The sequence below is a fragment of the Solanum lycopersicum genome, chromosome 9, assembly GCF_036512215.1.
Source record: "Solanum lycopersicum chromosome 9, SLM_r2.1".
NCBI lineage: Eukaryota > Viridiplantae > Streptophyta > Magnoliopsida > Solanales > Solanaceae > Solanum > Solanum lycopersicum.
The window spans coordinates 66115907-66178073 of record NC_090808.1 but is presented as its reverse complement, the minus strand read 5'-3'; the positions used below and the strand labels follow the sequence as shown (position 1 = coordinate 66178073).

At 30.4% G+C, this 62167-nt stretch overlaps 6 protein-coding genes and 1 long non-coding RNA gene across 9 annotated transcripts; 4 read left to right on the top strand and 3 right to left on the bottom strand.

Moving 5' to 3' along the window:
• The first annotated feature begins 3946 nt into the window (after positions 1-3946).
• On the top strand, positions 3947-6228 carry LOC101257601 (jacalin-related lectin 24-like). The gene is made up of 3 exons (XM_069289629.1): positions 3947-4184; positions 4251-4444; positions 5725-6228. Exons 1-3 carry the CDS (start codon positions 3947-3949, stop codon positions 6226-6228), a joined length of 936 nt encoding a protein of 311 aa, XP_069145730.1.
• A 2037-nt stretch (positions 6229-8265) lies between these two features.
• On the top strand, positions 8266-13097 carry LOC101262253 (endonuclease III homolog 2, chloroplastic-like). 3 transcript variants are annotated; one of them, XM_026032802.2, is made up of 10 exons: positions 8266-8978; positions 9753-9864; positions 10364-10421; positions 10606-10724; positions 11033-11099; positions 11360-11451; positions 11540-11677; positions 11753-11857; positions 12119-12202; positions 12670-13097. In XM_026032802.2, the coding sequence occupies exons 1-10, from the start codon at positions 8968-8970 to the stop codon at positions 12811-12813; spliced, it is 930 nt and encodes a 309-aa protein (XP_025888587.1). In that variant the 5' UTR covers positions 8266-8967; the 3' UTR covers positions 12814-13097. The 3 variants fall into 3 exon arrangements, with proteins under 3 accessions (XP_025888587.1, XP_019071321.1, XP_010326700.1); XM_019215776.3 differs by having other exon boundaries at positions 8296-8978; positions 9767-9864; XM_010328398.4 differs by having other exon boundaries at positions 8321-9569; positions 9767-9864.
• Positions 8332-8787, top strand: LOC101262560 (inactive protein RESTRICTED TEV MOVEMENT 1). Its single transcript, XM_004247575.5, has one exon. The coding sequence runs from the start codon at positions 8332-8334 to the stop codon at positions 8785-8787; it is 456 nt and encodes a 151-aa protein (XP_004247623.2).
• Positions 13098-13722: 625 nt separating the features above from the next.
• On the bottom strand, positions 13723-18658 carry LOC101261958 (armadillo repeat-containing protein LFR). Its single transcript, XM_010328397.4, has 8 exons — positions 18369-18658; positions 16296-16465; positions 16044-16186; positions 15675-15907; positions 14751-14856; positions 14530-14668; positions 14308-14435; positions 13723-14227 (listed from the first exon to the last, which is right to left on the bottom strand). Exons 1-8 carry the CDS (start codon positions 18565-18567, stop codon positions 13972-13974), a joined length of 1374 nt encoding a protein of 457 aa, XP_010326699.2. The 5' UTR covers positions 18568-18658; the 3' UTR covers positions 13723-13971.
• A 4078-nt stretch (positions 18659-22736) lies between these two features.
• GME2 (GDP-mannose 3',5'-epimerase) lies at positions 22737-27539 on the top strand. Its single transcript, NM_001247660.2, is given in 7 exon segments — positions 22737-22923; positions 24063-24473; positions 25395-25488; positions 25574-25703; positions 25790-25922; positions 26538-26745; positions 26839-27539. Coding segments are annotated over 6 exon segments (1131 nt in total). The 5' UTR covers positions 22737-22923; position 24063; the 3' UTR covers positions 26995-27539.
• An 11320-nt stretch (positions 27540-38859) lies between these two features.
• Positions 38860-41137, bottom strand: LOC101261455 (uncharacterized). Its single transcript, XM_004247572.5, has 3 exons — positions 40066-41137; positions 39777-39966; positions 38860-39685 (listed from the first exon to the last, which is right to left on the bottom strand). The coding sequence occupies exons 1-3, from the start codon at positions 40474-40476 to the stop codon at positions 39090-39092; spliced, it is 1197 nt and encodes a 398-aa protein (XP_004247620.2). The 5' UTR covers positions 40477-41137; the 3' UTR covers positions 38860-39089.
• Positions 41138-59578: 18441 nt separating this feature from the next.
• Positions 59579-61697, bottom strand: LOC138338146 (uncharacterized). The gene is made up of 3 exons (XR_011211507.1): positions 61594-61697; positions 60945-61014; positions 59579-59822 (listed from the first exon to the last, which is right to left on the bottom strand). It is a non-coding gene; the product is annotated as an uncharacterized lncRNA (long non-coding RNA).
• Between the last annotated feature and the right edge of the window lie 470 nt (positions 61698-62167).

The following is a 62167-nucleotide window of genomic DNA, read 5'->3' as shown; positions in this document are numbered from 1 at the left end:
TTTTTAAAATTAAAATTTAATTTTTTTAAAGAAATTTTAATTTTAAATTTTTCTTCTACTACTTATTCCAAAATAATTTTTTTTTAATAATTTTTTAAAATAAGGAGCAATTACAATTTTTCTAAAAAATTGATTTAGAAAAATATAAAAGAAAATTGGAGACAAATCGCTGCACTTGCAGCGATTTGCTCCTATTTTTTTATTTTTTTTTTAATTTCAAATAAAAAATTAAGAAAATCGCTCCTTAGGGAGCGATTTATTAAAAAATTATTTTTTAAAAAAAATTTAGAAATTGCTGTCAAGGCAGCGATTTTACTTTTTTCGGCAAGCAAAGTCGCTGCCCTTCCAGCGATTTTGCCCTTTTGGTCAAAATAAATATTCATATACCATTTTGGAATTTTTATTAACATTTTATACCCTTTAGGCTCCGGACTCGTAAAAATAGCATGTTGAAAATTCTGAAAATATTTTATTTTTTTCTAGATGGGTAAAAAATTGTGTTAAATTGGGTCGAATGAATAAAAGTATAAGGTTATGGCTTCAATTAAATTTTAGGGGAAAGAAAATATATCAAGCTCTTTTTGTTCTTAATCTGTATGATTCACAATCTAATTAGACGTTAAAAATTTATTAATATCTTGTGGAGGAAGGGTTTCTTTTCCCATTAGTGGTTTCGAGGAGGAGGTCATTATGAATTCGAAATGTCATTTATGAAACAATTTTTTTTCAAAAAATATTTTGATCAATCAAATATGTAAATAAATACTATGTTTTTCATGCCAAACGCATTCAAAAGGTTCAAACGAAACGTTTAATTTCGATGGTTTTCATCATCATTCCAAAAGTACTCCGCAACCAAAAATTAAATAAATTTATTTATTTGGTAATTCCACTACTAAATATTGAAGTGTTCTTTGATATATGTTTCTTACTATTATAATTACGATTTATTAACTTTGCTAAAAAGGAAGAATTAAAAGATTATCATTAGCATTTTCTTAATTATTTCAATTATCACTTACTCTCTTTGTTTCTATTTAGTTGTCCACTTTAGAAAAGAAATATATTAAGACAACAATTATTAACACAATGAAGTTACGATTTTATCCTTATTAAATATGATTTCAAAAAGAATGAATTAAAACTTAGAAATTTTCAAGAAATTTAAATGAGGATATAATAGAAAAAAAATTGTTCTTTCTTGATTTGTCAAAATGAACAAGTAAATAGGAATTGTCTAAAAGAAAAAATATGAACAATTAAATTCATTCACCACCGCCGATAATAATATAATTGTCGTTACATATTTCTCTGTCCTTAATTTATTGTCTATTTTTAAATTAACACATATATTAAAAAAAATTATCATAGCATAGTGAGTCTATCATTTTATTTTTATTAATTATAAGGTAAATTAATTAAAATCTTGAGATTTTCAAAAAGTTATATATTTTTCAAAATAATTAATTAAGGATATAATAGATAAAAAAAATGTCATTTCTAGATTTTTCAAAATGAACATTAATGAGGAACAACTAATAAGTAAAAAATGGACAAATAATCAGGAAAAAGAGAGTATATATTTAATGACAATAATAAATATGAGTATTTATAATCAAAACTTTATAGTTTTAATAACTTTAAAATACAATAGCATTAACTCGATTATTGTGATTAAATATCTATTTTGTTGTAGCGGTTAAACGCACGATAATATTAAATAGAAAGATAAAAACGAAGCATCACACTACTATTTTCGAGATAGAAAAACAAACGATACTAATTAATACGACTCAAAATACTTCTTAATCAGCTCTTCTATATATAATTAAAAAAATAAAACTACATCTTCCATCAATATTACTCCAATTATTTTTATTAATAAACAATAGAAAATAATTATCTATGAATAAAACCAAAATTGAGGACGTGGTGGAATAATTTGGGAACAAAAAGGAGATGAATTAGCTGGAATTTTTATATCTTATTGTGAAGACAAAGTTTATTCACTTCAATTCCTTAATTGTGTGAATGGAAACTTTGTTAGTTCAGAGAAATATGGTTCTACACATTGTAAATTCTATAGTGCAATTATTTTTAATTATCCATCAGAATATCTTACTTCGATATGTGGTTCATTTGAACGATTTAATAAAAAGTCTTTTTTCTCACCTCTAGATTCGACAGTTTTAGGAGCAATAAAATTTAGTACCAATAAAAGTTGTTATGGACCATTTGGTACTCCATCAAGTGATGGAAATAATAATATTGAGTTCAACTTTGTTATAGGAAATCAACAATTTTTTGGGGGTTTCATGGTACTAAGAATTGTGATGGAATCGAAAGTATTGGATTTTACTTGAAGAACATTCCTTTCTCTTTGATAAAAAAATATTTGCCAGGACATGATGAAAAGGAAAATGAAAAAAAAATTAACTATATAGTAGTTTTAATTACTCATTTGGTGTTAATTTGGTTATTGATATATATGTATGGATTCTCTAAAATGTCTCTTTATTTTGTCACAGTTTTATATATGAATGGATCCTATTCATATGTGCCTAAAGTATGTTTCTCTTATAGTTTAGATATCTCGCAAATATAAATGCATATATTTTTCTCTTTGTTGCCTAATTATTTTCTGAACCGTATTCAATTTTGTTTTAAAAATAATTTTGGAAATAAAACTATATTTTTAACCTTCTATTTTAAATGTAATTCACCGTAAGATTTAAACAAGAGATAATATACAATATATGGATTATCTTTTGTCAACAAAATTTTGACAATCTGATTTCGGGAATAATTTTGAGTTTCAACTTTGTGATGTAAAATTGAATGAGAAGTCATTTCGCTTAATTATCTCTTTTCTCAAAGGGTACATATATATCAATTCGCTTCATTTAAATTATCGGAAATATTAATGGTCTAATTCATCGGTGGCCTTCTAAAATTGATGCTAATTTTCAGTTAGACATTTCAATTAAGCTTTGTTCATTTTAGACATTTAATGTTATGTCTTGTTGTGTTATTTTGACTTTATTTACTGACATGGCCTAGTGAATGTAATACACTCAATACCAGCGCGTGAAAGACTCATTTAATCTTTTTGTTTTATATTTTTTTCATTTTTTTCCTCATTTTCAGCTACCGTCTCTCAAAACTTGAACTCCTTCTATGGAGAAATAGTATAGACGATGCCACGGACAAATAAAAAACAAATTTCAACACGAAGAGATTAAAAAAAAAACATTCAATCCATTACAAAAGTCATGATTCATGTTGTCACAAAGAAGAATGGTAATGGAAAAACTTGAAAAAGACGATGGGTGGGGTGGGAGAGGTATGGAGAAGACGATGTGGGCGGAGTTTTTTTTTTTTTTTTTAATTTCTTGTCCATTCTTCTAAAATGGAGTATTATTTAAAAATTAGTTTTAATGTATATACCGTGTGATTTATTTAATTTGTCACTTCAACATGTCATCAGCGAGTGTGTTATACAGATTATATATATTTTCCTAATTGTTAAAAAAGTGCTAAAATAACACAATGTACTATGACTTTAGATATTTAAAATAAACAACAATTAATTAAGATGACTAAGTGAAGATTAGTGTCAATTTTAGGAGTTCATTAATGAGTTAGGTCGATATTAATGGAAGACACAATGGCCAAAATAAAATGATTAAATTATTGGTAAAATGTTGAAATTTATTGAATGGTCATGCCCAAAATTTAATTGGAAGTGAGAAACGAAGCACCAAAAACTCCTATTTCGAGATAGAAGATCAAAGAGCAACATACTTGTAAAGGTGTAATTAATACTACGACTTATAAATATCTTAATCAAAACTCTTCTATATATATATATATAATAATAACTCAATCTTCCAATATCATAAATCCACAATTTTTGAAAAAAGACAACAATAAAACTATACAATATATGGATATGATCAAAATTGGGGCAATTGGAGGACGTGGTGGATCAATTTGGGAAGAAAAAGCAGATGAATTAGTTGGAATTATTGTTTCTTATGATGAAGGCGTAGTTTATTCACTTCAGTTTTTGAATTATGTGAATGGAGAATTACATATGTCAGTTAAATATGGTACTGATTATTATGAAATGAACGATGCAATTATGCTGGATTATCCATCAGAATTTATTACTTCTATAAGCGGTTCGTTCGAACGTATCAATAAAAAGTCAACTGATTTAAGATCTATAAAATTTTGTACGAATAAAGGTTCTTATGGACCATTTGGTACTACGTCAACTGATGGCAAAGAAAATATTCACTTCAATTTTGTAATAGGAAATCATCAATTTTTTGGTGGATTTCATGGCACTGAGAATTCTAAGGGCTTTATTGGGAGTATTGGGTTTTATGTGAAGGATGTTCCATCTTCTGTGATCAAGATTAAAGATTCTCAAGTTAAGGTTAAAGAGGAAAAATAAGAAGATTAATTATATTTGTATAATATATGATATAGTACAGTTTGTATTGTTTATTTACTAATTTTGATTTAGCTTTACACAAAGTATTTTTGTTGTTTTGGTTAACCTATATGTATTGATCCTCTACTCTATTTTCCTAAAATTTCTATATATTTTTGTTAATTTTTTTCATATAAAAAGTACTGGATTTGTCATTTGTTTTACTTAGAACCTAGATATTTAGGGTGTCGTCAATACTATTTAGAAATGGATTATTAAAAATATTTTAGCTACAACAATTAACAAGCTACAAACAATTTAACGACGTATTAGTAAAGGTTTTAATTCTTAAAATTAATTTTTTTTTGCTGGGTGTTGTTTGTGTGATAAACTGTTTATTATTATTATTATTATTTTTATTTTCTCTTAGAGAATCATCTAGCACTTTTTATAAGAATAATATCGTCGGAAAATTCGAATAGTTGATAGTGGAGTAGCCATAATGAAATTATTCGATTTGAAAAGAAGATGATTAGTCGTTTTCATTTAAAGAGTGTGAACAACAAGAGTCTGTACTATGGTTTGATTATGATAAATATTCTATTCTATTTGGGAACGTCATTCAACGCATCTTAATTGCGGTACGAACGATAGGATCATAATTGATTGATTCTTTTTCCGTCCTTAATTATTAAGTTTCTCCATTAAACATTGTGACAAATACTATTTCACTCTTAATTAGAAGTTTTGATTCAGTCCTGTACATTGACGAATCTTTAATAGATTTACGTAAATCTGAATTAATCAGACTCCAATACAAATACGAGCAACAAACCTCTTCAACTTCATTATAAACCTCTTCCTCCCTCACCTTGCCGCTGCTTACACCACCACTACTTCACTTTCAGTTCTTTACTGTAAGAGAAATTGCACAAGTATCTCCTTAGATTACGATTAAAATTTTAGAGACACACGTTAACTAAACTAAGGTTTTATTACCTCTAAACTTATTTTTTTATATAATTTTTTACATCTTTTGTCTTACGTGGTATACTCCGTGAATTCGCACAATTGAGACGTGTGAGAAATATATGGATGTCACGTAAGTCAAAAAGATGCACAAAATTACAAAAAGAAAATAAGCGTCTCTGAGATTTCGCTGTGTAGTGGTAGTTGTGCATTTACTCTCTTATTTATTTTCTTGTACTATTAATCACTCTCTTCATTTTCCTTTTATTCACTTCATATTTCACTTCCCCTGTTTTTTTTTTTGTAAATTTGAGATGATCAAAGTTGGACCAGTGGGAAGCAATGTTGGTTCCATATGGGAAGAAAATGGACGAAGTGAAGTTGCTGGTATTTTTGTTTCTTTCACCGAAAACACAATTCAGTCTCTTCAGTTTCTGTTTTATGAGAATGGCAATTATGTTCAGTCCAATAAGCATGGCAGTGACCACTCTGAAAACTTTTGTGCGCTTCTGTTTGATTATCCATCAGAGTTTCTTACTTCGATAAGTGGTTCGTATATTGGCGATGGGTATTTATCAACAGGTTTAGATGCAATTAAATTTAATACCAACAAGGGTTGTTACGGACCATTTGGGCGTACAGAGCCTACAAGTAGTAGCAAGCGATTCAACTTTGAATTACGAAATCATCGTCTATTTGGTGGTTTTCATGGCACCATGAGTCGTCATGCTGTTGAGAGTATTGGGATTTATGTTAAGCCAGTCATATCCTCCATGAATAACTTGAAAGGATCTCTTCGAGTTAAGGCTGAAAAATGATTGTACTTCCGTTTTACTTTTACCCTATGCTTGCTGCTGGCTTATTATGTAAACGTTTTATCATTTATATATGCTGTGTTGTAAAATAAGTTCCTCGTGGTAAGATCTTTGTACCGTCTATGCTTCTCAGAAATTTACTTGCTAGGTATGTTATTGTTCTTCATACTACCGTCTATGCTTCTCAGACTTCACTTTGTTGTTGTTGTATTTATTGTAATATGTTGCCATACAATGTACAGAACATGAAGCTTACAAGTAATTTAGATTTGAAATTCTCTTTTAAGGAGCTTCCTCGGGCAGTCTTGGATTTAAATAAAGGAGAAATGGTCAAAAATACTCCTTAATTTTGGTTTATTGTTTAAATTTATTTTTATCGTTAAAATGAAGTTAATTTTACTCTAATCTGTTACTAATTTCATCAAAATTACTTTTCATTTAACGGAATCTCTAAAATTGACCCAAATTACCCAAATTTTTTTTTAAAAAAAAAAACTTATTCTCTATTTTAATCCAATAACCCGACCCACTAGGATGACCTAATTAACCCAACTAATCCAATGCCCTGTTATCCATTCCCATTTAGCCAATTGTTTGGTCATAACAAATGGCACATGAAAACTAAAAATATCAGAGTTATGCTTGTCTACTGTAAATGACCAATATTGTAAAAGTTTGAATGTTTCAACTCTGAATGAATGATAGCTGCAGTTTAGGAGGAATTCAATTGATCCATGTTTGTCAACTCTTACAAATGTTGGAACCTATTACTCTTGATTTCAACAAGGCTGATTACCAGTCATGAGCAGCAGAAAAATATGATGAATTTTTACAAGATTTGGGTCAATTGTGGTGATCCGTTTAATGAGGGATAATTTTGATGAAATTAGTAATTGAAGGGTAAAATTAACTTCATTTTAACGGCGAGACTAAATTCAAAAATAAATCAAAATTGAAAGGTATTTTTTGACCCTTTTCCCTTTAAATAATATTTTAATTACTCAATCCGTTCACATGGAAATTATTCCCCTCTAGTATCCAAGGTTTGATTTGGAATATAACCTCCCAGGATAAAATGATCTTAATCAGTAGAGTGTAGATACCAAAAACTCTACTGTCAGCGAATCAATCCACAACAAGAAAGTACACGAAGAAAAATGTGTGCATAAGAAGAAAAAGAAGATCAGAAAATACGTTCGAAAATAATCTGAAGAATGAGTGGTATTTATAGGCAAAAAAAATATGTTCTGAAAGGTTGAAACCCTTTCAGAATTCACACGATCATTAATGAAAGTTTGCAATCTTTCAGAACAATCATGGCGGAAAATTTAAACAAAACGTAAAAGTTCAAATAAAACGGGTCGCATGTGGATCCGAGTCGGATCGGGTTAGTCAACTAAAAAGTTGAAACATTTCGGTCAACTTCTGTTATCAACTAATTAATTGAAAACATTTTTTGCCATTTAATTAATTAATTAAATAAATAATTAAAACAAACTTTGTCCAAAAAATAATCTCTCGATCATTTGCCAAAGCCGAAGCCGAGGCGGGCAAGCAACGCGACGCTATTTTTCTTTCCATCACTTTAAACCATAAGAGGACTTTTCAAGTTCTCAACTTTTCAAATTCCTCTCATTCCCTCTATTTTCCATCAATTCTTGCTATATACCCAACAATGTACTTTTCTATAATGATGATAGAACAATAAATTAGTATTGGAGTACAAACTCCACTAGTTAGGTAAGAAAATATCAATCAATTATTAACTTGTTCGAAAAGCAGAAAAAATTATTTCAATCAATAAGCTTGTGAAATACTTTTTCCGTCCGGTATTATTTATTATATTGTGCTTTTCGAAAGTCAATTTGATTAATTTTCTGCATATTAATATGATACTAAAAAAGAAACATCAATATTAATCAAAGTTTCTATGATTTAACTCTAAAAATAGATATCATGACAAACGAGGGGACCATTGTACTACTTGCTTTATTGATTTAGTCAAAATTGGTGAGCTTTAGTCCTTCCACCACTACTTCAAAGTGTAAGTCTCTTTGTTAATAAAAGATTAGACATTTTGTTTGTGGTTAGATGAGTTGAGAGAATATGGAAATGATCAAAGTTGGGGCAGTGGGAAACGATTATGGATCGATATGGGAAGAAAAAGGACGAGGCGACGTTGCTGGGATTTTTGTTGCCTACAGCAAAGACTCAATTCAGTCACTACAGTTCCTGTTGTATGAGGATGGCAACTTTGTTCAGTCAAATAAGCATGGCACACACTACTGTGCAAACTTCTCTGCAGTTGTCTTTAATTATCCATCAGAGTTTCTTACTTCCATAAGTGGTTCCTATGTCAACGGTGAAGGTTTGGAATCTATTGAATTTACCACCAACAAGGGTTCCTATGGACCATTTGGCCAGACTACAACTTATGCTAAGCACTTCAACTTTCACTTAGGAAATTCTAATCTTTTTGGTGGTTTTCATGGCACCATGAGTGACTCTGCCGTTGAGAGTATTGGGATCTATCTTAAGCCATATCCTCCATCATCAACTTGAAAGATCTTCGACTCAAGGATGAAAAATGATCCTCTTATTTTACTCTATGCTTTATGTAACGTTTATCATTTATGCTTTGTATTGTAAAAAGAGGTAGTGATAACGTCTTCGTTTATTTCAGACTGGATTTTATAAGGCATGTTGTTTTGGTCGTTGTAATACGTTAAATCTCTGTTTGCTATGACATTGAGGTAAATCTGACATCATTGCCAAATTTCATCTTCATGTTTAATGTTTTTGGTTAAAATTCCTTTAATTTAACCAAAGGGGGTGGTGTATTCTTTGTTGAGTATTATAATGAGAGAGGATGAGTTTATAAATCTATCAATCTTATTCAATTTTGATAAATACAAAGTACTAAGACGAATTAAAATTTGTATCCAAAAAAATTATTTCAAATGATACACAAATATTGAAGAATTTTTATGAGGTAGTAGGAATAGAGAAAATGAGGAATAACATTACAAGAGAGGAAATCGAATTATCTACTAAGATTTTTTTAAACATAACAGATTATGAATATAAAGTCTTTCTTGACAAACGCGATTCCGAGAATTCAAATTCGAGATCTCTCGTTACCACTTACATGATGCCTAACGAGGTGGACTCTAATTTTTTCATTTTTTAAGAGACGTGGCTTAAACTCTGGCCAGTCCCTCCAAAAATGTCCCTCTCTCTTCTTCGAAACACTGCAAATCTCTCTTCACTTCCATTCCCAGTTCGATTCATCTCCTTCACAGCAATGCCAAAAGCACGAAAAATTCCTCTTTTGCAAACCCCAGGTACCCAAAAAAAGAGAAACATCTTTTGAATATGCTTACAAGAATGTTTTGTTTAGTTAAATCTTGATTTTTTTGTATCTTGTTTCTATCTTGAAATTTGAGCTTAAAGTTGTAATCTTTTTCATTAATCTGGATATTTTCTTGCAAATTATGAAGATGGGTTTATGTAATAAATCATTAAAGATTGTTAATTTTAGGATCTGAAGATGATGGAGTTGCTCCTAAGAACAGAGTGAGAAAAAGGAGAGTGGAAATGATAGCTAAAGAGGTGAAGATAGAATCTCCAGATAAAAAAGTATGTTTATTATTGTGATCCTTCTTTTATTTTGCCAAAGTTTGATTTGAAATATTTATTTATTGGCATAATATATATAAATGTGTTCTTGATTCCTTCAACTTTATGTATGTACGTGTCCCATTTGAATTTATAAAATTAAACAAGTAGACACACGTGTCTTATGTGTTATAATACATTTGGATGTAAATTTGTCTATCTGTTCAATTTTGTAGAGTATAAGTGTCTAGTTGTACACGCCTAAAGTTAAAAGGACAAAAATATTGGTTGAGGCCAAGTTAACTCTCATGTTAATGTATTATTGGCTTAGCTCCATTCCTATGAACAATCTTATTGTACTCTTAAATCCAATGACTGGAAAACTTCATTTCGTGAAGAGTAATCTTTTCTGTGGTCTATGTACTTCACAGATTATTTTAAATATCGAATATTATAGATCCTTGGTTCTTGAGGTTGCAGGAGGAGAAATGAGTGATGTGATTCTTTTAACTTGTTGCAGTTTCTCAGGCATCCAGAAATTGAAGATTTTGCAAGTGACAATGTTTATTCTGAGTCAAGTGAGTAGCAAGACAATTTCTGTTGTTATAATTTTCGTATTAATATTAACTATATCTCCATATAGAAAGGTTGCTTCTGCTGTTAAAAGAAAAAGGACTTTGATTCCTTACTTGTCTGCAACTGTTCCTTTAATCATTGAGAATATTAGAAAACCTCATGGAATGTAAGACAAATTCGATGCAGTACAACCTCCTGCCAACTGGGAAAGGATCATGGAAGGTATACGCAGCATGAGATTATCAGAACATGCACCTGTGGACTCCATTGACCCAGATGAAGGGGTGACTTCTCTTCAACCTAAGGTGCATACATATTTTCTATGCTTGATTAGTGGTTGTATTCTTTGGCTGTGTTTTATTTTCTTTAAAAAAAGTGAAACAACACTTTGTTTTTTAAGCCAGGAGGTGATTTTCTGGCATCTAACAACACTAGAGTCCTTCTGGAACAAACTCAACGAGAGAAAATGAAGCAACTTCTCTAAATTACAATCTAGAACTGAGAATGAAAGTGTCCTTTTTCTTTTATTAACCGAGTAAACTAGTATAATATTTTAACACTTCTGATAGGATGGTGATGTTGATTACTATTTTCTTCTTCACAATCTCATCAGGAAAGAAGATTTGCTGTTCTGGTTGGTTCATTGTTATCAAGCCAGACCAAGGGTCATGTTACTCATGGCAAGTGTTGATGTTGGAAGTTTCAGCTATATGATGCTCGTTAATAATGTCATTATCTCTTAGTAGGACTACAGTTATATTCTCTTTGTGATAGGTTGTGTCTTCAATGAGTTCGTAACATATCCATATATGTTTTCCTTTCCTATCTTAGAGGTTACTCTGATTACTTGAAGTCAGATATTAATTTTCCAAAATTTATGAGGCTATGTTATTCTTCTCTGGATTCCTATGGTATGTAATGATGCCCTCTGAATCTGCAGAAGCAAATCAACGGCTGCTCGAAAATGGTTTGCTCAGTGCTGACACAATGGATAGAGCTGATGAAGCCACCATAAAGAGCTTGATATACCCGGTATGTGCTCAAATGGTGTAAGTGTATGATATTACCGACATTTTCCCTCACACTGAGTTACTTAAACAACTTCTATGGCTATTGTCAGGTTGGATTTTACACAAGAAAGGCTCAGCACCTTAAACAAGTTGCAAATATTTGTGTGTCTAAATATGATGGAGACATTCCTAGTACAGTGGACGAGTTGCTTCTACTTCCAGGTGTTGGTCCCAAGATAGCTCACCTGGTAGGAAGTTATGCTTCTCTGTCTCATTTTCCTTTCACTTCACATTTTAAAGTTATTTAAATAGAATTTCCTTAGGTCATGATTATGGCGTGGAACAAAGTTGAAGGGATTTGTGTAGATACCCACGTGCATCGTGTTAGCAATCGACTTGGTTGGGTCTCACGGCCTGGAACTAAACAGGTATGCTTGACTCTATTTAAGAAGAAGCTTCACTGCTATAATGAGCAACTAGAAAATGGGGCGTATGCATTGTCTTATTTGCACGAATTGGTTTACTTTAGTTATAGGCTGCTAGTGGAACATTGTTAGGAAGTAGTAATTTTGCTTGGATGTGCCTTTGATAGCCGGTATCTCAGTTTGCAAATAGGCTGAGGTCTTGGTTCTGATTTCAATAGCCGGTATCTCACAGCACTTCCGTTCCTACATGTTTGACTCTGTCAGGGAACTAGATCCCCCGAAGAGACAAGGGTCTCGTTGCAGCAGTGGCTTCCTAGAGAAGAATGGGTTTCCATTAATTTACTTTTGGTATGTCATTCTTCCTCTGAAGCTTAGTTGATTATCCCCCTTTTCCCATCTCTTTTGGTCATTGCATCTTCATTTTCACCTTTGTAGCACTTTCAGAATCAATATATGAAATGTGTGCTTATTGCTTCTTTTGTATATATTTAGCTGACACCTAGAGCTCCTTTATTTTGCCATCAGTTACACTGCATAATGAAAGCCGACTATATGAATACTCGTTCATTCTCAAATCTCTGAAAAAGTTTGATTTGCTACCTCGAGCTAGAGTAAAGCTTAGGCTTTAGCTATACTTGAGGTGTCTTTGGACCTGCAGTCCATGGGTGGAAACAGGCGATAAATTGAAAATCTTAATCCGTCTACTATGAGTTATCCCTTGTTTCAGTTTATCATATCCTCTCCCTAGAAGATAAACTATTTTCCCCAATATGCGCCCAATGCATGCTCGAACCTGAAGTTCCTTATAAAAACAGGTAGGCTTTGGACAGACCATATGTACTCCTCTGAGACCTCGGTGTGCAAAATGTACGATAAGAGAGTTCTGCCCATCGGCATTTAAGGAGATATCAAGCCCAGCTTCCACTTCCAAAACACGACGCCCCAAGAGAGAACTGTGATGACAAAGTTGTTTAGCTGCTAATGTGATCAATTCAAGCTCTATTTTTCTAATACAAGTCAATTTGAGCTCAAAGGATAGGTGATGATACTATTTTGTTATAGTATTCTTTTAGCAAGTTCATTCAGTGCTACTGATTGATTTCTACAGAAAAGGGTAAAGGACAAGTAGTGCATAACACAATTTGTACACTGCAATTCCTCTTTTATGATGATAATGGGGCAAATCAGTTTGGTCGACGCTTAAATTTGTATAGAATTTAATAAATACACACATTCTGTTTTACATGACATCCTACATAGTCATTTTGTGTTCTATGTGTTGTAGGATGTGTGTGTAGTTATTTTAATTTTATACAAATTGAAGTGTTTACTAGTACATATCCAATAGTTGTCAGTAAAACTGATTTAAAAGTCATTATATCTTTTGTACTTCATGTTATATTTATTTTAATATTAAATCACCCTTTAATTTCTCTGTTTGTTGAGTTCCTTGTAAAACTTTTTTAATTTTTTTTTTAAACTACCTAACATATCAAATAAAAGATATCTTCTTAAAAAAATTTAAACGCTTTTTTCATAAATTGTTTTGACTACTTATTATCACAACTTTTTAAAAAATCAAATTGAACATATCAAAATAAATTAAATGGATCATATTTACTAGAGTAACTACTTCTTTTGCAAATGTGCCCCCTTATCATTAGTCACTTACAATTAATATATATACTGTGATAAAATATTCATATTAATTAACATTTCTTTACAAAGGTGCAAAATCCGAACAGAATAAGAATGAATTTATAAATAGTTGACTGTTTTATTAAAGTTGTAAATACGATCAATTTGATTATCCAACAGAGTTTCTTGATGCTTTGTTACTGGGTGTTCCCAGCACATATTTCTAATAATTGATCAATCATATGGTATATTCTCATCAATAAAGTAAGCAATATCCGATGTATAAGCAAACAGTGATTCAAAGTTGTAATAGCTTCGAATAAAATGAAGGCCAGAAATGGCAAACCTATATACTGCACTTCTGAGGTCAATTAAAAGTTAGGTTTACAACGAAAGCATAACTAAGCACAATTAAATCTATGTACAACAACATATTTCAGATGAATTATCACCAGACAAAGTACCTTGTGTGTTTGATGTTACATGCCCCAGATCCCCCGAGCTGATGCCATTTTGTTGCTTGGCCGTGATGTCAGTTCGTATAGTATCCTGGAAAATATGTCTGAGTATCTTGGGTCACCAAAAAGCATCTCCGCAAATGCATTTTCATGCATTAGCAGGAAGGGCTTGTTCTGTGGCTCTGATACAAGGTTTTCCAAAATCGTTGCTGCTTTCCTGCACACTTCTGGCACTGGATGTGGCATCTTAATCACCTTCAACAGTCTATCAATAGCCCTGAAGTTTAACATTGTGGATAAATCATTCAGAAAATAACTTGATAAAAAGTTGTGACTTGGTCAGGTTGCCTGTCTCACCATCGTTCACTAGCAAGCTTCAAACGGCAGTCCATATTTATTTCTGAAAGGTTATATAATGCACCAATAGCAGCTGCTTGAGCATCAATAGCCGGTTGGCTCATGATATCAACTAAACGTTTATTAATCTGCGAACCATAAATTTAAGTCAACAGGTTTTCTGAATATTCACAGAGTACATTTAGGAATTCTAGAATAGGGACTGTCAAAAACAAGATGAACCTGTGTTGCAGAAGCAAGTAAGAAAGGTTCATTATCAGGATTTATTAAAAGACGACCAGTTAATTCAGCAGCAGCACAATGCCAGGCCTTAACAGCAGATCCTAGCACTCCCATGAGGGCCTGGACTGCACGCTTTTCCCTGTATAACGATCAAGAAACTCAATTATAGTGTTGACATACAATAATATAAGAGAAACAACACCCACAAGTGATACTCTTACGTCATTTTGATATAAGAAGGTTTTGAAGAACTGAAGATCCGAAGATCTATCAATGGACCTATATTCACTATAGTCTCGAGAGCATTTGTGACAAGTTCTTCATCCTCTGTTAACATAAAAGAAAAAAGATGACAAAATGTATAAGATACGAGCTTAACAGAAAATTACAGAAACACATGTTCAGGCATAGAGATATGCCTTTTCAAACATACTCCAATTGCTTTTTCTCTGTTCAGAATAGGACCTATCTAATTTAATTTTCATATATCTTCTTTTTAAGGTGTTCTTTTAAAGACCAGGAAGCGCACTGGGATGCAGGGTGAATATAAACAAGTTTATCATTATTATGGAATAGGGAAAACCTAAGTCCAGAGATTAGGAACAAAAAAATATAGCGGGGCAGGTACACTAAACTCAGTGTGTTACACAATGGATAGGTCACTTATAATGTACTCCAACACCTTTCTTTAGACTTCACTAAGCTAGTGGAGAAACATTAAATTCAAGATTTGAATTGGAAGCATCAACCAGAAAAACACGAGTCATTCAATAGTTTTGTGAGGAGGAAAGGCTGAACAGATCTGAAAGCTATGTCGCAGTCCGGAAAATGTTCTGAAATATTCATATAGGTTTTCAATGGAAATACAACGCATAATTGAAGAAGCCGACATCAAGATAGACAAAATTAATATCTTATGACCATCAAGACTTAAGAAAAAGGGGTAGTAAATTTATTATGTGAGGGGACCATTTTCAATACAAATAATCACATCACAAATGCCAAGCTTGTAAGCACAACTATGCAACAGAGAAACCATATATATATCAATGTTATAACTTCCCAAAGGAAAGTGTCACATCACAGATGGCAAGCTTGTAAGCACAACATAGAGATCATAATATCAAACTAAACTTCTCTCCTACCTGTGACATAATCTGCCAGACATTGGAATAGAGTTTCCAAGCAATGTCTATGCTGGCCCATGATGACTTCATTATCTGGCATAAAAGAGAAGTTGCGAACAACGTTTGAAGCAGCAACAGCAAACTGCTGTTTTTCAATCCGCCCCTCCTCATCCAAATTAAATAGGCCATCTTCCTCAAAACACAAACCCGTGGGGCGAGACTTGGTAGAACTCTTCTGAACAGATGACTCTCTGTTGGCAGCTCCAGAACCAGGATTACAAACCATTACAGAGATCTCATGCAGTGGAAAAAAATAACGTAGAAAGATTTAAAGTAATAAAGGCATCAAAAAGAAAGAGGCGGAGTTTTGAAACTGCCAGGAATTACCTAGGATTGAGAACAGATTCATTCGAGTTCAATGCTTCATATTCAAGTCCAAATCCAGTAACGACTGAATTTGCACCCAAAAGCCGGACACGCGGTGCCTTTACAAGTACCCTTGGTAAGGCTATATCACGCCAATCATCTATCTGTTTAATAGAGATATTGTCATCAGCAGCATGATAACAAAATAAACAGTAAAGAACAAGCAGAAGTTACATGGGAATCATCTTGAGTGGTAGATATCAAGATACATACAATTTGAAGCAGAGCATCAAGCAATCCAGGAATTTTGGCAAGAGGAGTCGCATCCCTGCGGACTTCGTCTTTCTCCTTGAATGATAGCAGAGTGAGGGTATTTAATGCCCATGTCAGTTCCCTCTTTAATCCACTTTGAAGAGCTAGAACAATTCTTTTATTATTCTGTTCTGGTAAAGTTATAAAAAGAACATTTAGATAACCAAATAATGAGCATGCAAAGAATAAAGGGGCTGGCATCATCTATTTCTAAAGCCTTATCAGAAATCAATGTCTCTATTTTTTTCTCAATTCAACATGTAAGTCCACTTTTCAGTACGTATCCCCTTATATAAATTTTGTTCCCTTCAGACGAATTATATCTTTATTAGTTAGTTGAGATCAGAAACAATCTGGTCACTTGGCTTGGTTGACCATATAAAAAAAAATACCTCCCTGCCTACACATGCTAACCCTAGGCATAACTCTTTCATTTAGTTCAAGATCGAGCTGGCTAGTTCGGTGATCATAGAATCAAAGATCAGTAGACAATCCACTTTATCCAACTCCATAATTGAATCTACATGAGTACATAATGCATGCCATCAAATCATGTGCGTCAAGATTTTTAGATACCCTCTTACAAGTAAAACAAATTCTGCATTACATCTTCAGTCAAATAGGCTGTCATGGGAATTTGGCCTTCCATGTCTTCAATTTAACAGAATTTTATTAATACCCTATATTGTTTTGTAAATTAGAAGAAGTAACAGAAACTTTTTATTTCAGAAAACGAATATTAAGGGGGCAAACCAAATAAAAGAGAAGTCGTTAACAAGTTCAAAAAACTTCAATGGAGCAGTAAGTTTGTCTCTAGGTCACGCTGTACTCTAGGATTCAAGGAGGGAATAAAATTGTTGGAGACACAGTGATGAGATTCTTTCTGTCGTACTCGACTAGGGGGCTATCTAGATCACATCCCAGTCAAGAAGATGATCCTGTGAGTTGTTTCATAACATATGGCTTCAAAAAATTAGTCAGTAAACATCTGTGTCATGGCTTCTTTAGACCTTTGGCTAAAAAGGAAAAACTTACTCCGACTGTCAGCCGAAACTGACACTGCACCAATCCAGTCGGAATTGTGTCATCGCAACATCATCTTCAAAAGCAAAGATATAATACCTACTAATTACAATTAATTTGGTCCCAATATACATGATACACTTAATAAATTTGGGATGTCCCATAATGTTTGACATATTCCATTTAAATTACTTTCACAACTTTCAAGAATCCAAATTTCAAAGTTATGTGATAGTTTCTTTATCAAATTAATTGTCAGACATGACTCTAATATTTTCTTACTATAACATTAGTATAATATACAAGTCAAAATTCGTAAAACTTTCTGTCCAACCAAGTAATTTCATGTACAACTGGACAAAAGGAGTGTTTCACTCAAAAGGAGTTTAGAATTCATACACTACATCTTGTTCCTTGAATACTAAATCAGGCCCTGGCGTAATCAGCTCAGTTGAAATTGGCATGTTGTGTGCGTAATCAGCACTACATTTAGTTGTTTGAATACTAAATTGGCATGTCGTAATCAGCACTACATTTCGTTGTTTGATTTCTAAAACAGTATTAGTCTATTAGAGTCATAGCCATACCAATTCCTGGTTTACTTAATGTATGCTCCAAATGCCTAACACTGAGAGTGTGGGTTATTAGAATGCCCCACATTGGTTAGGTTGTTGTTCCTTACACAGTCTTTGGCACGACAGCTTTACAGATAAATTCCTTTCAAACAAAGTCACACCCTAAACCATATTATTTCAAATCCCCAAGTTTAATATGTCTACTTTGCTCTGTATTCTCAGTCTCCTCGTCACGAACTAAAATTGGAACATGAACAGTGCATAAAGGTTAATATGATGTATAATTCACAGCAAGTAAGATCAAAACTTTAACTTGTCTAACGAAGAGTTAAACCTGAAAAAAACATCAACATAGAAAGTTCACATAGCCGGATCGCTATGTGAAACGTATATACAGTTCATTATTTTATATTTACGAGCAAGATCTTGAACTAACCAGCGAAGGCGGAGTGAACTTGCAGGGAAGGGCCAAGGAGTGTTGACGGAGCTGCTGAATCAGCTGCTGCTGCAGCAGCTGCAGCGGCTGCAGAAGCAGCGTTACTATTTCCGCTTCCAAATGGCCGACCTCTTTTCGCCGGCGGTCCGACGGAGCCACCCGATGATCCGCTTAGCTTCGATTGCTCTCTTTTCTGCATTTCTTTCTCCTGTGTTGCTCCACTGCTCCGAAGATTTCGGGTTTCGGATCATAGTAAAACGATGGGCTCAGTATTTAAATTGACCCAATGTACAGCCCATTGATGTAAAGTGTATCAAATAAAAGGATGAATAGGGCAAAGGACATAAATCACATACTTTAAATGAAATTATTATTTTTTCCGTATAAGTTTATAATTATAGAAATTTCAAATTGATATGATAACATAAGTGTTGATATATCAATTTGATGTGTCAGATACATTAATTATTAAGTAAGATATATTACGTTATATACATGATACATTAATCTGATGTGCTGATACATTAATTTGATGCGCGAGATACATTAATATGATGCGCAAAAATGAGGCATTTTCGTGATTTGTAAAACTAATAAGGGATAATGTTAATAAGAAAACTTAAAGATGAGATTTCTATCATTTTTCCAAAAATATTATGTCTTAAGAAATTCATATATCGAATTTATGCTTAACACAATATAGGGCATTTGCCCTCGTTTTGTACATTGAGTTTTCTTTTATAGTTCTCTCATTTCGTTCGAGCTAAATTACATTTATTATAAAAAAAGATTTCTTCTATTAAAGCAAATAAAACTTATTTTCATGACCAACAACTGAAAGAGAAAATATTGATTATTGATTTGCACATAACTTGTGCCTATGAAATTTCTATGATTTAAGAAATTCGTATTACTGAACCTATGTTTCAAGACATAGGTTAGGTTTTTAAGGCGTAAGCTCATGGCGAATTTTTTCATGGAGAAATCATAGTTGTAATTACTTCCTCATTCCATACTCTTATGATCGAACAACAGTGGTTTACTATTGATTTTACATACGTTTTAAGAAACTACAAATAAAAGGGTAATTTACTATATCAAAGTATGAAAATATAATAGATCCAGCTCACTCAAGAATGGAACAATAGTGATCGTTCTAATCTTGGACGCAATACATTGAAATTCTGAAGCATCATAATTATAATTAATGATAAATATAAATTAAGAACTAAATATAAAACTATCAATTGATTTTATAAAATAAATAAGTGTGTCTGACATCCAAAATAATATATTAGTTGATAACTATTATTGAATAAAGTAAATTGAGAAATTTAAAATTACAATATATCATTAATGTGATCAATTTAATAAAATATATACTATTCTGACTTAAAAAATTAAAGAACATCAAATAATAATAATAATATGAAATAAAGGGGAGTTTGAGGTAGGATAGCCACCTACCCATAAGATCTACACTTGATTATAATTCTTTAATTTTTGTTTTATTTGGTCGCACGGAATAATGGAATCAAGATTTGATTCCTCCAATAATTGGAGACAATAAAGCAAGAACTATTATTCATTGTATTACTTATAAAAAAAATAACAATTCAAAAATGTGTTGGAATCGAGGGTTTGTTTAGTTAAGAAATAAGTTATTTCAAAATGAATTATTTCAGAATCGTAAGAAATGAAAATTGTATAATAATTTTGAAATAAGTTATTTCGCGATTTTATCTAATTAAATATGACTAAACTCATTCTAAAATTAATTTCAATAGTAATTATTTATTTTTCCTGTTATAAAATAAACCCTCGTAATTCTGATTTTAAATTAAGGTTTCGATATGCAAACTGAGACAAAAAGTTAAATGCATTACCTCTTAGGCTCATACTAACTGTCACAATTATTTTAAAATTTATTAATACTAAAAATATATTTTAGTACAATTTAGGGCTCATTTGATATGAGCGACAAAGGATAACCAATTTCAGGATTAATTTTATGATAAATATATTTCATACATATTTAATTATAAATCGCCGAATAGTTTGTTTCAAAATTGTTAGTGTTATTTTCATTTCACATTAAAAATAAGATAATTAATATTGAAGTGATTTATTTCATAATCAAATGAGTCCTTACAAACTTTCAAGAATTTAATTACTGAAAGTATTTAATTATTTATCCAATTTTTCTTTCACAATAAACTAGGAAAAGTCAAGTCAATATAATAATATATAATCCCAACACTAAAATATTATAATTAGGACATGTGATGTAATTGATTATATTTATTTTATTTGATCCACAACTCCCAAATCATATGATATATTACCCCTAATCGATATGGTGCATGGCAAATTAATATTTGTTTTATGCTAAGTGCAAATCTCTTAACTTTTTGTGTGGGGGTGGGGTGGGGGGGGGGGGCTGACAAATTGTTTTTTGTTTTATGTAAGTGAACTGTAACATTGCAAAAAAAAAAAAAAAAAACTTGTGAGGGAAGTAATTATTATTTTTTAATAAATAAATGAGTCAATACTGAATTAAGTTTAAATTAGATAATTATATCTAAAGTATGGTGGATATTTGATTTTTTGATTTGATTTTATCAAATTTCGATTTGAATTTATAGTTTTTAATTTTAGAAAAATTTGCCCCATATATCAAATTAAACTAATTCAGTTCGTTTAATTCGATGTTTTTAAATTAATTTTTTGATGTGAATGAATAAAAAGATGAGGATAAAATCAAAGTATAAGATATACTTAAAATTCAAAAGTACATTAATGAATGATGAGTATTGTCTTTGAAACACTTATTTGTCTAACTCAACGACTATATTTATCTTTGTCAAGAACATTGTGTCGTCAACAACTTCTCGATGAAAACAAGAAGAAGACGGGTTCCTTTACATAATTTACATTGATAAAAATATGTTTTGGTTTCCATTGAGAACTAATATTTGAAGTTAACTATTGGATTGCACATTTGTTGCTACTTTAATTTGTTCATGAATAATTTAATTGTTAGTTGACTTTTTATTTTAGTCAAGAGAATGCCCATATATATACCGAATCGAAGAACCGAATTCAAAGAACCAAATTAATTCGATTTGGTTTAGTTTTTCAATTTACTGGTGTTTATGTCTACCTTTACTAAGTAGTTCTCTTTTCCTTACTGAGTTAAATAAATATATTATGAGTTTATGAGTATTAAAGTCGTCAATATGAGCTTAACCTATAGAGCCGGCCCAATCCAATCCGTTATTAGGGTAGGGTTGTGATAGAATGTTTCAAAATCATTTAAAATTGAGGCTTATAAGTCGAACATGTAAGTCATTGACCCTTGAGGCTTGGGATCAGTCCATAGGACAAAACTATTTATTTAAGGGCAACTTACAAAAATCTCACTAGCGTATGATATATGTACTCAAAATTAGATATAATTTGTTCAAGACACACTCTAACCAAGTGGATTCACATGCATCTAGGATACATAGACAAGTCCCGCGTCCTCGCCTTCCTCCCATCTCACTCATGTATTTGGGATGTATCACAGTAGATACATGTATCTCGCACATCTAGCGTAGTACATATATGTTAATCACATTAGTTTTTTTGATACTATTATTGAAACAAATCATTGTTTGCCATATTTGATTGAAACTCTTTTCATTTTCTTGATATTATAGAACTTTAAGTTTGAAAATAAAAAAATAAAAATAGAAGGGCTAGCCTGCCCGAGGCCCTTCGAGGATTGGGTTGGGTTAGACATTTTTAGGCCCTTCCAAATGAAGGACCGGTCCACCATAGGCCATCAAATTCTTGGACTTGGATCGTGTGGGGCTGAACTAACCTTTTTCAGATCTAATAAGTATAATGAGATACGCTTCCAAAATCATAATTTACACGAAATCAAGATTCACCTTTAACTACTAAAAGGATTACCAACGGACTAAACTCAAATTTTTAAGGAAGTCGAGTGTGTATTTCTGAATATGATGCCCTAAAGCTATTATCAAATTTCATCTCAAATCAAGCTCTAGAATTACTATATTAATATGACATTATCAACTTACCAACTTTTTTTATTAGATTCTACACGACATGAATTCGAACCAATCTTATTAAATTTTGAATATCGAATAATTATACATATATTTTTTTAAAAAAATCTATTCATTGGGCAAATGATGCATTTTTCAAGGCCTAGAATTATTACAGAGTAGAGACCAATGAAAATGGATATTGTTGATGATTGTTCAAACCGACTCTATTTCTATGTTTTTTTAATTACAGATCAGACACAACCCTTTTCTGTTTCCATAAATTGTGGTCCACATAAATATATTGCCTGTATTTACTATTATAATCTTCAACCAAGAAACCCCTTCAACTTGGAAATTATTGAGTAGCTCTATAAAGATAGAGATCTATTACCAAAAAAAAACATCAAAAAAATAAATAAAAAGCATAGCCTCTTGGCCCTTATCATTTTTGAGTTTCTCCATCTTCGAGACCTTTAAAGTTCAAGTTTTTCAAGGTATTTTTCACTCTTCCTCTGTTTTTTTTTTTGTGTTAGAAGTTTTAATTTTGATTTGTTTTTTGTTTGAATCTTATGGGGTTTAAGTGGTCTTTAATGTGATTTGGTTGTTTATCACTTTTCTGGGGTTGCTTTTTTTCTTTTGGATTTTGAGGTTTTAGTACACTTTTTGCTACTGGGGTGGAAAAAGATTCAATCTTTATGGTCTATTTGGTGTTTCAATACTCTGTTTTGTCTAAGTTGGGTGTTTTAAGTGGATTTCTTGTGTTGTTTAGTGTTTAATTTGCGGAGGGGTTGAACTGAGATATACTTTCTAGTTCTGTTTATAGATTTTTCTGTTCTTTATGCAAGTATATCTTAACGCTGTGATATGAATAAGCTTTTTAAGTGAATCTTTTTTGTTTTCCTTGTTGAAAAAAGGGAATCTTTTTGTCTTATGGTGTACTTTGTGTGTTTTGTTTTAACTGGTTGAAATGGAGTGGTTCTACTAGTGTATCTTCCCTATTTGTGGGAGGTTCAAATTTGCACATGTAGTATTAGTAATAAATCGATTTTGTAAATAGTGCATTCATGTCGTTGTCGTTAGCAAATTGTCTCGTATTTATTAATTCAAATTCATGGAGCTCCAACGTGAATAGGGATGGACTCCATGTGTTAAAATTGTTCGAAAGAAAAGAGGTCTAAGTTACTCCTCAAGTTCCGTCTATGATTGAGGAATTCCATAAGGGGTCAAGGGCGATAATGAGACTTCTTTCTAACAAAGGTTCAACATTAGAACAAAGTATAACGTATGAAATTGAACAATTTCCTAGAGGATTGGGACAAATTTGACCCTTACCCTTTTCTAGATTCTTGTTTTAAATTGAATTTGTAGTGTAGTGAGATAAAAGTTCATTTTTGATATCTATATATGTGCTTTACACCTAAAGTTTATCCTTCAGCCATCTGGATGTATGTCTTAGACTTGTTTTTGTATTAACCACACGGAGATTCACTTCTTTGATGTTGTGCTGTAGTTTAGAAGTATTTTGATAATCCAGTGAGTTGTATTCTGTTATGTTCCTAGAATTTCGAGCTTTGCCTCTATTTGGCCTAGTATCCCTACCGTTTTCTTTCTGATGATGGTATTTTATGCACAGAATGGGAACTTCTGTTGAAACCACTTATGGAGAATACACATATGAAAACCTTGAGAGGGAGCCCTACTGGCCTTCAGAGAAGCTTCGGGTCTCTATTACAGGTGCTGGTGGATTTATTGCCTCACACATTGCGAGGCGTCTGAAGACTGAGGGGCATTACATTATTGCTTCCGACTGGAAGAAGAATGAGCACATGTCTGAGGACATGTTTTGTCATGAGTTCCATCTTGTTGATCTCAGGGTGATGGATAACTGTTTGAAAGTCACAAAAGGAGTTGATCATGTGTTCAATCTCGCTGCTGATATGGGAGGTATGGGCTTCATTCAGTCGAACCACTCGGTGATCATGTATAACAACACTATGATCAGCTTTAACATGATGGAGGCTTCAAGAATAAATAGTGTTAAGAGGTTAGCCAATCTCTCCTGCTTTGTTGGGGAGTTCTGTTTTGTGTTCAGTGTCATACTAGTGTTTTTATGCAAAAGGGCTATTGGTTTTTGTTTGGCATTTTTTGTATTTTTAAGATGAAAGGGTTATATGAACTTATGGATATTTCACTTGCAAAATTATGTATGGCTGACCCTTGTTTGCCATTTGTTCATTCTAAAACGATGAAGGACTTACCTTAGAAAGGTGGGAAACAATGTTGCCGTCTAAATTCAGTGCTTCAAAAGTCTACTTCGCATTGTGCTGCCCCAAGTGATCTGAGAGCAGAAGAAAACAATAATATTTATACACTTGCAAAAAGAAAAAAGTTGTTCATAATTCTGGGTGTAGGTTACTACTGCAATTTCCTTGTAGTTGGTTGAGTCTACTGATATCTATTTGTTATGCATGACCTCATGTGCATAAAAATGACAGTTGTTTCTATTTGTCGCACCCCTTTCCTTGTGTGGGTTCTATCACTTCCTTCTGATATTACTGCCAATTTTTGTACGTCCGTAAGCCTTTTTTAATATATAGTAAAACAAAGAAAAAATGATATAAATAGTTATCTAGGAGCATTACAATCTACAACCGTGGTCCTTTATGAAGCAAAGCAAGACTTTGGGGAGACATGATGTCATCCCGTGGTCTCAAGGTTTTGGGACTTGCGAGAATAGGTTGAAAAATCTGGCTGACAATCATAATTTTCTTTTTGCTGATTCCTCTAGCTTTCGATCTCTTAATATAATGTCTCAAGTATATTTATTGCATCATGAATGCCACCATTGGCCTCATTTCTTCCTTGTAGCTAATTCTGTTTTCCCGTAGTCACCCCCTTTGTTGAGTTGGAGTAGCTAAGAGATGGTACAGTTTGCAGAGATTGACCTTTCAAATGTTGGTTACAGGTTCTTTTATGCATCCAGTGCTTGCATCTACCCTGAATTTAAGCAATTGGAAACTAACGTGAGCTTAAAGGAGTCTGATGCTTGGCCTGCAGAGGTTTGTACCTTAAATCAATAAGCTTTGGCTCATTTTTGAATTTGACAATTTGCAGCGTTGATGACGGTTTATATTTTTATTTCAGCCTCAAGATGCTTATGGCTTAGAAAAGCTAGCAACAGAGGAGTTGTGTAAGCACTACAACAAGGACTTTGGAATTGAATGTCGCATTGGCCGTTTCCATAACATTTATGGCCCATTTGGAACATGGAAAGGTAATTCCACTCGAGCAAATTTCATGTTGTTACATTGTCATCGTTTTTATTTCATGATGTAATCAACCTTTTCTTTAAAACTATAGGCGGACGTGAGAAAGCACCAGCAGCTTTTTGTAGAAAAGCCCTCACTTCCACTGACAAATTCGAGATGTGGGGAGATGGAAAGCAAACTCGATCTTTCACCTTCATTGATGAGTGTGTTGAAGGTGTCCTGAGGTATGTGGAACTCTAAATAAGATTCCTGGACTGGAATTTTGATTGAGAATACTCTTGTCACTCAAATATTTATCTATATTGATTTGAGCATCCCATGACTCTATGCTTGGAGACACCTCCTTCCCTAGAAAAAACCTAGACAAAAAAGAAAAATGAACTAGATAAAAGGTTTTTTCAAGCAACGCACTTCTGATGGGAGGTATGTATATACAATATGAATGACCATCTACTGAATTGAATCCTCCAGAGTCTTGTAAACCAATTTGAATTTGTTGAGAAGAGAGGACAGGAAAGAATCTGAGAGTCTCCTTAGTTTGTATGTGAGCTTGTGTGGGGCTTGGTCCTGTGACACCTCCGAGATCATGGCAAAAAATGCAAAAGAGAGATTTAGGCATGGTTTTGATCAACAATCTCGGGTTTTAAAGTAAGAACTTATTCCGACTGACCTCCCCTTAACCCCCATGTCTCACCAGAAAGAAATTTAATAGGAAATAAAAAGGACCTTCAGAACATCGTTGGTCCTAATTGGTGATGGCTTATCACCTGGAACTAGTCAAGACTTTGTTTTGGAGATGCAGCACTTCCATTGCTCAAAACAAATTTATTCCTATTTAGGTTAACAAAATCCGACTTCAGAGAGCCTGTGAACATCGGAAGTGATGAGATGGTAAGCATGAATGAGATGGCAGAGATAGTCCTCAGCTTTGATGGCAAGAACCTTCCGATCCATCACATTCCAGGACCAGAGGGTGTGCGTGGTCGAAACTCTGACAACACTCTCATCAAGGAAAAGCTTGGCTGGGCTCCTAATATGAAGTTGAAGGTATCAACTTATAGATCATTTGATCATCCTTTTGGTGTTTGTTATTGTATTTTAGTGATGCACTTCTAATGTCTTGTCTTCCAAATGGTTTAGGATGGGTTGAGGATTACGTATTTCTGGATAAAGGAACAAATTGAGAAAGAGAAGGTGAAGGGTGCCGATGTGTCCACTTATGGATCATCCAAAGTTGTGGGAACACAAGCTCCAGTTGAATTAGGCTCCCTCCGTGCTGCCGATGGCAAAGAGTGAAGTATAGATGAAGCCAAGTGATTATCATTCGGTATGCACTATGGCCATCTGTTAGTTCCACCATGTTTTGTTCGCGTGGAATGTTTACTTATTATTGATATATCTATATATTACGCGCTAAAGCAGTCCTTTTTCCCCCACATCCCCTCATTGCACCTACCAAATAATACTCAAGAGATGTGGTAGTCCAGTAATGCTTGCATTTTGTGATTTCTTTTTGCTACCTCAATGCATTTGTGGTATTTTCTGAGTTTTGTATGAGACAATAGCCATTTGCTATCGATCTATCATTTTCTTGCTCCTCGACTCTGTAACATTACACTGTCTTTGCTGCAATACCAGTGTTCAATGTTCAAATCGCGATGACAACAAAATAACTACATTGGTAGAGCTACCTAGAAGTTGTAATAGTGGGAGGTAGTAGTAAGTATCTGATGAAATAGTTGAGGCGATCTAAACTCATTCATCTCTACTCGTGTATGCTTAGAGATATACCGTTGATACATTATATATACATATCAATATATTACATATACATATTGTCCTTTACTCCTTTTATTGAAAAAAAAATTCTGTTGTTGAATACACGTGACAAGAATTTTAGTCAAAGTGATCAAAAGACATAAGTTAAATGGTGATCCCCAAAAATAGGTATATAACACTTGGCTCCAAACTTTAGTTGGTTGATTAATCATTTATGTCAATTTATAAACCTACTTTTAAAGCTTGTACAAACAATTAAAGATACTAGACGTATGGATAACTATAACCATTTTGAGATGTGTATTAGTGATAAGTTGTTTTCCTATCCGCTATTTCTACCTAATTATGTTATAATCTCATTCTCAATATATGTTTTATTGTCCATGTATATCAATCTACTTCATTTTAGGATTCTATTTGCATAAAGTATACAATGAATGATATTTGCTCCTTTTAGACAAAAACAATTAGATAGTTTCTTGTTTTTTTATATAGAAAACCAAAAAACGGGCCAAAATTTTGGAGTTTGCATATAGTTTCTTGGTTAATTTTGTTTGAGGCAAGTGAATTATATTTAGGCGAATTTCACATCTGAATTAGAAAAGAAAATAGAGACCTTACAAAAAATAGTTCATAATTAAATATCGAGGCGTTTTTTTATGGATTAGATACAAATTTCTGCGCGTTTAAGCACGAAACAAACAATATTTGGATCAAGACCATTATAAATGGAATTAGAGCAGGATTATGCGATGTCCATAACATAGGGCATGCCTTTAAAGAAGGAATGTACATTATAACTAAGTCGAATCTCATATCGAAATGAAGAAGAAAGTTAGAGCTCTTATAAGAATAAGTTCATAATCAAGTGTCAAGGGCGTCTTTTGGATTAAAATTCAAAAAAATTACAAAAAAAACCTTTCGGATACATCCTTATCCATTCTCGAATACATTCCTCCCCTCTTTGATATATTCCTCGACCTCTCTCTCAAATACATTCCTCCTATTAAATAATACTATGTATCTAACAACCACGTAAAATATCCAACAACAGTGAAAAATCTAAAATTTTATAGTTAAAATAACTTTCGGGTTAAAACTTAATTAACCACAAATATATGAAATTTCTATAAGTTTTAATACAGACCTAAATTCAAAGCGGACAATACCTTAATAGCAAAAGATGAATGATGCCTTATTTGGTAAATTTACCATTGAAATGACTCAACTTGCCAACGTTAAAATCAAGAAATGCCACCAACAATATGTATTAAACATAAAAATTACAACTAACTCATTTATATAGCAAATGTTTTTCAATTGAAATCATAACTTGCAGAGACCAAATGTATGTGATATTCCATTTAAAAAATGACCAAATGGTAACAAAAACAAGTAAATTTATCTATTTAGCTACCTTGAAAAAGTGGTTGAAAATTCTATTGACTACAAAATCATTACCCTCTTTTGTACTTGTTTTCTCAACAACCCAACAAACATTTTTTTAAAAAAAAATCTTTCACTAATAAATTTCTCTAATAATTATTTTTTAACTTCTGGTCAAATTCAAACTTTAGTTTTATTATCTCTATTCCCCTACCTTTCCATGAATATTAGGTGTACAACCTATACTAAGGTTACATTTAAACAATTAAAGAATTATATAGTTTCATTTGTTGTATTATTACCCAATTGTATATAATTAACAATACAATGTAAGGAGTTCAGAAGTGTATTTGGATATGAAAATTGTAAAATTTGAAGAAAAATAAAGTAGTAACACCACATTAAAAATATCATCAGCAGCAATTAACATTCTTCGTATATGTCCCTAAAGTCTTTAGCGACATTGATTCTAATGACACTTAACTACGATAAAGATTTTAGCACTCTTTATTATAATATTTATGCCGCTAAAAGTTATTCTTGTCGTAAACCTATTCGACTGAACAATTGATAATGTTTTGTAAAAAGAATGGAGGAGGATATAATATGTAGGAGTATATACAATTGTGTCAAGTGGTATTTAAATGTTAGTTTTGTTAGAGTAATTAATCTTAAGAAAAATATAAGATTGTAAATAACCTAATCAAGTTGGTATATATTATTTTGCAGTTAGTGGATCATAGTCAAGTTTATTTGTTGATTAACTTAAACAGCAAGATTAATTACAAGTTTTTCAATATAATTTCCCACTTGCTCCTTTACTTGTGCTTGATTTTTGGCTAGGAAAATGGACTGCTGATGCAAGGTGATTTACAAAAAATGCAACTAAAGTTGATTTAATAATTTCAAAATATATATATAAAGTTGGATATTTAATTGATGAGCCAACTAAACAAATTACAAATCAATCAATTTGAATTATTATTAGTGAAAGGAACACTCAACAGTACTTTGCTTCTCTCATCTTTCCTTATCTTCTTGGATCTGCCAAATCTAGTACAAATTTAAGTACTAAATTTGCAACCAAATAGCATTAATTTAAATTTTTTTTCTCTAGATAGTTTTTAGTAGTACAATTTTAAGGGGAAATAGTACTACACTTGGAGTCTAATAAAAAAAAACAGTAATAATATATTCAACTTAGTCTTATAATTGAAATTTAGAGATTATAAATGCTATTTTTGATAAATTCTCGATTCAAAAAGAAAAGGTAAGGAGAAATCAGAAACAAGGTTATACATAATAATTACTAAGCACAATTTAGATGTAGTTATCCTTCTAATAATTGATAATTAACCTTGAACGATGTAGTTTATCGACTTACCAAGAAAAGATAGCTTTAAAAAAAAAAGTTCAACTAATCTAGTTTAAGTTAACTAAAGAGAAGTATTTGTCACTTTGAGCAACGTTATATCGAGTACATAAATGTATCTATCATAAAAATTTCATGTTGCGACTTACGTAACACTATATTTTTTTACTCCATTCCTTACATGGGATTTATGTAAGGTATCATATATTCCATTCTTCGAAAATTCGCCAGCTTTAAAAATTGTCAATTATCTTTTCAATCTTGAATTCATCAATCTGTTTTTTGTCATGGACGTCACAATAACATTGACTACAAATCCATCATAGTAATTAAGGATTTAATTGAATGAAAAAATTATTAATACGAAAGAAAAAACTATTCATTTTTCGTAACTATTCTTTTCCTATGAACTTATCAAATTAATCGACTCAGTAATTTTCGAATACAAAAATACATAACAATCAAAATAGAATTTGACACCCAACCAAGCATGTTGGATAATTTAGTACTGTATTGGAGAAATTTAAGTCTAATCCAAATTTAGCAAAAATAACATAATGATATAAATAAGTTAGGTTTAACTCCAATCCTAATACTAAAAGAACATTAATTATGATTTAAATATTAGGATAAACTTAACTCTAATAGGTAGAGTACTAATTTAAAAGACTTTTTTGACTTGTCGAACATGTAATTTCCCAACAAACCAGCTTCACCTCAAATTTCTATCTGAATTAAGAAAATAAAATTGATAGGACATGTATTTCTTAAATGCATAACTAATTATTAACTTAATTAATCTATGATTAGGTACATGTTTAATCTGAAATACATTTCCTTTTCTCTCTTATTATCCTTTTTTTGGATGGTTGAGAAAAAATAATCCTATTTGTGGGAGATAATTGGTAAACGAATTAAACCACTCATTATATTAATGTTTAAGTGTTTTATTATGTTATTTTTGCTAAAACAGTTTAAGTATGCTTTATTATGATGTTAGATATTATCCGCTTTAGACTTAACTTACGTATTTCTTCTCAAAAGATTTAAATATTCTTTTTCTTTGTACGAACTATTAATATGAAACTTTTTTCATATATAATTGAAATCTACTAGCTTCTCTTTTGTATAATTAGTGATAACCATTGTTGGATTAAAACAATTTCACATATTTATATTTTTAATATAATGAGATTTTGTTTTGTTTTTATAATAATCCACATATTGAACTAATAAAAAACATTTCTAAATAAATTCAGAAAAAAAATTATTTTTTATTTCTTTTTTTAAAAAAAAATAGGGAGTGGAGAAGTGGGGTTGGCAGTTGAAGAAAAAACTATATTTGTACTTTAATCTAAGGACCACATTATTTTTTAAAACACTGAAGACCCATTATCGTAACGGATAAATACAAAAAAGTTCTACTTTTTAAGTAGTAATTCGAAAAATAGAAATAATTTAGTTTTATTTTCATTTTATGAAAAAATTTAAAATATAAAATCACGTTCTCAATATATCATTTTGATCGATGTTAAAAAAAGTTATTTGTTATATGAAGTAAAAACTTATTCACAATGACTGAAAGTTTTACTGTACCTCTATCCTACTAATCTTTTTATTTTAATATATGATCATCTTTCATTATGTTCTCGATAATATGAAATTTTGTCATATAATATCTGCCTCTACTCATTTTAATATCTTTTACAATTAACCTCACGCACTTTTTCATTAACACGTTAAGTGTTAAGCACCTTCTCTTTACATATTTTTTTCTAAGAATACAAAGAAAAAAAATCTCCATGCTTTAATGTACTTCTCAAATTTAAAATATGACTTTTGAAAGTGAAAATTGAACTGGAAAAAAAAATGAGACTATAAATCAATTTTCAAATTTAAAATATAACTTTGAAATTTTATTTCAAATTTTAATAATTAAATATCAATTTTCAAATTACAAAATAAAAAAAAATAAAAATAATTGCTATGACACAAACAAGTCTTAAATTTAAATTTTCAAAACTGAAATATTGTAAAATATCAAACAGAGGAAATAGAGGGCGTCATTCAACTTATACAATGCTCTCTCTTTTGGGTACAATTTTGGAATACGAGCTTTCGGATTATTCTTTCGATTTATTTTTAATTATATTTTTAAAAAATTAATTCGATTAATTTTTAAAATAAAATTAAAATATATTAATTTTATTTTTTAAAATAAAATATTTAAATATTATACAAAAAATATTATAAATTATAATTTTTTACGTATTAATATAATAAAAAATAAATCATAAAATACTTACATTTGATACTTAAAAACTTATGATTAAAAATAGACGGAGAGAATATATTTTTACCCAAAACTAACGAATATTCCAAATTCAACACAGTATTTATAAGCCCAGTGTTTATGGATTTGACCCCACTTCATAGTACACATTCCATGTGCTTGTGACCATCCAAAATATCATGTCATATTTATTTATATTTTTTTAAAAAAATTATATAGATAATCGTTTAGAAAAGATCATTTAGATATTCAAATTATGATATAAAAATTAATTACTTATAATATGTCACTTTTTTATATCATATTTATTAGAATTATTAAGTTATAAAACATAAGATATGTTTCAGTCGAGATTGATATATATAAGTTATAACTATAGGAGATAACATAGTTTGTTTAATTAACTTAGTTATATAATAAACTCTTTTAGAGCACTCACTCTTTTTTCAAATTTCAATTGGAAGTGTCTAGATAGGTACACTTTATCACTTGCTCAAATACTTAATTCAAACAGATTGTAATTCGAGTATTTAAATGAAATTCACTAAATAACTTTAAGAACTAAACGATGTATTAAGCTAATACGCACACATAGAATTCCTTGATATCTTTTTTATGATTTCATGCTTATAATTTTTCGAAGATAAGTATAAAAGTTTCATGCCTTCAAAGATTCTATTCATAACTCATAACATTGATTGGTGAATTTAGAGCTCTAATATTACTTTATCAGGATTTAATAATTTGCTTAAGTCGCGATGATACTAAACCACAACTTGTTAGGCAAATTTGACGACTTTCAGAGTCTCATTTTCATACGCAAAATATTTTTTAATAAAGACAATTTAACATTTAAAATTATTATATTCACTAATGAACGTTAAAAAAATAACCTAATCAAATAAAATAATTCATAAGAACTTAAACCATTCTAGAAAAAATTTATTCGCACTAGGTGTTAAAAGACACCAAAACTCACATTTCAAGAAAACTTACATTTAGATATTATGGGTATTATTCATGTAATATGGTAATGCAAAACCTTCTTAATACTAATAATATATATAACTTTAAACTCAATAAGAAAAAATTAACATATCCCTTTGAAATAAATTTAATAACAAAGAAAATTCATCTTATTTTTCTTCTTTATTTTAAAAGAAAAAGGAAATCAAATATTAGATGAAACGTTAAAACTTTCCGTCCTTTGAAATAAATCTAATAATAAAGAAAAAATTTCTTATTTTTCTTCTTTATTATAAAAAAAATCAAATATTAGATGAAACGTTGAAATTTTTTCAAAAGCTCAATATGGTTTATTTTCCCTTGCTTGGCTCTTTGACAAAAAAAAAGTTCATTTCACCCTCTTTCATGAGGTATATACTCATCTGCATCGAGTGTTGATATTAATTTAATAATCATATTACACATATTTTTAAAAATATAACAATTACTAAATTAATTCAATATGTTTTCACCATAGACAAGACATTACAAATCTCAATTCCAATACAACAATTGAGGAAAAATGAAAAAATAAATAAAGTTAGATAAAGGAGAGTAGGTGGAGGGTTGCTTTCATAAAGCTATTATTATTATTGTCAAAGCTTTGGGCAATAGCTTTTTCTTATTTTGCTTTGTACAGATATCTGGACCCTACTGCCACTCATAATAATAATAATAAATAATAATAATAATAATAATAATATATAATAATATAAAAAATAACTACTACTATATTTTATAATAAAGAAAGTGACCCTACAAACTCCTCATCTCATCTAATTTTGGTTCTCTCAGTTTTTTTTTTAACTGTTATTGGACCCCATCTACTTTATTTATTTTATACAAATAAAATAAGATTAATAAAAAAATATTTATTAATATAGGGATATACACTACACAGAATGGATTATTGCCAAAAGCCCCCACCACAATCATTGTGTAGATATTTTAAAATAATAAATTTTAGAGAAATACTAATATTTTACTTTATAATATTAAAAGAGGATGAATTACTTTTATAATATAATCAGTAAAAATTTTACAATACGTAGATAAATTAATTTTCCCTTTATCTTATGAAACTAGTGATATTATTATTGATATATCCTTGATTCAGTAAAACATATTAAAATAGATTAAAAAAGAAAATACGATAATATTGAATAATACGATAATTAAAATAAAGACTAAATATAATATAATATTAATAAGATATTATATGTGTGATCAAATATGACAAGCATATTAGGTTTTTGCCAGAGTGGATTTAATCTAACACAATTGGTTGTCAGAAAATTAAGTGTTAAATATTTTAATTTAATAAACTTTATGTGCTAATCTGGAAAAGGAAAAAAAAAAAAGATGGTTAGTGCCTCCAAGCTGGGATCAATAAGAACACAAATTAATCTTTGCTAATGATTTCATTAAAAACATATTCATGGAATATGCCAAAAAAGTTTTAATTCATCATTTTATGTTTTAAAATTCTCTTAGTGCCTAGCCTATATATTTTTTAAAAATTGCATATGTTAAAAGTCTTGATTATTTAATATTTTTTTATCCTAACATTTATTGAAGTGATCCTGAATTTTTTATCGTAAAATTACATAATATATAAGCTAAATATATTATTACACGTGTGTATATAAACCGTTCAATATTTGAAATTCTGTTTCCGACACTATTATTTAAAATAGCCTTTTTTAAAAAACCATAAGAATGGTAAACTAGTTTATATATTGTTTGGTATTTACACTTGTCAATTCAATTTATTAAAACTTTGAAGCCTTTGAAAAAGAAAATCGAATAACTATTTACCATTTTTACAAGTTAATGATTTCTAGAAAAAGCCTTATCTAACAAAATAGTTTTCTAATAAATGTAATCTATAAACTTAAAATTCTAAACATTTTTTTAAAACAAAATTGCTATATTTTTAGTTGTTTGACTCAAATCTTGCCACGTAGACAGTTACAAAATTTCCACTTTGAATTTGTTGACCTACTTTGTTTTGATTTATTTTATTAATTTTCTTTTGTTACATTGACCCTTTAAAGTTTCTAACTAATCAAATTGGCAAAACTCAATTCAAAATTAAATAAGTTGATTATGAACAGAGATAAAGTTAAAATTTAAATTTAATAGATTCAACATTATCACTAAAATTTTTAGATTTTGAATTCAAGTTAATATATCTAACAAAGTTTTAATTGAGTATGTTTATGTGCATAAAAACATTTAGAATTGGGAATTTATAGATTTAATTTCAAAATTAAACTTTAGTCAATTTTCATATTTATATACACACATATACTGCACGTGTACGTTAAATCACACGAGTCACATAAATTTTTGTAACAAATTTCAATAGAAATATAATCAATATCCATATTGGTTATTCATATTATATTAATAAATACAATTTACACTGTATGAAAAATATGTAGATAAATTCGACATAGTTGAAATCGACTTTATTAACTCAATTGTATGAGATGCACTCTCTCCATTTCTATTTACTTGTCAAATCGCATTAAAAATTAGATAAATTTGATGTAACAATAATTTATCATTCAACGCATAAGAATTAAAACAAAATAAATCATACATATTATGATCATTACATAAGTTTGAAATAATTGATATTGACTATTTTAAATATCGTGAAAAATAAGTTGATAAATTTAATATACTTAAAATTGATTATTAAACTACGTGAAATATAAATTTTAAAAATTCATAAATGTGAAGTGCGGTCAAATAATTTACAATAATTAAAAATTACTTTGTTCAGCCGTATAAAAAATAATTTTTTATTAAGAAAATATTTAAGTAGTAATTTTTTTTAATAACGCAACCGTATGAGATATACTCACTCCATTTCTATTTACTTGTCAAATCGCGTGAGAAAGTAAAGTAGATAAATTTGATGTTATTAAAATTTACTATTCATAGTTAAAACGCAATAATTCATAAATTTATAATCACTAATCAAATTTGAAATAATTGAACTCAACTACTTCAAACCGCGTAAAAGTTAAAGTATATAAGCTCAATATAATTTAAATTGACTATCAATCACGTGATTGTTAAAATTCAAAAATTTCATAAACGTAAAATTCAAACAAATAAATTTGAAGTTACTAAAAATTATTAGGTAGACCGTATTAAAAATAAACTCAATAATATAGATATTTTATTAAATCAATACTAAACTAAATAAAAATTAATTAAATCAATCGTATGAAATATACTTCCTTTGTACCTAATTATTTATTAATTCACATTAAAAATAAAATAAGATAATTTAATAAATTATAAAATTTTATAATCATCAAATAAGTTTGAAGTAAGTGAAAACAATTACTTCAAATCACGTAAAAAGGTAAATTATATAAGATTGACATAATTGAAATTGATTATTCTATTATTTGAGCGATAAAATTTAAAATTTCACAAATATTAAATTCAGTCAAATTAATTAGGAGTTACGAAAAATTACTAAAATTACTTCAAATTGCGTAAAAAGGTAAATCAGATAAGGTCGACATAATTGAAATTGACTATTCTATTGTTTTAACGATAAAATCCATAATTCACAAATGTTAAATTCAATCAAATTTATTAGGAGTTACGAAAAATTTACTAAGTTTGAAATAATTGAAAATAATTAATTCAAATTGCGGAAAAAAGGTAAATCATATAAGTTCAACATAATTTAAATTGACTCTTCTATTGTTTGAGCGATAAAATTCAAAATTTCACAAACATTAAATTCAGTCAAATTAATTAAGAGTTACGAAAAATTACTAAGTTTGAAGTAATTGAAAATAATTACTTCAAACCGCGTAAAAAGGTAAATCAGATAAGGTCGACATAATTGAAATTGACTATTCTATTGTTTTAACGATAAAATCCATAATTCACAAATGTTAAATTCAATCAAATTTATTAGGAGTTACGAAAAATTTACTAAGTTTGAAATAATTGAAAATAATTAATTCAAATTGCGGAAAAAAGGTAAATCAGATAAGCTCGACATAACTGAAATTGACTCTTCTATTGTTTGAGCGATAAAATTCAAAATTTCACAAATATAAATTCAGTCAAATTAATTAGGAGTTACGAAAAATTACTAAGTTTGAAATAATTGAAAATAATTACTTCAAACCGCGTAACAAGGTAAATCAGATAAGGTCGACATAATTGAAATTGACTATTCTGTTGTTTTAGCGATAAAATCCAAAATTCACAAATGTTAAATTCAATCAAATTTATTAGGAGTTGCGAAAATTTATTACGTTTGAAATAATTAAAAATAATTACTTCAAATTGCGTAAAAAAAAATAAATCAGATAAACTCGACATAATTAAAATTGACTATTCTATTGTTAGAGCAATAAAATCCAAAATTTCACAAATGTTAAATTCAATCAAATTAATTTGGAGTTGTGAAAAATTACTTAACTCAACCGTATAACAAAATAAACTCAATAATTTTACTTAATAAATAATAACTTATTAATAATCAATAAACTTAATCGTGTGAAATATATTTAATATTATAAATTTCATATATTTAAATTTTTTTAAAAAAATTGAAAACTAATCCAACCCAAGCAATCGTGTGTCTGTGAGTGAGTTATAAAACCCAACAAACAGTCAAATAGTTGTGTAAATTCAAGAAAAGTATTCTTTGCTTGGGTGTTGAGACCTTTGAAATCACTCATTATTTTTATTTTTTTACCATTTCCCAATATATTTCAACCACGTGTTAAAGCTCACTAATTTTTGTAACTTTCACTTTTCTTTCTCCACTCCCAACTTGTCCCATCATTAAAGTAACAAAAAAAGCTCACACTGTTAGAAAGGAGATCAAGTTTGTTCACCCACACAAATCACACTTCTTCTATTAAACATAAAATAATATATATATTATCTAAAAACATAATTAAGTAAATTTACAAAAAAAAAATCATTTCATTTAGATCGGACTTGTTAAATTTCGCAAAAAGTCTCGTTTTGTTAAACTTTTAAATCAAAATAATTCCCAAAATATACATATAAATTACCTTTAATCTTACGATAATAAATTGGAACTACTAAAAGAGAATATCACGTTATTCTCACGGTGTTCAAGATAGCACGAGTTCCTTCCGTCGTACCCCTGCAGTTTCGTCTTCCCAAAAATTATTTTTCTCATATCAACAAAAATATGTAGAGTTATTATCTAATAAATAAAGCAGAAAATATATATTGTTCCCTTATTAGGAAACATATTGATATATGCATTTTAACCATTAAAAAAAAAAGAGTGAAAAGACTGTAATGATAATTTGTTTCTCTTTTTTTTGGCATTTTGGAAAATTATTACAGCAAAGGATGGTTCTAGATTTTCTTATTACAGATCCTTGCGAACGGAGAACGGAAAAAAAAAGGGTTTCCGATCTATATCTGAAACTCCGATTATCCTTCTCTATATTTTGTTTTATATATTTTTTTACTACTAGTACTAGATTTCTTTCTTATCAAGTTAGAAAAAGGAAACAAAATTTTTTAGGGCTTTTCCCTGAGAAGGGAAGCCAACCCGGGGACGATGACTTTGTTTCCTCTCTCACAATTTTTGGGCTTCAATGCGGGAGGTTCCCATGTCATCATTACCGGCTGTACCGACTTCTCTTCCTCGCTGCCGGAAAATTTCACCGGCGGCGGTGATGATGATGAAAGCAACGTAAACGAATTGGAATCGTAAGACGATTGCCCACCAAAAATCAGCTCTAATTCTCCAAATTCAGAATCAGATAGTTGTTTACTCTCAACTTCTTCAACAAGCTTCTTCTCCTTGACCTCACTCTTCACTGTGGCTTCTCCGGTTCGGATGTGTGGGCTAAGCCATTTCGCTTTTATATACTCAGCTTTACGCCATGGAGCGATGTGCATGCCTTTCTTCTTCAAACTCTGTCGAGCGGCTTCTGAGGCAATGGACACGATTTGCAGAAGGCGGTCGGAATTTCCGACGAAGATGAAAGGTAGCAATTGAAGAACCGCCTTGTAACTGCTAGTTGATCGGGCAACTTCAAACTCCGATCGGAAATCTACATCAATTAACACTCTTTCTCCTTTCTCAATCACATCAATGTACTCATATTCACCTGAACAGTTTTCATACATAAAAAATTAGAATCAGTACAAAAAGTTGAACAAAATTGAACAAATCAATAACGACTAAGGGAGATCATGTACCTGCAGGAACAGAAGGAGCCTTTTCCCATTTGGATTTGCAAATGGATGCATCGTAGCCAAGTTTCAAGAGTTCATCGGTGACGATTTTTCTCAAATCGTTCTTACTCTTGCAAGCTTTGTTTTTCTCAACGATTTGTGAGATATCAGCTAATAGATTTCTCTCGACAACAGTTGCACACGGAATTAAGCTCTGAATTATAGTGAAAAAAAGAACAATCAGATTATAACTTGAAAAGACGAACGGAAAGTTCAAACGGAATTGCTCAGAGCCAAAGCTGTGCTTTTTTACCTTGAGAGCATCAGAAGAATCGTTGAAGGAGGAGTGTGCTGAATCAGCAAAATCAAACTCGTCATCGGAGCTATCATTGTTGGTTCCGTTGAAGCAATTGCAACGATTCCGGCCACATTTAGCAGGTGAAGGCTTTTCATTGTTCTCCTCAATGAAATTCTGAACCATCTTAGCCAAACAAAGAGAGCTAGGCTCGAATTCAGGAACTGCTCCATCTTTTCCATTTGCCAATTCATTACTGGCGCCGGCAGCATTCGGCTTCTCTGTCCCCGACGAAATCCGTAAGACGCTGGGGAACGGCCGGTCAAAAAACCTTTTGATTCGCGATTTCAGCACAGGCTTAGTGGTGTCGCTTTGGATCGATTCTCTGTCTAACAGAGAATCGATCGGCTGAATTTTCGTCGGAGGCATCCTCTATCACAATCAAAACGGTGCACACAGACACAGATACAGACACAGACTCTCTCTCTCTCTCTCTCTAAGCCTAATTATACTCCCTCTGTCAGTTTTGCTCAATTTTCAGAGCTTTAAACACCTACTCGCTGATGTCAAAAAAATCAGAATTCTGCATCTAAAACCAGCCCTAAATCCTCACAGAAAACTTTGCAGAAAAATCACCAAAAGAAAACTCACAGATTCCAGAAAATTAATATCAAAATTCACCTAAATCTATTCTCAAAAAGTATAACTCCTCTTCCTTTATCAAAAGCAGTTGCACATCATCACAGATACATCTCACCGAATCAATCAAAGAGTTCAAGTTTTATTCAAAAAGAAAGAAAAAATAAAACTGATCGAACTTTGGATACCTCAACTCTGTTCAGAAATGAGGAAAAGAAAGGAATGTGTGTGCTTTTGGTGAAGATTTTTCATGGAAAACGTGACGGTAATGAACTGAAACACAAGCATTACATTTGCGAAGAAAGGAACAAGTCGCCGGAATATTCATTTTCCGACGAGGTTGTCGTTATCTCCGGCAAGAGGGAAAGAAAAAATATGAATGACTTTTTATTTTCTCTCTCTTCTCTTTTTATGATGTTTAAGTTAATTAAAATGAGAAAATATAAGCTGCCTTATATAGGAGGGAAACGTGGGTGAAGTGAAGAAGTGGGGTAGGGGGTGAGGGTGCTGACTAGGATATCAATTTCCACCTCATAATTTGTAATTTAAAAAAAAAATTACGGATTGTGTCTTGCTAATTTTTGAATAATATGAAAACATAAATTATTAAGAGATTTTTTGTACTATCATTTTCTTGATGTTGTAGGTTATTTTTATTTTTTTAAAAAAATATTTCTTTTATATTCGATAAGATATTTTTATTTTTTATTAATAAGAAAATTGAAGAAATTATTTTCTAGTAAGAGGTCGATTTTTTTCTAATTTTATTCACATTTTTCCTCTTATGATGTTTATATATTTAATTTATGGGTACACTATTTTTTTGGTTTGAGTTTAGTGAATTTCGATTTTATTTTCAATTAAGAAAAAACAATATTATTCATCATATTTCCTGTAACGATATTTATATATGCTAATACCTTTTCATTCAATACATTTAAGGAGCTAACCCATTTCATATACTAATTACTAAATGTAATTACGATTTTTCATGTGTAAAGTTATAATTTTTACGATTGTTAGAAAAAAAATTCATTAGAGTAAATATACCTATGACTTTTGATTGAAAAAATAAATTTATAAAAAATAATTAATTGTATTAACTTCAATTACGACTTTTTTAATTAAAATAATAAACTCATAATAAATAATTATTGTACCATTAGTACGATATCTATTTCGATCAAGTCTGTTAGCTCAATTTATTTTTTATTGATATTTTATTTTGCAGTATATATTTGTTCATTATATCACAATAATAAATTATATGATAGTATTTTAATTAGTAATATCATCACGACTTTTTATATGTGAAGTTATAATTTATACTATCGTCAAAAAGTAGTTAATTACAGGTATTATAACTATGATCTTTCATTGAAATAATAAACTCGTAAAAAATAATTAATTACATTCTTCAACTCGATCATAAAATGATTTTTTTTATTGAAATGAGAAATATATCTAAAAAGATTATAAATACAATCTTAATACGATAAATTATCAAGTTTGTAAGTTCAACTCCTTATTTGTTTTTGTTTGATATTTTTTTTTGCGAGATGCTTATTTTAGCACAATCATTAAAATTACTGTATGTGTACGTGCATGTGTGCTCACACGTGCGTGCGTGCATGCGTGTGTGTGAATTTTTTGATAGATATTTATTGAAATACACAAGAAATATGTGAATATCACGAATTTTATTGAAATGATAGATTTATTTAAAATGATAACTAGTTCATTTTTAATACGATGAATTATTTAGGTTAAATTTATTTTTTTCGCTCTTAATTTTTTATATTGATGTTATTACGTTTCGCTAAATAACACAAGTGACACGAGAATAGCACATAAAAAGTTGTAATGTCACTATTTTAGATTTAAATTATAAATAAATTATTTTGTTAGTTTGTTTATTCAAATTAAATAAAGTTTATAAATGAATTATTGTGTTCGATATTTTCATATGTTAATTAGTAAATACAACTATGACTTTATATATGTAAAGTTTTGATTCAATACGACTGAAAAAATAATTAGTTACAGTAATTAGAATTACAACTTTTTATATGTGGAGTTATAATACGCTCATAAAAAATAGTTACTCACAATTACTATAATTATAATTATGATTTTTTTATATGTGGAGTTATGATTTGTACGATCATAAGAAAATAGTTAATTATAGTTATTATAATTATGACTTTTGACTGAAAGTATAAAATCGTAAAAATTATTAATGATATTAACTTCAACTATGACTTTTTATTAAAAAAATAAATTCGTAAAAAATAATTAATGCATCATTTGCACGATATTCATTTCGACTAAATCTATTAGTTCAATTCATTTTTATTGAAGTTTTATTTTGCAATATATATATATATATATATATATATATTAATCATTCGAAATCATAAAATAACTGATCGTATGTTAACTAGCAGTTATAATTATGACTTTTTATATGTGGAGTTATTATACGTATGATCGTCAAAAAGTTAGTCAATCACTGTAACTATGATTATGACTTTTGACTAAAAGAATAAATGCATAAATAATAATAAATTACATAAACTTCAACTCCGACTTTTTACTGAAAGTATAAATTCGTAATAACTAATTAATTTCCCATTAAAACAATATTTAATTCGATTAAATCTGTTAGTTTAACTCGTATTTTATTGATATTTTATTTTGCAATATGTATTTGTTGATTATTCACATTCATAAAATAAATGATGGTATGTTAATTAGTAAGTATAATTACGACTTTTTATATGTGGAGTTATGACTTGTACGATCATCAAAAAGTTAATTAACTATAGTAATTTAATTATGCCTTTTAGCTAAAAGAATAAATTCGTAGAAAATAATTAATTACATTAACTTCAATTAAGAATTTTCACTGAAAAATAAATTCGTAAAAATAAGTAATGCCTTATTAGTATAATATTTATTTCGATTAATTTTGTTAGTTCAATTCATTTTTTATTGATATTCTATTTTGCAATATATATTTGTTGATATATCACAATCACAAAATAAATGATATTATATTTATTAGTAATTATAATTATGATTTTTAATAAGTGGAGCTACAATATGTATGACTGACAAAAAGTTAGTTAATTACATGAACTATAATTATAATTTTTGATTGAAATAATAAACATGTAAAGCAAAATTAATTATATTAACTTCAACTACGACTTTTTACTTAAAGAATAAACTCTAAATAAATAATTAAAGTCTCATCAATACTATATTTTTATCGATTAAATCTGTTAATTCAATTACTTTTATTGTTATTCTTTTTGAAGTATATTTGTTGATTACAGAGTCATAAAATAAATGATATTATGTAAATTAGTAATGATAATTACGGCTTTTTATACATTGAGTTATGACTTGTACGATCGTTAAAAAAATAGTTAATTATAATAACTATTATTATGACTTTTGACAGAAAAAATAGACACGAAAAAATAATTAATTACAATTAACTTCAATTATAACTTTTTGGTGAAAGAATAAATTCGTAAAAAATAATAAATATCTGATTAGTACGATATTTATTTCGAATTGTTAGTTCAACTTGTTTTTATTGATATTTATTTTGCAATATATATTTGTTGATTATATCACAATCATAAAATATATAGTATTTTAATTAGTAATATTATCACGACTTTTTATATGTGAAGTTATAATTTGTACTATCGTCAAAAAGTTAGTTAATTACAATAATTATAACTATGATCTTTCATTGAAATAATAAACTCGTAAAAAATAATTAATTACATTCTTCAGCTCGATCATAAAATGATTTTTTTTATTGAAATGAGAAATATATCTAAAAAGATTATAAATGCAACCTTAATACGATAATTATTGGGGCCAAGTTTGTAAGTTCAACTCCTTATTTGTTTTTGTTTGATATTTTATTTTGCGAGATGTTTATTATTTTTAGCACAATCATTAAAATTATTGTATGTGTACGTGCATGTGTGCTCACACGTGCGTGCGCGTGTGTGAATTTTTTATAGATATTTACTGAAATACACAAGAAATATGTGAATATCACGAATTTTATTGAAATGATAGATTTATTTAAAATGATAACTAGTTCAATTTTAATACGATGAATTATTTAGGTTAAATTTATTTTTTCCACTCTTAATTTTTTATTTTGATGTTATTATTTTTTGCTAAATAACACAAGTGACACGAAAATAGCACATAAAAAGTTGCAATAACATTATTTTAGATTTAAATTATAAATAAATTATTTTGTTCGTTTGTACATTCAAATTAAATAAAGTTTATAAGTAAATGATTGTGTTCGCTAATTTCATATGTTAATTAATAACTACAACCACGACTTTATATATATAAAGTTATGAATCAGTACGATAAAAAAATAGTTAATTACAGTAATTACAATTACAACATTTTATATGTCAAGTTATAATATGCTCATACAAAATAGTTACTCGCAATACCTATAACCATAATTACAATTATGATTTTTTATATGTGGAGTTATGATTTGCACGATAATAAGAAAATAGTTAATTACAATAATTATAATTATGACTTTTGATCGAATGAATAAACTCGTAAAAAATAATTAGTGACATTAACTCAACTACGTCTTTTTGTTGAAAGAATGAATTCGTAACAAATAATTAATGCATCATTCATACAATATTTATTTCGATTAAATTTATTAGTTCAATTAATTTTTATTGGTATTTTATTTTGCAATATATATATTTATTGATTATTCACAATCATAAAATAACTGATCATATGTTAATTAGTTATTATAATTACGATTTTTTATATGTGGAGTTATTATTTGTATGATCGTCAAAAAGTTAGTCGATCACAATAACTATAATTATGACTTTTGATTGAAAGAATAAACACATCAAAAATAATTAATTAAATTAACTTCAACTGCGACTTTTTACTGAAAGTATAATTTGTAAAAAATAATTAATGTCTCATTAAAACGATATTTAATTCAATTAAATCTGCTAGTTCAATTCATTTTTATTGATATTTTATTTTGCAATATGTATTTGTTGATTAATCACAATCATAAAATAAATTACGGTATGTTAATTAGTATTATAATTACGATTCTTATATGTGGAGTTAAGATTTGTACAGTCATCAAAAAAATTGTTAATTGTAGTAACTATAATTATGCCTTCTAGCTGAAAGAATTAATTTGTATAAAACAATTAATTACATTAATTTCAATTAGGAATTTGCGCTGAAAAAATAAATTCGTAAAAAATAATTAATGCTTTATTAGTATAATATTTGTTTCGATTAAATCTGTTAGTCCAATTCATTTTTTATTAATATTCTATTTTGAATTTATATTTGTTGATTATATTACAATTAAAAAATATTTGATATTAACTTAAATACAAGTTTTTTTATTAAAATTATAATGAAATCTACAAGATACGCAATATATCTTTGATACGATAAATTATTTGGATCACATTTGTTACTTCAACTTCTTTTTTTATACATAATATTTTGCATTACGTGTTTATTGATATCAACATGATCATCAAATATAAAATAACGATACTGACTATAAGTGCAATTTTTGTTTTTCATAAATATATCTAAATAGATTATAAATGCATTCTTAATATGATATATTATTTAGGTCAAAATTTGTAAGTTCAATTCTTTATTTATTTTTGTTTGATATTTTATTTTGTGATAAATGTTTATTGATTTTAACATGATTATATGTATATATATATATATATATATATATATATATATATATATATATATATATATATATATATATATATATATATATATATATATATATATATATATATATATATATATATATATATATATATACGTGCGACTTTTTTTAAGGGATAAATTTATTTTAAAAGATGATTAATGCATTCTGTCATTTTGGTCAAATTTGTATGTACAACTCTCTAGTTATTTGATGTTCTTATTTTCGATTGATACTTATTGATATTCACAGTACCACGAGAGTAGCATGGCCTTTATTAAAACGATAGATTTATTATAAAAAAGATAGTTAATGCATTTTTAATATGATAAATTATTCAGGTTAATTTATTATCGTTCACGCTAATTGATTTCAGGAGTTTTACTCGTCTGAATTCAATTATGTAAAGTCACACGAATTGTTAAACGACTTATCTATCTTCTCATGTGATCAAATTCATAACTGGATCCTCCAATTGCTACCAGATTTTTCTAGAATTTAATGACTCTGATTTCGTCCAAATATGAACTAAATTGAGAAATTTCAAGTTACTACAAATTTTTTTTTGACTTAAAGTATTTTTCCGTTGATTTTTTTTTATAACGATAGAACCCGATCATTATCGCTTCGATACAAGAAAATCATTTTTTCAATTCACTTGTTTAATAATTCATTTTAATTTATTTTCGCTTAAATGTCACAGTCAACTGTTACATCATTATTTTCAAACAAATGATTTTGATTATAATTTTGCTGGAAATTAGCTTTATTTTGTCAATTTTAAGTGCGTCATGGACATTACATTCTCTCTGTTTTTGTTATTAGTAACAAAAGAAGCCCTACAAAACCCTACAATCCTACTAGTGGTATATATAATTATTGGGACCATATTATATATAGAATTATTGCATTATAACCCCATCATTGTTAATGAACATTTAACTTGGCCTTGACCAAATGGATAGAATTTTGTTCCTACACACACATGTATATTATACATATATACGTATAAAATACTACATATATATCTATGTGTATGTATAATTGCCCGAGTAAATTTACATGTATACAGGGGTGACTCTACATCTTTGCAAAAAAAAGCATTCGCCTTAGGCCCCCAAATTTGAGGGGCCTGATTTTTTTAAAAAAAATAATAGGTTATAATTATTTTTTTAAAAAAATTAATATCGAGTATGTCTCAAGAAAAACTAAATTATTGATTATAAATAAACTTTATAAAAATATATATTCAAATTTAAGGTCTCCATTTGAATTTGGTTAGGCCACCGATTTACTAGAGTCGCTCCTGCATGTATACATTATGTATATATACACATTTTCTTTTATCCCGATAAGATTTAATGTTGAAATTATACAAAACCAAAGAAAGAGACATATATATATATATATATATATATATATATATATATATATATATATATATATATATATATATATATATATAAAAGCTCCATTTATCTTTTTGGTATTACATACTTTTTCTATAATGATATTTCTTTTATTTCAAATGTGAGTTAAGAGTTATATAATTATTTGGAAGTAGGATCACAAATAATATATATTGAGGTACAAACTAGTTTGTTTAAAAAGACACGTAATTTGAGTTAAAAAGATAAATTCGATAGAAAATTGTTACAAGAAAAAAAATGCATTTTTTACTATTATTGATTTTTTTTTATAACAAAGATTAAAACATCATAAGATTTCTCAATGTTTTGTTATTTTAAAACTTTTTCAGAAGTTTATGTCAATAAAATAAAAATTATAGATTGATTTTCGTCATATATCGCTGATTGAAAAGTATTAGTATAATAACATATTAAATATGATCTCACAAAATAAGTTTAAGGGGATAAACTAATTATTTTCGATAGACCTTGATTGATAAAAATTATTATTGATGACATGTTATTATTTTTTTTAAAAAAAATTAGTTGTAAGATTGATGTTCTTCATATTTCACACTCACCTATTTTTTCTTTTTTGAAGACCTTTGAATTTAATGAATGTAGGATACTACAATTAATTTTCAGTGCATTATTGGTCAAGTTAAAACCCAAAAGATTTAATTTAGCATTGATTGAGTATTTGGTCAAATAAAATAAAAATTGTTGAATAGATACCTTGACCATTGCATTGGTTGCTTGACAATAGAGGTAATGTTTAAATTTAAATTTTATATTTTTGATTCCAATATTTGTTAGGGCCCATGCCTAAAAGTTAAAGGTCATTCAAGTACATTGCACTTTACTCAATTACAAAAGCCAAATACTAACAACTTTATTTTATAAAAATGGTGTATTTTACATGTGATAATTCAATTTCTTCATATAAAAATATGATTCCTCAAGATTACCACTTTTTTAAATTGTTGTTTACGCAATTAAAAGGATATATCAGAAATAATTTTTATCTTAAAAAATAGAAATAAAATAGAATATATTATATTTTTCAAAGTTATTTTATTCGAATCTCTAACTATCCAAATATTAAAAATATTGTACTTATTTTAAATAAAATGTCAAGCCGATAGACCAATTATCTTGAATCTACGAGAATATATTGACCGGCAAGTCACCTTCCAAAATGTTTTTATAATTAAAAAAACATAGAGTAAACCTGAAATTATGGAAATTATTGGAACACTATTATTAAATGGTAATATTTACCATTTTTTGGTTATAATATTACTGTATTTGTGTGTTGCGTGTTTGTATTTAACAAATTTAAAACTATTTTTAGTTATTCAAATTAGATTTGATGTGTCTGTTCTATAGGCTTATAACATGCAAATACTATTTTAATATTTTTATCATAAACATTTTCGCAGAAAATAAGTCTCACAAATAACATTTCATTATTATCTTTCTCGTCCATCAACAGCATAGTCCAAAATTTCATAAAGAATATCTGAAATTTAGATATTAAAAATTAAAAAGGACTGATAATTTAATGTACCAAAAAAAAAATACTAAACTAAGCAATACGTAACTAAATATAAGAATATTTTTAACAAAATAAACAAATGTTTTATTTTAAATAAACTACTATTAAAAGCATAATTTAAAGTAAAAAATGTAAAAATAGGAAAATCACAAAAACGTTACCTACATGACTCCATAAATCGAACCTAGGCTTCATGTAGTTTTATGACCACCCTAGCCACTTCACTACAATTTTCTATTTTTAATTGGTCTGTCCTAAATAATATATATATATATAACAAAACTTTATCGATATACAGTGTAAATTTCTAACTAAGGGTGTTCAACGGGTGATATGGACAGTTTGAAATTATTATAGTTCGATCCTATCAGCCACACTGTAGTACATTTTATCTTTATTCTCACTTCTATAACATTCATACCTATTACGCGTACCTTCACGCTTTTACTTCCGTGATATTTACTTAGATTATATATCAAACATAAAAAAATAAGTAAACAGAATCACTCGAAAAATATTTTACTCCGTATAGAATTCATCTTAAAATATTTGAGTGTGGGGTCCACTGCCGACCAACAAAGAAGAAAAAGAGGGTCCACAAGGCACTTTCTTTTTTGTGATTGTTCTCTTATAAAGAAAACATGACTGGCAGGCAAAGTTAACTTCCAAAAAATGCAAAATCAGAAAAGTTTAAAATTTGTGTACAATTTATTCAGTAAGAAAAATAAAAGAGTTAAAAAAAAAAAAAGATTGATAAAGATATAATAATTATTTGTTAGCCAAATGTCCATTTATTTTAATAACTTTAAAAGGACCACCCCTTTACCTTTTCTAGCTGTTTTTATTTTTATTACAATTTTTCTTTTTTTCTCAGTGTGCTATAAAATTCATTTAATTTCGTTTGGTCCATTCTACATCATTCAATTAAATTAAATATGTAAAATAAATTCGTTTGTCATTGGTCCATTCATTATATATATTCTTGTGGTAATAGATATCCATTATCCATGAATTGTTTTCTTTATTTGAAATAAATTTATTTATTTATTTATACAACTCATCAAATGTAGATGAATGTTCTTTTGATAAAATATTAATGATAAAGAGTATTTAGTTTCTTGAAACATCTGAAGTTAAAGACTATAATGTTATTTCAGGTTAATAAATATTATAAAAAATAAAATAAACAATTTAAAAGTTTAAATAACTCTTGGAAACATACGACTTACAATAAAAATAAAATTAATTTTTTTATAAATTTTAAATTATGAATCTGTACGCGACTTAGCATAAAATAAAAATAAAAAAGCTTTATAAAATTTAAATTATAAATTTGTTTGCGACGTTTAACGCTTTTGGTAATAGGTATTTTTTTTATTAATCTGATGACATCAGCCTCTATTTTCACCTATGCATGGGTGTTTGTATTTAATTTTGAGAAAATTTATTTTAAAATAATTGAAGAAAAAAAAAAGATTTTAATAGTTATATGGGCCATGAGTATTATTGGATGACGTTTGGGCCCAAAATTTTGTTGATATACTCCGATTTCAGATAAGGCTATTGGGGCCCATAATGGGGTAGCTACGTGTGAGTTTAAGCGGTTAAATTAGGTCTTAGGTTTAATTCACCTTATAAAGAGTCTATCCATCTCATTATTCATTGACGTGAGACTTCACGCTTCACGCCCAGTACTTAACATCTGGTGCGTGGACAGTTTTGATTTTGGGGGCCGCAACATCGGTTGACACAGTTGCTGCTGCTCTGTTACCATGTTAAATTAGGTCTTAGGCCTAACTCACACGCAAAAGCTAGGTCAAAGGGAATAGAATTGTTCAAGCCTTATAAAGAGTCTATCCATCTCGTTAACGCAATGTGTGACTTTTGTCATTCTTTAACATAAACTATTAGTATCATTTCAATTTATTTATTCAATTTGATTCCATAACGACATAAAAATAAAAATTTTCTTTTAAAAAAAATTACGATCTTATTTAATAAATAAAATGTGAAATATATCAAAGTATTTTCTTTTTAAAAGAAAATGAATAAAAATAAACAGAAGAACTACTAAGCCACTAGAAGACAACGTACGATTTTGTGGCAATAGAAGTTGTTACGTGTGAATTTGGAATAGAAACCTATCATTTCAAACATCAGTGTGGTTCCCTATCAATGACAATGTTTTCACACACTAAACCACACGTGATTTGCGAAAAAAATAATCTTGAAATTTAGAAAAAAATAAGTTTATATAAGGGTAGATAAAATAATGTTTAGTTGATGAAATAACATGGGATAATTAATAATAAATTTGTATTTTGATTAGTTGAAGACACAAATTTATCATAAGATGAATTTGTTCCTTCAAACAATTACAAAGTTATTTTAATTTCAAAATCTGAAATACTATAGCAAGTACATATATGTCGTATAATGTGAGATATTTCAACAATTCACTTTGTATGACATAATGTGATGCTACTAACAAAGAGGTATGCTGTTGAGGATGGCTCAAGTAGAACTAACAAATTTTGGTGTTGATAAATTTTTGAAGAAAAATTACACATGACATCTTACACATTTCAGATTAAATGAGAGAGGAACGTAAAGAGCTTTATACCATATACCACAAAGTTATATGGAATACATGCTTTTAAAGCTCGATATAGCATAATTCGAAGGCCTATATACGAAGTGTCATACACTTGAGTCATGCAAATTATGGTATTAGAGCTTGAACTCAATATGGTGAAGGAGAAAACATCAATGAGAACGTTGAGTCCCTAAAGGGGAATGTATGTGACGCTTCAAGCAGAGAGGCGAAGGTGACGAGGGTGATTGAAGTTGGATTCACTGACTTTTACGCTGTAAAGCTTTTAAAAATGAGTTGCACATGATATCTTAGACAAATTGACATCAGAATAAGAGATGAAAGTAAAGAAAATGTACAAAGACACAAATCAAATTCAAATACACGATATAAACTATTGAATCTAGATATAACACAAACTAAAATAATTGTTGAATGCCTTGAATTGGACCCGCTACAAACAGAAAGGACGGGGGTCTCACTGCCCGGTCAGCGAGTCGGGGGGTCCAGGGGGGCGACGCGCCCCCTGGCCTGGGGGTCCGGGGGGGCGGAGACGCCCCCGGCCCGACGGTATACAATGTTGTTGTATTGGGCCCTTAATTTTCTGTTGATTCTGTATGTTGGGCCCAAGCCTGTTAGGGCGTAGCTTAGCACTATATATAGACGCTATGGGAAACCCTATTTTGTAATTCTGTTTTTGCCTCTCCATAATAAAACTGCTCCCTCTCTTCCCGTGGACGTAGCCAATTTATTGGTGAACCACGTAAATCTGTTGTCTTGTTTTTCGCGTTTATATTTTCTCGTATTATCTCAAATTCCGCACAACAAATTGGTATCAGAGCCTCTCGGTTAATCGGTGTTCTTGGAGAATTCGAGATGTCTGCTTTGAACGTGAAAATCGACAAATTCACAGGGAGGAACAGTTTCAGTTTATGGCAGATCAAGATGCGGGCCTTGTTGAAACAGCAAGGCTTCTGGGCGCCGTTGTCGAAAGACAAGAACGCCGTCGTTACTCCTGAGATGGCGATTCTGGAGGAAAAGGCGCACTCGACGATCATGCTGTGTCTCGCGGATGACGTCATCACGGAGGTCTCGGATGAAGAGACTGCTGCTGGTCTGTGGTTGAAGCTGGAGAGTTTGTACATGACAAAATCTCTAACCAACAAGCTGCTTCTGAAACAACGTCTATTCGGTTTACGAATGGCTGAAGGTACACAACTCAGGGAACACTTAGAGCAATTGAATACTTTGTTATTAGAATTGCGTAATATCGATGTGAAGATCGAGGATGAAGATGCTGCCCTGATTCTGTTAGTATCTCTCCCAATGTCGTTTGAGAATTTTGTTCAATCGTTCATTGTTGGGAAAGATACTGTGTCACTGGAAGAAGTCAGATCGGCCCTTCATAGCAGGGAATTACGGCATAAGGCTAACGGCACAAGTACGGACATACAGCCTTCCGGTCTGTTCACCAGTAGCGGAAAGGGAAGGAAAAACGGCGGAAAGAAAAATAAGCCGATGTCGAAGGGTGCAAAGCCGGATGATGTTTGTAATTACTGCAAGGAGAAGGGACATTGGAAATTTGATTGTCCGAAGAAGAAGAAGCAATCGGAAAAACAATCAGTGTCTGCTGCTGTTGCTGAAGAAGACACCAATTCTGAAGAAGATATTGCCCTAGTTGCGGATGAGCACACTCATTATTCAGATGTGTGGGTTCTTGATTCTGGGGCATCCTATCACATCTGTCCTAGGAGAGAGTGGTTCACGACTTATGAGCAGGTAGACGGAGGCAGCATCTCGATGGCCAACAGTTCTGTCTGCAAGGTGGTTGGGACAGGCTCGATCAAGTTAAGGACACATGGCGGTAGCTTCTGCACATTGAACGAGGTCAGGCACGTTCCATTGATGACGAAAAATCTGATATCTCTCAGTCTTTTGGACAGCAAGGGATTCAGCTGGTCGGGAAAAGATGGAGTCTTGCGGGTCTGGAAGGGTTCAAATTTGATTCTGAAAGGTGTCATGCGTGGTACTTTGTATTTTCTACAAGGTTCCACGGTTACAGGTTCAGCCCATGTTGCATCGTCAGAATTTCACCAGAAGGATATGACTAAGTTATGGCACATGAGACTTGGTCATATGGGTGAAAGAGGGATGCAAATTCTGTCAAAGGAGGATTTACTTGCTGGTCATAAGGTTAAGAGCCTAGAGTTTTGTGAACATTGTGTTTTTGGAAAACTACATCGCAACAAGTTTCCAAAGGCCATTCATAGAACAAAAGGCACACTTGATTATATCCATTCTGATTGCTGGGTCCATGCCGTGTTGAGTCTTTGGGAGGCTGCAGATTTTTTGTGTCCATTATTGATGACTACTCAAGGATGACTTGGGTGTACATGATGAAGCATAAAAGTGAAGCCTTCCAGAAGTTCAAGGAGTGGAAAATTTTTGATGGAAAATCAAACAGGGAAGAAGATCAAGAGGTTGCGAACTGATAATGGGCTGGAATTCTGTTGGTCTGAATTTGATCAATTCTGTAAGGATGAAGGGATTGCTCGACATCGTACAGTCAGAAATACACCACAGCAGAACGGTGTAGCTGAGCGGATGAATCAAACACTTCTGGAGAGAGCAAGGTGCATGCTCTCTAATGCTGGGCTAGATAGAAGACTCTGGGCAGAAGCGGTTAGTACAGCTTGCTACTTGATTAACCGCGGACCACATACAGGCATACAGTGCAAGACACCTATGGAGATGTGGTCAGGAAAAGCTGCTGATTATTCAAATCTGAAAGCTTTTGGTTGTACGGCTTACTATCACGTCAATGAAGGTAAGTTAGAACCAAGAGCTAAAAAGGGAGTATTTGTGGGCTACGGAGATGGAGTGAAAGGTTTCAGAATCTGGTCTCCAGCAGAAAAGAGGGTTATTATGAGCAGGAACGTTGTCTTTGATGAAAGTTCTCTGCTTAGAACCATTGTGAAGCCTACAACTACGTCAGAAACTGGGAGTCTTGACAAACAGGTGGAGTTTCAAGTCATTCAGAACGAGAGAGATTTAAAGGAACCTGAAGAGGAGGATCAAGAGCCACAGACAGAAACTGATATTCCAGAATCTATGCCATCAGATATCCATCAGAGTATAGCTCAAGATCGGCCAAGGAGGGTTGGAGTTCGGCCACCTACGAGGTATGGTTTTGAGGACATGGTGGGTTATGCACTGCAGGTTGCTGAAGAGGTAGATACATCTGAGCCGTCTACTTACAAAGAAGCCATTTTAAGTTCTGATTCTGAAAAATGGTTTGCCGCTATGGGAGATGAGATGGAGTCCCTACACAAGAATCAGACATGGGATCTGGTCATACAGCCTTTGGGGAGAAAGATTATTACTTGCAAATGGGTTTTCAAGAAGAAGGAAGAGATATCACCAGCAGAAGGAGTCAAGTATAAAGCCAGGGTTGTTGCCAGAGGTTTCAACCAAAGAGAGGGAGTGGACTACAATGAGATCTTCTCACCAGTGGTCAGACATACTTCCATCCGAGTGTTACTAGCGATAGTTGCACATCAGAATCTGGAGCTTGAACAACTTGATGTGAAGACAGCGTTTCTACATGGAGAGTTGGAGGAAGAGATATACATGACTCAGCCGGATGGTTTCCAAGTTCCAGGGAAGGAAAATCACGTCTGCAAGTTGAAGAAGTCCTTATATGGACTTAAGCAGTCTCCAAGGCAGTGGTATAAAAGGTTTGACAGCTATATGGTGAAGTTGGGCTATACTCGGAGCTCATATGATTGTTGTGTCTACTACAATAGGCTCAATGATGATTCATTCATCTATCTGGTGCTTTATGTAGATGATATGTTGATAGCTGCAAAGAAGAAGTATGACATTCAGAAGCTGAAGGGTTTACTTAGTGCTGAGTTTGAGATGAAGGATCTGGGAGCCGCTCGGAAGATTTTAGGGATGGAGATCATTAGAGACAGAGAGAGAAGGAAACTTTTCTTGTCACAGAGAAGCTATATTCAGAAGGTCTTGGCGAGGTTTGGCATGTCTTCATCTAAGCCCATTGATACCCCCAGTGCTGCCAATATCCATCTCACTGCCATGTTCGCTCCACAGTCAGAAGAAGAGAAGAAGTATATGTCACGAGTCCCTTATGCCAGTGCCGTAGGAAGTTTGATGTATGCTATGGTCTGTACAAGGCCAGATTTAGCACATGCAGTCAGTGTAGTGAGCAGATTCATGGGACAACCAGGGAGAGAACATTGGCAGGCTGTGAAGAGAATTTTCCGGTACCTTAGAGGTACATCTGACGTTGGTCTCATTTATGGAGGTGATACTCAGTGCTTGGTTACTGGCTATTCTGATTCAGACTATGCTGGAGATGTTGACACAAGAAGATCGATGACTGGCTATGTGTTTACCCTTGGAGGATCTGTCGTCAGTTGGAAGGCAACTTTGCAACCTACAGTGACTTTGTCTACTACGGAAGCGGAGTACATGGCCTTGACAGAGGCTGCAAAAGAAGGGATTTGGTTGAAAGGGCTGGTTAGTGATCTTGGTCTGCATCATGATCAGGCTACGGTGTATTGTGACAGTTTGAGCGCAATTTGTCTAGCCAAGGATCAAGTCCATCATGAGAGAACCAAGCATATCGACGTAAGGTATCATTTTCTGAGAAGTGAGAAGAGAATCAAGGTGAAGAAAGTAGGAACTGCTGATAATCCTGCTGATATGTTCACAAAGCCGGTTCCACAGAGCAAGTTTCAACACTGTTTGGACTTGCTCAACATCAGAAGCTGTTAATTGCCCTGCGGGGCAACTCTGAGGAAGAGGGGGAGGCCTGGCACTATCATAGTGCGTCTGAAGAATCTGTTCGGAGAATTCAAGTCAAGGTGGAGATTTGTTGAATGCCTTGAATTGGACCCGCTACAAACAGAAAGGACGGGGGTCTCACTGCCCGGTCAGCGAGTCGGGGGGTCCAGGGGGGCGACGCGCCCCCTGGCCTGGGGGTCCGGGGGGGCGGAGACGCCCCCGGCCCGACGGTATACAATGTTGTTGTATTGGGCCCTTAATTTTCTGTTGATTCTGTATGTTGGGCCCAAGCCTGTTAGGGCGTAGCTTAGCACTATATATAGACGCTATGGGAAACCCTATTTTGTAATTCTGTTTTTGCCTCTCCATAATAAAACTGCTCCCTCTCTTCCCGTGGACGTAGCCAATTTATTGGTGAACCACGTAAATCTGTTGTCTTGTTTTTCGCGTTTATATTTTCTCGTATTATCTCAAATTCCGCACAACAATAATAATTTATACAATTTTAAATTTAAAACAAATAATACACGTCATGAATTTTAAGTCGTGGTACATAATATAGTTTTCAACTATTAGACAAGCACTTTTTAACATCGGCATTTAAACTAAAAATAAACTTTAATGAATTTGGCGATGAAAAGAGGTGTACTTTAAGAATTTCGACAAGGTGAAATAATAAAATAGATTTAATTTTATTAGAACAGAAGTCAAAAAATTTTCCTAATAAAAAATAAAAGATGGTAGGTGCGTACAAAAATATTTGACAACTTATTAGTCAATCTCTAAAATTCGAAGACCTTGACTTGACTTAGTAATATGCAAATAAATACGTTATAATAGTTGATACTATTTATTTTGGAATCACTAAGGAATCGGTTAGTACAACGAATGATGATGCATGAATTAGTAATTCAAAAATTCATAGTGCATGGATTGATAATACACAATTTGTTTTTATTAAAGTGTTTGATTCATTATTTCTCACCTCATCTTGTATTTGAATTAAAATTATATCAAAAGTTTCTTTTCCATTATATCCTTGAATTATTATATAATTGTGTTAATAGATAATTGTCTGACAATAATTTTTTATGACCTTGAAAGTAATTATTAGGAGAAGAACAATTTTGTTATCGTGTTTGCTATTTTTTCACTTGAATTATTTGAGGATAAATAATTGTCATTTTAATAAATTAATCACTCATAAAATGTCAATTTCAATTTAAGAAATATAAATCTCCTATTAATATTGAAACCAAAAAAATGGTAAACATAAAATAATTGAATAAACATATACATTTATGCATAAAAATGATAAATTGTAATTTTAATATGTCAAATATAAATAATTAGACACAATAAAGACATAAATGTCAATTACCTGCTAAAATGAAATAACTTAATTTTTCAAAATTCAAAATTGAGGCATTAGAAGTTAAAAGAATGAAAGATACTTACTATATACTATATCTTTTTTAAAGTTATTTGAACTCTTGTAAAAAATATGTTATTAGTAATTTGGACCACAAAGATTTGTTAGTAATGTATAATTGTAAAGCTATCAAAAGCCTAATGTTTGCAAAAGTAAACCACCCATTAAAACAAAATTAGACCACAAAAGTAACAAATAAAATAAAAAACCTTTTTTTTAAAAAAAAAAACAAAAAATAAATAAATTGTAACTAGTCATTGTAATGATAAAAATAAAAATGGTGATTTCTCTTTCTATGTAGGAACTTTAAAGAGACAATAGTATTGATAACACAATATTTTTTATGATTGTTTCTTGAAATGATAGAACCTCTTTCTTTATCACTACTCATCAAATCATCTTCTTTTTTTTCTTTATAGACTTTTAAGAACATGGGATTGTGATTAAATAGACTACTACTTGTCTTTGTCGATATTAATCGTATTCAGATATACTCGAGATTCTTTCATCTTTAATTATAATATCGACTTCAAATTTACAAAAAAAAAAAATATAATCAAAATAAATATTCTAAAAATGAATCTTGTAATATACAAATCTAAATATAATTGAACTTTAATGTAATTATTTAATAACATATAGAATAAAAAGAATAGTACTACTATCTTTAATTCACCTTGTTTTACCTTTTGTGCGTTAAGGTAAAGTTGCACACTTTATATATAGGGAAAAAAGGAAAGATAATGAAATTATTGGGACCCAAATTTCATAATTAGATCTAAGGAAATCAATCCCCTCGAAATCCTAATCTCATAATTATGCATTTAAATATTGATATATGTTACTATCTTCTTTATCCAAGCATAAATTAATCTTTGAATATTTGTTCCATTACTTTGTTCATAATTGAAATCTTATTATATTATAGCATTATAAGGAATTAAAAAATATTTAACAGGTCAAATTGAAATCTTATTATATGATTCTTGTTTTAATAAAATTATGATATTATATGTGATCAAGAATATAAAAATCGACACCTGGAAAGCATTACTAAGTCAACACCAAGTTAATCAGGTTCATCTAGTTTGAAAATCATAAAATTATTCAATTTTTATTTCTATTTTCATATGATTAATATAATATATTATAAAATAATACGTAACAATCACTAAAACACGTTATTACCGGCTATCTATCATTTTCCACCTAGGAATTGTCACGACCCAAAAATGAACGTGATGACACTCGTCTTATCTCACCAAGACAAGTAAGCCTAAAACTCAACGATTACAATAAAAATGCGGAAAATTTACTATCAACTTACATTATACCCCAAAACCTGGTTGTCACGTGTACAAGCGTCTAAAGTATTACAATCGGATCAAAAGAAAATATAAGTCTCATATGATATTGTTTCTAGAGTAGAACAAAATCATAAACAAGAGTAAGGAGGGATGCTGAGATGACCAACAACTACCTCACAAAATCTCCAGGAAGCCTCGGAAAAGAAGAGAATATATCATAAAGTCCGGGCTAGTAACCTACAAAAATTTGTAGAAGCAAGGGGTGATTACCAAACCACACGGTACTCAGCAAGTAAACCTCTAAACACAAGCTAAGGGGATGAAATACGGGTACTCCTACCACCCCCAACCGAACCTCCACAACTACAACCTACATAAACATCAGCCCAACCTAACAACTCACAGTTTACATAGAACGTAACTCAACAAAAACATTTAGACAAATTACATATCCTCCACAACAACACTTTAACAAATTACATATCCTCCACAACAACACTTTACAAATTATATATCCTCAACATCAACACTTAAACAAATTAGATATCCTCAATAGCAACACTTCCAAAAATTTACATATCCTCAATAACACACTTCAACAAATCACGTATCCTCAACAACAACACTTCAACAAATCACATATCCTCAACAACAACACTTCAACAAATTATATATCCTCAATAACAAGCTCAGTATTCAACAATCACAAGTTCCGCAAAAAGGCAATCACTAGATCAGCAAAACACAATATCAAGTTCACTAATGATAAGTATGTGCAATGTAATGGAATGCAATGTCAAGTATAATGATGCATGTCTGAACTAGTGATACACACCCGCTGTCTCTCAATCCGGGACCCATGGGGGACATATCTGTTCATGCATCTGTCGCGGCGCACGACACGATCCTCGATAATAGTAACCATCGCGGCGCGCGATACGTCCCTCGAAATATAGTATCCATCGCGGCGCGCGATACGTCCCTCGAAATGGTACATCCTCTTAAGTACCCATTATTCCTCAATGCACATAACACTTGCCACAACCAATGCCTCAAAATAATGCAGATGACAAGTTCACACATATAATGAGGAGATGACCATTTTCATAACATCGCACAGTTCACAACTACAAAAACATGAAGTTACATAAACAATGATTCAACAAGCCTTCAACCCTTTCTCAACACAACACACATAAACAATTAATCACAATGCCTTTTGTTATCCCCATTCTTTTCATCATTAGAATTAATCAATGTGGACAAGTCAACCCATCACCAATCCCATTACTCCCAACATATACCACAAGGACATACACACATTTCATACACTTAACAAGAGTTTAGAAATCCACTTGCCTCAAATAGTCGAACAATGACTCCAAAACTTGAGCCTTCCTCTTTTGGTTGACTTCCAAACCAATAAAATCTATTCAAATAAATAACCACGATATGATTTCGAAATTAACAACATTCATATTGCTATATCTCTAGCTTACACCCAAAACTCATCCAAATTTATAATAAAATTTCTAAATTTTTATTCCAACCAATTGATCAAATCTCATATTTTCTGAATTTCAAGTTTAGGGTTAAATCTTAATTCTCCGAATAACATAATTATAATGATTTTTATATATCATAATGCACCCACTATTTAACACATATCTCAATATATCAAAATTTGAATCCTAATATGATAATCAAATGAAAATAATTAAAGCCGAAACTAACTGCCCAACACACCAATGGCGGACTACAAAACTATTTGCTGAAACCACTTATTTTCAATGTTCAAATTCATATTTATCGTTCCACTATTAATAATCCTAATCTTGGAGTAATCATTGTCCAATGATTAGGACTAATTTTGTCCAATGATTGAACCATAATACTTATACACATTTATAACCCCAAGTTCACATATTAGTATAAATTATACACGTTTTAACCTAAAAATCTATTCCTAGTTACTCAAAAATTTAATAGAAAGGATAAGAATAATTACCTTGATATCTCGAGATAAAAATATCGTTGTTTCTCCTCCTTTTTCTTTTTCTTTTCTCCCTTTCTTTTCTTTTCTTACCTGCGTATTTTTTTTCCAGATCTTTCCTTTCTTTCTGTTTCTTTAAGCCATGCGGATTTTTAATAGCCTAGGGCACTTTGCCCCTTTTTTTATTATTATTTTATTAATTTATTTAATTAATTCCTTTTCCATTTTTTTAAATTATATATGTATTAAAAGTAACACTTTCTAATAACCTATTTAAATATTTCAAACTTGGCCTATTATTATTAAAAATAAATAAATTATCCGATATTAATTAATTTAGTTAAATGACAATTAAAAATTATCAAAAATGATCTTTTCGAATCCGGGTCATTACAGGAATATGGCCTTATCGAGTCTAATTAGTGATTAATATTTTTGTGAAAAGTAGATTGACAATCATGTAGACATATTGAAGTTGAAATATCATGGCCATAGAAGAAAATTAAAATATGGAAATCCTACATTTTAAGGATTAAAAAAAAAAGCCAATATATATAGGACCCAACTGTAGTTCCAAGAACTTGGAGGA

Bases quoted from the DNA above. Each gene is read 5' to 3' on its own strand.
- LOC101257601 (XM_069289629.1), top strand. From the start codon at position 3,947: ATGGATATGATCAAAATTGGGGCAATTGGAGGACGTGGTGGATCAATT. The intron at 4,185-4,250 runs GTTCGTTCGAAC...GTACGAATAAAG, and splicing joins ATTTATTACTTCTATAAGCG to GTTCTTATGGACCATTTGGT. The intron at 4,445-5,724 runs GTTAAAGAGGAA...TGTAAATTTGAG, and splicing joins TTAAAGATTCTCAAGTTAAG to ATGATCAAAGTTGGACCAGT.
- LOC101262560 (XM_004247575.5), top strand. From the start codon at position 8,332: ATGGAAATGATCAAAGTTGGGGCAGTGGGAAACGATTATGGATCGATA.
- LOC101262253 (XM_010328398.4), top strand. From the start codon at position 9,452: ATGTCCCTCTCTCTTCTTCGAAACACTGCAAATCTCTCTTCACTTCCA. The intron at 9,865-10,363 runs GTATGTTTATTA...AACTTGTTGCAG, and splicing joins TAGAATCTCCAGATAAAAAA to TTTCTCAGGCATCCAGAAAT. The intron at 11,452-11,539 runs GTATGTGCTCAA...GGCTATTGTCAG, and splicing joins TAAAGAGCTTGATATACCCG to GTTGGATTTTACACAAGAAA.
- LOC101261958 (XM_010328397.4), bottom strand. From the start codon at position 18,567: ATGCAGAAAAGAGAGCAATCGAAGCTAAGCGGATCATCGGGTGGCTCC. The intron at 14,857-15,674 runs GTAGGAGAGAAG...TTATGTTAACAG, and splicing joins TCTGGCAGATTATGTCACAG to AGGATGAAGAACTTGTCACA. The intron at 14,228-14,307 runs GTGAGACAGGCA...GTTAAACTTCAG, and splicing joins AAGCTTGCTAGTGAACGATG to GGCTATTGATAGACTGTTGA.
- LOC101261455 (XM_004247572.5), bottom strand. From the start codon at position 40,476: ATGCCTCCGACGAAAATTCAGCCGATCGATTCTCTGTTAGACAGAGAA. The intron at 39,967-40,065 runs GTAAAAAAGCAC...ACTATAATTCAG, and splicing joins ATTCTTCTGATGCTCTCAAG to AGCTTAATTCCGTGTGCAAC. The intron at 39,686-39,776 runs GTACATGATCTC...AAAACTGTTCAG, and splicing joins GGCTCCTTCTGTTCCTGCAG to GTGAATATGAGTACATTGAT.